At 45.3% G+C, this 60,948-nt stretch overlaps 2 protein-coding genes across 3 annotated transcripts in view; one reads left to right on the plus strand and one right to left on the minus strand.

Annotated features, from left to right (window-relative positions):
- The window catches only part of LOC133765442 (tripartite motif-containing protein 75-like), a 1,509-nt gene extending 1,255 nt beyond the window's left edge, over positions 1-254 (plus strand). The window contains exon 1 of the mRNA XM_062198998.1: positions 1-254. This exon is cut by the window's left edge and continues 1,255 nt beyond it. Coding sequence (XP_062054982.1) covers positions 1-254 — 254 coding nt within the window.
- Positions 255-20,721: 20,467 nt separating this feature from the next.
- Positions 20,722-54,430, minus strand: TMEM192 (transmembrane protein 192). Of its 2 annotated transcripts, XM_062199363.1 has the most exons (6): positions 54,309-54,430; positions 46,745-46,891; positions 40,532-40,796; positions 37,108-37,242; positions 27,370-27,472; positions 20,722-24,069 (listed from the first exon to the last, which is right to left on the minus strand). In XM_062199363.1, exons 1-6 carry the CDS (start codon positions 54,333-54,335, stop codon positions 23,931-23,933), a joined length of 816 nt encoding a protein of 271 aa, XP_062055347.1. In that variant the 5' UTR covers positions 54,336-54,430; the 3' UTR covers positions 20,722-23,930. The 2 variants fall into 2 exon arrangements, with proteins under 2 accessions (XP_062055347.1, XP_062055348.1); XM_062199364.1 differs by lacking the exon at positions 37,108-37,242.
- Between the last annotated feature and the right edge of the window lie 6,518 nt (positions 54,431-60,948).

Raw genomic sequence — 60,948 nt, forward strand, 5'->3', positions numbered from 1 at the left:
GGAGGGTCCAGCTGAAGGATGGTGGCTATGATGCACAAGGAGCTATTCCAAACCCTCGGGTGTTAGGTGAGAAACCCAAGGGCATTGGCATTTACCTGGACTATGAGCTGGGTGAGATCTCGTTCTATGTTATGCCGGAGAAGTCGCTCATGTGTACTTTCACTGACAATTTTACTGTACCTCTCCGACCTTATTTCTATGTAGGACCTGACTCAAAACCCCTCAGAATCTGTACAAGAACAGACTCTGAATGAAAACCCCCCTTGATAGCCTAAACATTCTAAATAGGTGAGTTCTTTTTTTTTTTTTTTTTTATGGAAGGTGCATAGATTGTGTTAACACAACTATGAAAATAACCCTTGAATTTTTCCTTTTTTAATTTCACCACTTCCAAGAACAGAGTTTCATTTATTTTGATTCCATGGTTATCTATAAAACAGTGCCAGTAAACGCCTGTCCCACAGGGGTAGTGTCAGGGGTTACCTGTCATTGCATGGACGTTGCTAGGTATGAGGGTGGTGGTTTCAAGTTGGCAGTGAGTGTGGACATCGTTAACAAGGAATGAACCAAAACAGAACTGGTCAACCTTGCCTCATCTCTGTGAAAGTTGAATTGTGCTATTCCTGACACATATGAGGGAACTTCTCAAGGTTTGTGGGAAATGGAATTAGAAGTTTATTTTGCTGTAAAACGTTTTGAAATATGTGCACTACTGTTTCATAATATGCATTTACCAGAAGCTTTTTGAGAACCCTTTTGTCCAAAACTATTTACCAGGCAGCAGGTGGTAACCCAAGTGATATCACCGGTACAGCTGAAAGCAGTGTGGTTGGGGAACCTGGGAGAGGCACTGACTATCTGCCTTTACGCTATCAGTTACTGACAAGTTTTTCTGTTCACTCTAGAAGCTGCCTTCTGACAGCACTCATCACATCATCTTTCTTAGAAACCCTTTGATCTACATAACTTTCACTGCATCCTAGTTTTTTTGCCATGGCACATAATAGATTATGGCATGGTGACTTGTTAGGACGTTGTAGAGAACTAGAAGTTCCTATGAATATAGCTAACATTTATTGAGCCCTGACTGAGATCTAGGAGTTGTAGTATATTCAAAACAGCTCCAAGGTGCAGGTAGGAGACTGTTAAAAGACAATTCAAAATTAGGAATATAGTCACAAAGTACCTTTGTTTAATTGACAAAGCTAGTAGTAAGAGACGTCAAGGGGTGCTTTCAAGACACTGATAGGCCAGTATGAGTAAATGCTTTATCAATACAATGCTGTCTCTATAAACAGGAAGTAGTGAGGTAGTATTTCCCCTTCCGACTATAATAAAGGAGACAGCCTTAGATATCTGCTTAAACCCTGGCATTCCACTAACCCAACCACAAAGATTGGGGCTTAGGTTTTGATAATTTCTGGCAGTGGTCTTAAACTCAGTTGCAAAATGTAGATAATACTTATTTAGCAAGAAATTTAGGGATATGAAATTATTTACTAATGAGTGTGTGTGTGTGTATGCACTAAAGTTGATTTTCACATCTACTTGAAACAACTTTATACATTAGTCTTTTTCCTCACATTACTAATGTTGACTTATTCTGATGTCATTTCTACTTGTTTTTATCCTCCAAATAAAAATCTTTGATTTTTGAAGAAAACAGATCTGGTTAATAAGTGGATCTTTTTTTGGATTCTTTGATTTGAAAAACTGGAAGAGATAACTTCAGACTCAGTAAGCAAAATGTGAGCATGGCTTTGTGTTAGGTGATACCAGGAAACTGTCAGTTTTGTTGGATGTGGTAATGTTAGATTTTGGGAGTGCCCTTAGTCTTAGATATTCATAGCACTATATTTAAGTGTGAAATTGTATAAAGATTTTCAAGAACTCCAGACACAAAATGGGGATAAGTGAACCAAATGTGAGTAAATACTGATAATGGTGGACTCTAGGTGTTTATGTCAGACAATTGTTTCATGTACTACTTTTTTGTAACTTGGTTGAAATAAAAAGAACAAGCAAAATGTCTCCTTTTATTGGTGTGCTCTGAGTTAAGTGTTTCCATGTGAACTCACTCTGCCATCTCTACCTGAAATGTGATTTGATTCATGTACAGTTGGAGGAATATATTTAACCCTGTACTGTCTACAGTTTGCTTGAAATGTTTTGAGTAGTTTCAGACTTCTGGAGTCTTTAAAAACAATTTCTTTGTTTAAAAGGCAGAGAGAGAGGGAGCGCAATAGAGATCTTCCGCACCCTGTTTTTCTGCCAGTTCTAGTCCTGGTTGCTCTACTTCCCACATAGCTCCCTACTAAAGCACCTGGGAAAGCAGCAGAGGATGGCCCAAGTGCTTCGGCCCCTGCACCCATATGGGAGACCAGGAAGGAGTTCCTGGCTTCTGGCTTCAAGTTGGCCAGCTCTGGCTGTTGCAACCATCTGGGGGAGTGAACCAGCGCGTGGAAGATCTCTCTATCTCTTTCTGTCTCTGTGTCTCCCCCTCCCAACTCAAGCAAGTGCAAAGATGGATATGCTATTTATTGAAATGAGGGAGATGGTGGGAGGAGGGAAGATTAGGGATTTAATTTTGGAAATGTTAAGTTGGAAATGTTTATTTGATGTCCAAGTGCTGACCAGGCAATTGGACAAGTAGTTCTGGAATTTAGGAGAAAGAGCCAGACTGGCGATTTAAATTGGAGGCTTACTTAAGGTAATGAAATTGAATAAAATAAAAATGAGAATGTGGTATGTGAAGGCAGAGATGACAACAGGGCCAAGGACTAAGCTCTTAGTTTCTTCAGTCTTGAAAATTCAGAAAGGGTGGGTGGACAGGTGCAACCCTTAGGATGCCACTTGGGAAGTCTACCTCATCTGAGAGTGCCTGTATTTGAGTACTGGCTCTGCTGTGAAATCCAGCTTCCTGCTAACAAGCACCCTGGGAATTAGCAGTGATGGCTTCAATAGCTGAGACCCTGCAACCCATGTGAGAGATCTGTATTGATTTCCTAGCTCCTGGTTTTGGCCTGGCCCAGTGACAACTATTGTGGGCACTTGAGGAGTAAACCAAGGGAGACAAACAATCTCTTTGTGTGTGTGTTTGTCTCTCTCTCTCCCCCTCCCTTTAAAACAAAAGGAAAGTAATTAATTTTTCAAAATTTAGAAATTTACGGGGCAGGGAATGAAGAATCTCAACCGAAATGGAGTGAATCTTCTGCTTCCCATCTGTCCCACGGATTATAACCGAGAACTTGGACAAAACACAGAAAGACAGGGAGGCTGGAAAGGAAAGGCAAAACCTGAGGAGCAGCCTGTAAAGATGGCAGTGAGTTCCCTGGGTTTTGTCACTGTTTGGACGTGTCAGCAGTGTGAATCACAAATGGCAAAAGCATAGAGAAACTATCTAGGGGGAGGACCTGGCCCCCCGAGAACTGAAGTGTGGGCTGTTTTCTGTTTCCTTCCCAACTCTTCCCCAAGATCAGCCCAAGTCCCTGTTGGAGAACTGAATTCCCAGGCACAGGCTGGTGGAAGAAACCCAGGAAAGGGACCGCTACTGGCAAAGAGGTGGGGAGGACACCCCCCCCCCATCATTTCCCCTCTTTTGCTGCTTTGCCATTAGGATAAGCCCAGTTGCTAAGTGGTGCACAAGCACATGGGATGCTGAATGTTCAGGAAAACTCCCATCTTTCTGGCTAAAGTAGTTGGAAAGGGGAGAACTGTAGGTGATTCCATGATCTTATGAATAGTTCCAAGCCTACTCCCAAGCTGTGCAAGAGGGAACACACCCAGTGAAGTGCAGCAAATGCTTTAAGATGAGCAACATAAGCCCCTACATCAGCACAGGTAACCGAAGGGATTCATACAAGAAATAATAAGAAAGCAAACAACTCAAAGGTGGGTGTTAGGACAGAGAGATTGGACCAATGCTTAGAATGCTGACTTCCATGTCAGAGTGCCTAGAATTGGGTCCTGACTCCAATCCCAATACAACTTACTGCTGGTGTGTAACCTGGGAGGCAGTGGATGGTGGCTCAAGAACTTGAGTTCCTGCCACATACATGGGAGACCTGGATTGAGTTCCTGGCTCCTGGGTTGGGACTGGCCCAGCCCTTGTTATTGAGAGCATTTAGGGGGTGAACAAGCAGATGGAGGATCTCTATTTCACATTGCTTTCCAAATAAATTTTTAAAGTATACTTTAAAAAAAAAAAAAAAGGCCAGCACCGTGGCTCAACAGGCTAATCCTCCGCCTTGTGGCGCCAGCACACCGGGTTCTATCCTGGTTGCCCCTCTTCCAGGCCAGCTCTCTGCTATGGCCCGGAAAGGCAGTGGAGGATGGCCCAAGTCCTTGGGCCCTGCACCTGCATGGGAGACCAGGAGAAGCACCTGGCTCCTGGCTTCGGATCAGCGAGATGCGCCGGCCGCAGCGGCCATTGGAGGGTGAACCAACGGCAAAAAGGAAGACCTTTCTCTCTGTCTCTCTCTCTCACTATCCACTCTGCCTGTCAAAAAAAAAAAAAAAGGAGCCGGCGCTGTGCCACAGCAAGTAAAGCCGCAGTGGCATCCCATATGGGTGCTGGTTCGAGTCCCAGCTGTTCCACTTCAGATCCAGCTCTCCGCTATGGCCTGGGAAAGCAGTGGAGGATGGCCCAAGTCCTCAGGCCCCTGCACCTGCATGGGAGACTCAGCTCCTGACTCCTGGCTTCGGATCAGCTCAGCTGCGGCTGTTGCAGCCATTTGGGGAGTGAACCAGAGGATGGAAGACCTCCCTCTCCCTCTCTGCCTCTGCCTCTCTGTAACTCGGTCTTTCAAATAAAATAAATAAATCTTTGAAAAAAAAAAAACAGTCCATTGAAAATGGACAAAAGATTATAGCAGACCCTTCATCAAAAAAGATATACATATGGTTAAAAAAAAGTACCTGAAAAAATGCCCAACATCCTACCCATTGTTGAATTGTAAATTAAAAGCAGTAAGAGGAGGCTGACATTGTGGTACACAGAGTAAACTGCTGCTTGTGGCACTAGCATCCCATATCAGTGCCTGTTCAAGCTGTGACTGCTCTGCTCCTGATCCAGCTTCCTGCTAATGCTCCTAGGAAGGCAGTGGAAGATGGCTCAAGTTCTTGGACTCCTGCCACCCATGTGGGAGACCTGGATGGAGTTCCAGGTTCCTGAGTTTGACCTGGTCCAGCTCTGGCTATTATGGCCCTTTGGTGAGTGAGCCAGAAGATGGAAGATGTCTGTCTCTATGTGTGTGTGTCTCTCTTTCTAACTCTGCCTTTCAAATAAATAAATAAATCTTTTTCTAAAAATGCTGATGTTATTGGATTACTAAGAAATGACTGTTCATTCAAAACTAAAAATTTATCACTGTACTTTGTTTTCATAAGCCCTTTTCCCCATCATGTTTGTATCCTACATAGATTTGCCATAGATCTACAACTAAACTTAATCAGCTACATAAAATAATACCCTTAATCCCAACTCTAGCTATGTGGATCCATTCTTTTTTAAAGATTTATTTATTTATTTGAAAGAGTTACACAGAGAGAAGGAGAGGCAGAGAGAGAGGTCTTCCATCTGATGGTTCACTCCCCAGTTGGTCGCAACGGCTGGAGCTGCACCGATCTGAAGCCAGGAGCCAGGAGCTTCTTCCAGGTCTCAAACGCAGGTGCAGGGGCCCAAGGACTTGGGCCATCTTCTACTGCTTTCCCAGGCCATAGCAGAGAGCTGGATCGGAAGAGGAGCAGCCAGGACTAGAACCGGCACCCATATGGGATGCAGGCGCTTCAGGCCAGGGCGTTAACCCACTACGTCACAGCACCTGCCCCTCCATTTTTAAAAATAAAACTATATAAAAATTGAAACAAAACAAAAATGATGATCTACTCAACTATTAATATAGCTAATTTTTAAACAGATTTTATTTATTTACTCGAAAGGCAGAGTTACAGACAGGGAAAGAAAGCGTGAAAGGTCTTCCATCTGCTGGTTCACTCTCCAGATGGCTGCAACAGCTGGAGCTGAACCAATCTGAAGCCAGGAGCCAAGAGCTTCCTCCAGGTCTTCCACGTGGATGCAAAAGTCCAAGCACTTGGGCCATCCTCCACTGCTTTCCCAGGCCACAGGCAGAATGCTGGATCAGAAGAGGAGCAGCTGGGACACAAACCGATGCCCATATGGGATGGCAGTGCCACAGGTAGAGACTGAGCCTACACTGGCACAGCGCAGGCCCCAAGATAGCTAGCTAATTTTTTGTTTTGTTTTTTCATTTTTATAGCTAATTTTTTTTAAAAAGTGATAATATCAGATATTAGAAATAATGCAGAGAAACTGAGCTCCTGTGTGTTTCTGGTAGAAAGGAAAAATGGTAGTTACTTGGGAACAACTTGGCAGTTTCTTACAAGGTAAAGGTACACTTACCATACCACTCAGTAACCCCACTCCTAGGCATCTACTCAAATGACACAAAAACCTGTGTTCGTGCAAAAACCTTCATGCAAATGTTTATAGTAGATCTATTCATACTAGCTCCAGACTGGGAGCAACTTCAAAATTCCTCAGCTGGGAAATGGATAAACAAACTGTGGTGTACCCAGAGAATACAGTCAGCAATAAAAAGGAACGAATGAATTACAAAATTCACAACACCGATGAATGTCAAGTGCATTATATTAAGAAAAAGAAATCTAACTGGAAAGGCTATGAACTTATATATGATTTCATGTATATGGTATTCTGGAAAAGACTAATAGGTATCAAGAACGAATAGGTGGGCCGGCGCCATGGCTTAACAGGCTAATCCTCCGCCTTGCGGTGCCGGCACACCAGGTTCTAGTCCCAGTTGGGGCGCAGGATTCTATCCCGGTTGCCCCTCTTCCAGGCCAGCTCTCTGCTATGGCCCAGGAAGGCAGTGGAGGATGGCCCAAGTGCTTGGGTCCTGCACCCGCATGGGAGACCAGGAGAAGCACCTGGCTCCTGGCTTCGGATCAGCGAGATGCGCTGGCCACAGCGGCCATTGGAGGGTGAACCAACGGCAAAAAGGAAGACCTTTCTCTCTGTCTCTCTCTCACTATCCACTCTGCCTGTCAAAAAAAAAAAAAAAAAAAAGAACGAATAGGTATCAAGATCAGTCTTTGCCAGTGGTTAAAGTCGGGGGGGGGGGGGGGGGTGTGACTAAAAGGGAATATAAAACTCGGGAGTTTAGGGGAAAAGAGGAATGAACTCATTCCCTATCAACAGTTATATTAGTTTACTATTGCTACGTAACAAATTATCATAAATCAGTGGCTTCACCCAACCACTTATCTAAAAATTCTGGAGCTTGGGGCCAGTGCTGTGGCACACTAGGTTAATCCTCTGCCTGTGGTGCCTACATCCCATTTGGCTGCCCATTCTAGTCCCGGCTGATCCACTTCTGATCCAGCTCTCTGCTGTGGCCTGGGAAAGCAATCAAAGATGGTCCAAGTCCTTGGACCCCTGCACCCATGTGAGAGACCTAGAAGAAACTCCTGGCTCCTGGCTTAGGATTGGCACAGCTCCAGCTGATGCAGCCTTTTGGGGAGTGAACCAGCAGATAGACGACCTTTATATCTGTCCCTTCCTCTCGCTCTCTGTAACTCTACCTCTCAACTAAATAAAATAAAATCTTTAAAAAAAATTCTGGAGTTCAATAATGGTAAAGTCAAAGTGGTTGCAAAGCCACATCCCTTCTGGAGGTTGTAAGGAGAAATGGGTTCTTTCCTTCTTGCCTCTTCCAGCTTCCAGGGACACCTGCACTTCTTGGCTCCTGGCCCTTCCTCCACCTCCAAGGCCATCCGCAGAGACTCTCTTGCCTTCCTAGTTCTCTACAGGGTAGGAATGTTTTTTCTTGCCATGGGCCATTTGGATATTTACAACATCATTCAGAAGCCGTACAAAATTATCAACTTGAAAACTAGCCTGCTATAGACTTATTGGATTTTGGGTCCTGCTTGTGGTTGTCTGGACAGAGCCAGACCAATGCTTTTGTGGGTATTACATGGCCTGTGGGCTGGACGTTCCCCACCCCTGCCTTATAAGGATCCTTGTGAGTATGCCGGGCCCACTCAGGTAATTCTGTATAATCTCCACGTCCCACAAAATTTAATTTAATCACATCAGCAAAGTCTCTTGCCTTGTAAAAGTATTCACGGGTCTTGGAATTACACATGAACAACGTTGGGGGAGGGTGTTTTATTTATTGCAGTCTGTGTCTTGGCCTGACTCACACGAGTCCCACTCATCTCAACATCCCCAGTCTCAGCCTGTTCTACCAAGGTATTCATTACACAACCATGTATGACCGTGTTTCAAAAGTCACAGAACTGTGTAGCAACAGCAAATTGTATTGAACACAGTGTTAAAACATGGCATAGGAAAATCAGAAACAGAAAAGGGACTGAGAAGAAATAACCAATGACATGAGAGGAATCTGAAAGATTGCATGTAAGGTGGGTGTGATGAATTCAAATGCAACTGAGATCCAGGATCTGGGGTGAGAGCTGGTCTAGCAGCAAGGACACCCCAGGTGAGACCATGACAGGTTGGTTGGTTGTTGTCTGTGGAATACTGGAGGCAGAACTCAGACGTGGGTTTGAGAGAGAATCAGAGAAGAGGAAGTAAAGATAGTTAACATACGAAGGTACATTAAGAAGTTTGTATGGGACCTGGCACTGTGGCGCTGTGAGTTAAGCTGCTGTTTGCGAGGTCAGCATCCCATTTTAGAGTGCCAGTTCGCGTCTCGGCTGCTCTGCTTTCAATCCAGTTCCCTGCTTATGCATCCTGGGAAGGAGCGGAAAATGTCTCAAACGTTTGAGCCCCCTGAATGGAGTTCAGGACTCCATGCTTTGGCCTGACCCAGCCCTGGCCATTGTAGCCATTTAGAGAGCTAACCAGTAACAGAAGATGCTTCTTTCTCTCTTTCTCTTCCTCTCTCCCCCTCTCCCCCTTTCCCTCTGTCAGTCTTCCTTTCAAATATTTTTTAAAAGTTTGTGAGAAAATGGAATTAAAAGATACATTTATTTTGGTGCAATTTTTTTAAAATTCATGCAGTTTTTTCTTGCATCTTTCATGAACTTTTTAAAGATCCTCGTAGACCAGTGCTTCTCACAGTGCCAGGCATCTTCAGCTCTTTGTTATTGGTCTCTGAAGAGACCATAAGCTTGCAGGAGAGTGTAAACCAGCAAAGTGCTGCTTTTACTAAGAAATCTTACTATTAAAAAAAAAATACAGCTATTGTAAATAGTATTTTGGGGAAAGTGTTGGTTTATATTTGCCCCAAGAACTTTCATTCCTCACAGGGTGGTGGCTCTTGGTGGGCAGGCAGCAAGCAGTCTGCCTGGGGCTCTGGAACATCTTCTCTAAAACTGCCACATTTTTACAGTTGTTTCTTCTCCTACCCTTTCATCCTTGGGAATTTATGCTCCCAAAAAATTCATTATTATATTCGCAGTGGTGTTTCAAGAGGAACTACATTCAACTTTCAACTGCTGTCTTCTCTTGGAGCACCAGGATTTCTCTGCATGCATGGCATTTATTACTACTCAAAAAGCATTTTATTAAATGCATTGAGTTATGCTTTACAACTTTTATGTAGAATATTTATTGATTCATTAGAAAATAATACATAGTCACTGTAAAAATGATAAGGAAATAAGTCAAAAACTATTTTCTTCTCCTTGTCCAACCTGTCCACCTTTAAAAACTTTTTAAAAAATTATCTTATTTACTTGAAAGGCAGAAGGACAGAGAGAGAGATCTTCCAAATACCCAGAACAGCCAGGGATGGTGCTGATCTCCCCGTTAGGTGGCTTTTTAAGATGTATGTTTTCATTTGAAAGGCAGAGTGATAGAAAGAGGGTTTGAGAAGGCCGGCGCCGTGGCTTAACAGGCTAATCCTCTGCCTTGTGGCACCAGCACACCGGGTTCTAGTCCCGGTTGGGGCGCCAGATTCTATCCCAGTTGCCCCTCTTCCAGGCCAGCTCTCTGCTATGGCCCGGGAAGGCAGTGGAGGATGGCCCAAGTCCTTGGGCCCTGCACCCGCATGGGAGACCAGGAGAAGCACCTGGCTCCTGGCTTCAGATTGGCAGAGTTGGCCATAGCGGCCATTTGGGGAGTGAACCAACGGAAGGAAGACCTTTCTCTCACTCTCTCTCTCTCTCTTTCTCTCTCTCTCTCTTTCTATAACTCTACCTGTCAAATAAATAAATGTGTGTGTGTATATATATATATATATATATATCAAGCTTTTTATCATTTCTGTGACAATTGGAAATCATTAATATGAAATATTTCCTTCTCAAATTTAATGGTTCATCTTTAACACTGAAAGTCTTTGAATCAACTGGAATGTAGCAGATATGAATTAAAAGGCAGGGACAGGAGCTACTTTTTTTCCCTTGATACTTTAATACTATTCCTTTTTTAAAAATACTCAATTAAAATTTTATTTGTGTGTTTTCTTTTTATTCTGAGAGAGAGAGAGATTTTTTTCAGTTCACTGGCTCACCCTCCAAATACCTTCAATGTCTGGGGCTGGACCAGGTTGAAACCATGAGCTAGGAACTCAGTCCGAGTCTTCCACATGGGTAGCAGGGACGTAAGTACTTGAGCCATCACCTTGCAGGATGCACAGGAGCAGGAAGCTAGAATCAGACACACACACTTTACCGCCGTTTCACTGGGACTCAGACCCACTGTTACGGGATGCAAGTGCCCCAAGTGGCATCTCAACAAATGCCCTCCCCATGAATACAATGTATTGAATCAGCCACCTTTTCAGTGGTGATTGAAGTGCCACATTTTATATACTAATTTCCCACAAATACTTTGGTCTATTTCTACATTTCCCATTTTGTAATTACAGCTGTTAGCACAGTGTTCTTAAAATCTTGTTCAATTAGTCGCCTGTCATAGACAGATTAGCTGAGGAAGAAAAGTCCTGTTCAGGAGGCTGGTCTCTATCCAAGGGCACAGTAAACCTTTTCAAGTCTCCCTTTGCATCCTTGGGAGTGTGTGAAATTTGCCTTCAAAACAACCTTGTGTTGCCGGCACACCGGGTTCTAGTCCCGGTTAGGGCGCCGGATTCTATCCTGGTTGCCCCTCTTCCAGGCCAGCTCTCTGCTATGGCCCAGGAAGGCAGTGGAGGATGGCCCAAGTGCTTGGGCCCTGCACCCGCATGGGAGACCAGGAGAAGCACCTGGCTCCTGGCTTTGGATCAGCGCGATGCGCTGGCCGCAGCGGCCATTGGAGGGTGAACCAACGGCAAAAAGGAAGACCTTTCTCTCTGTCTCTCTCTCTCACTATCCACTCTGCCTGTCAAAAAAAAAAAAAAACAAAAAAAAAAAACTTGTGTGCTTTATCTGTTTTATTGTTATTGTAAATGAGGCCTTTCTTCAACTCTGTCTTTTATCTGATGGTTGTTTTTGGATTTGTATATATTACCTTTGCACTTAGCATCTTACTGAAGTCTCTCATCTATGTGTTTTTGGTAATAGTTTTTGAAGTAGCTTCTTTAGGAGTTTTCTGGGTATTAAATCATATTATGTGCAAATAATAGTTGTTTCACTTCCTTTTCAATCTAGATAGTTCCGTTTTCTTTTATTTATCTAAGTATTTTGTTGGAACAATGAAATACCACTAAGACTGAGCATTCTTTTTTTTTTTTTTTAAGATTTATCTATTTATTTGAAAGGCAGAGTTACAGAGAGAGACATACAGGCAGAGAGATCTTCCATCCGCTGATTCACTCCCCAGATGGCCATGATGGTGGGGTTGAGGCCAGGCTGAAGCCAAGAGTCAGGAGCTTTTCTTTTAGATCTCCCATGAAGGTGACAGGGACCCAAATACTTGGCCTATCTTCCTTGTTTTCCCAGGCACCCTGGCAGGGAGCTGGATCTGAAGTAGAGCAACCAGGACACAAATCAGCACCCATATGGGATGCCGGCTTCATAGGTGGCGGCTTTACCTGCTGTGCCACAGCACCGACCCCAAGCATTCTTATCTTATTTATGATTTTAAGGGAATCAGATCTGGTATTCCGTAACTTAATCTGTGTTGTTTTTTTGAAATATTTGCTTATTTTATTTATTTGAAAGGCAGAGAGACAGAAAGAGCTCTCCATCTGCTGCTCATTCCTCAAATGACTACAGCTTCTCAAATGCCTGCAGCTGCCTGGGATGGGCCAGGCCAAAGCCAGGAGCCCAGGATGAAATCTGGGTCTCCCACATGGGTGGCAGGGAACCAACTACTTGAGCATTACCTGCTACCTCCCAGGGTGCATGAACAGGAAGCTGGGAATGGGAGTTGAACTTGAACCCAGACACTGCATTATGGGATGCGGGTGTCCCAAGCAGCATCTTAACTGATGTACCAAATGTCCACTTTTTTTTTCAGCAGTTTTTAAAAGGCTTATTTATTTATTTATTTGAATTATTTATTTATTTATTTATTAGAGATGAAGAGAGAATGAGAGAAAATCCATCTGCTGGTTCACTCACCAGATGGCTGTGACAGCCAGGGCTAGGCCAGGCCAAAGCAAGGCGCCAGGAGCTCCATCCTGTCTCCTACATGGGTGGCAGGTGCTAAATACTTGGGCCATCTTCCACTGACTTCTTCTTTTTTTTTTTTTCTTTCTTTTTTTTATTTGAAAGACAGAGTTACAGAGAGAGAGAGGTCTTCCATCTACTGGTTCATTCCCCAGATGGCCTCAACGGCCAGAGCTGCGCTGATCCAAAGCCAGGAGCCAGGAGCTTCTTCCAGGTCTCCCACATGAGTGCAGGGGCCCAAGGACTTGGGCCATCTTCCACTGCTTTCTCAGGCCATAGCAGAGAGCTGGATCAGAAGAGGAGCAGCCGGGACTAGAGCTGGCGCCCATAAGGGATGTCGGTGCTTTAGGCCAGGGTCTTAACCCACTGCGCCACAGCACTGGCCCCATCTTCCACTGACTTCTTAGGTGCATTAGCAGGAACCTGGTTTGAAAGCAGAGTAGTTAGGACTTAAACCAGCACTCTGATAATTAAATGTTGAAGTTACAGGTAGTGGCTTAACTTGCTATGCCAGAAGACCACCCCTTATTTTCTAATATATAATTTATTTTGTTTTATTCATTTAAGTTATAAATGCAAATGCTTGACTGTTTTTTTTAAAGATTTATTTATTTATTTGAAAAGTAGAATTACAGAGAGGCAGAGGCAGAGAGAGTGAGAGAGATCTTCCATCCACTGGTTCACTCCCCACATAGCCATGCAACAACTGGCGATGGGCTGATCTGAAGTCGGGAGCCAGGAACTTCTTGGTCTCCCACGTGGGTGCAGGGGTCCAAGGACTTGGGGCATCTTATACTGCTTTCCTAGGCCATAGCAGAGAACTGTATTGGAAGTGGAGCAGCTGGGACTCAAACCAGTGCCCATATGGGATGCTGGCACTGCAGGTGGCAGCTTTTACCCACTATGCCATATTGCTGGCCCCTATACTATTGTAAGAATTTTCCCTATGCTGTTAGGCTTATACTTAATTTTTTACATTGTACTGAACATCTTTGTGAGCCTATAGAAATATGCTTTTTACATGTTAGTTTTGCACCTCAGTTTAATCACTTGAAACTATATTGAGATATCTATCCTCATCCCCTGTTTTTTGCTATTTTAACCATAACTACTATGGTTTTACACATCTGTATCATATGTGTGTTGGGCAGGATATTGACTACAATTTTTGAGTTTTAAATCATTGCTACATCTGAAATTGATTTGATTATTGAGGGAGAGATATAGGATTTAACCCCATTTATTGAGTAATTTATATTTCCCCCATTTTGAACTTTCTACTTGAATATATTTTCATTTGCTATAGTCACAGGAACATCTTAAATATTGTTTAGTACGAAATTGGATCAATATTAGTAGGGCTCTAAAAGGTAAAAAAAAGTCCTTAGTATATTTTTATATACAATCATCAGTGGTAACTTTTTCTGTTGTGTTTAAAAAACTAGTCTTTATGGGTAGGTAAGAAAGCTATTGATCATCGTGTTTTATAGTTTACCTTCTTGCTTCCTATTAATTTTTCCATTAATTCTTAAATATATATAAACTATCCCCTACAAATAGGAGGAATCTTCAAGAAGTTCATATTATGAATAAAGTATACATAGATTTCAACACTTTTGCACAGAAATAAACATTTTATTTATTTAAATTTCTATTTATTTTGCTCTTATATATTTGAAAGACAGGCAGGGAGATCATCCATCTGCTGGTTCACTCCCTAAATGCCCACAATGTCATGGCTAGGCAAAGCTGAATCCAGGCAACTGAACTCAATCCAGGTCTCCTACTTATGTGGCAGGGACTCAAGTACTTAATTCGTAATCTGCCTGCTCAGTGTGCACATTAGCAAGAAGCTGGACTGGAGCAGAGGAGCGGGGACTCAGACCAGGCACTCTGATATGGATGTGTACATCCAGAGTGGAGTCTTACATTTTTAAATAATTATATATTGGCTGGTGCCGTGGCTTAACAGGCTAATCCTCTGCTTTGCAGCGCCGGCACACCGGGTTCTAGTCCCGGTTGGGGCGCCAGATTCTATCCTGGTTGCCCCTCTTCCAGGCCAGCTCTCTGCTATGGCCCGGGAAGGCAGTGGAGGATGGCCCAAGTCCTTGGGTCCTGCACCCGCCTGGGAGACCAGGAGAAGCACCTGGCTCCTGGCTTTGGATCAGCGAGATGTGTCGACCGCAGCAGCCATTGGAGGGTGAACCAACGGCAAAAAGGAAGACCTTTCTCTCTGTCTCTCTCTCTCACTATCCACTCTGCCTGTCAAAAAAAAAAAAAAAGAAAAGAAAAAAGAAGAAATAATTATATATTTATTTGAAAGGAAGAGTGGGAGAGAGAGAGGGAGAGATCAATCTTCCATTCACTGGTTCATCCCCCAAATAACTGTAACACCCAGGGCTGGGCCAGGCTGAAGCCAGCAGGCAGGAATTCCATCAGAGTCTCCCATGTGGTCAGCAAGGACTCGAGTACTTGGGCCATTGTCGGCTGCCTACCAGTATGCACATTAGCAGGAAGCTGGATTGAAAGCAGGAGGTCAAGAACCCTACCCAGACACTGATATGGGATGTAGGCACCCGAAGCAGTTGTTCTACCACAACACCCACCCTTCTTCCACAAACTTTTTGAAGAACCTGTGTAATATTAATTCTGCTCTTTTATCCAGTTATATTAATGAACACGTCAAGACAAGTGTAAATAACAGGGAAGGTCAAAATTACCTCTTTCTGTTATTTTGTATTGTGTCCTAGAGATAAGCTTCTAAGAAGACCTTAGCAAAGATCTCTCAGAGTTCAGCACTTCACAAACAGGAATTGAAAACTGAGCCTCAGAAAAAGCCTTAAAAATTGTTTGTTTATTTGAAAGGCAGACTGACAGAGGAAGAAACAGAAAGATCCCATTTGGGTGTCAGTTTGAGAAGCTCCCTCTCATGCTTCTGGGAAAGCAGTGAAAGATGGCCCAAGTGCTTTGGCCCCTGCACCCATGTGGAAGACCCAGAAGAAGCTCCTGGGTCCTGGCTTCAGCCTGGCTCAGCCATGGCCATTGTGGCTATTTGGAGAGTGAACCAGTGGATGGAGATCTCTCTCTCTCTCTCTCTCTCTCTCTCTCTTCTCTCTCTCTCTCTCTCTCTCTCTCTCTCTGTTTTCTCCTCTCTCCTTCTCCCCCTCCTTTCCTCTCTCCTCCTCTGTCTCTAACTTTCAAATAAATTTTTTTAAAAACAAGAAAGCAAGATAGTAAGCAAGAAAGAAAATCTTTTTTTTTTTCTTTTTTTACAGGCAGAGTGGATAGTGAGAGAGAGAGAGAGAGAGAGAGAGAGAGAGAGAGAAAGGTCTTCCTTTTTGCCGTTGGTTCACCCTCCAATGGCCGCTGCAGCCGGCGCATCTCGCTGATCCGAAGCCAGGAGCCAGGTGTTTCTCCTGGTCTCCCATGCAGGTGCAGGGCCCAAGGACTTGGGCCATCCTCCACTGCCTTCCTGGGCCATAGCAGAGAGCTGGCCTGGAAGGGGGGAAACCGGGATAGAATCCGGCACCCCAACCGGGACTAGAACCTGGTGTGTCAGCGCCACAAGGCAGAGGATTAGCCTGTTAAGCCATGGCGCCGGCCAAGAAAGAAAATCTTCTATCCACTGGTTCAACTCCCTAAATGGCCACAACAGCTGGGGCTAGTCCATGACAAAACCAGGAGACTGCAATTCCATCCGGGTCTCCCACATGTGTGGTAGGGGCCCAAGTATTTGGGCCATCTTCCACTGCCTCCCCAGGTCCCCAGACAAGGAGCTGAGATTCAAAATAACACTCATATGGGATGCTGGCATCTTAACTCATGGGACACAACACAGGCCCTGAAAAACAAGCTTTGAAGAGTAACTGTTAGAGATTTTATGCCATTTGCTATGCCCCTCTCCTGCCTAAATCCCACACGCTTTAGTTAAACCAGTCTTGGGGAGGGCTATGGTTTTATTTAATTTTTTTTTTAAGATTCATTTATTTATTTGAAAGTCAAAGTTACACAGAGAGGAGAGGCAGAGAAAGAGGTCTTCTATCCACTGGTTCACTCCCCAGTTGGCCGCAACTGCCGAAGCTGCACTGATCCAAAGTCAGGAGCCAGGAGCTTCCTCCAGGTCTTCCACATGGGTGCAGGGGCCCAAAGACTTGGACCATCTTTCACTACTTTCCCAGGCCATAGCAGAGAACTGGATCAGAAGTGGAGCAGCCAGGACTTGAACCAGTGTCCATATGGGATGCCAGCACTGCAGGTGGTGGCTTTTACCGGTATGCCTCAGTCCGGGCCCCAGGCTACAGTTTTAAAGTGGTCAGGGCAGAACTCAGGGAGAAAATGAGACTGGGTAAAGAGCTGAAGATATATTAGAGGTGATCATTTCAAGCAGAAGGAACAGGAAGTGCCCTGCCCTGCAGCTTGGATATGCCTGGTGATCCAAAAGGATGTAAAGGAGAATCGAAGAGATGACAGGGTGGGAGGTGGGGCAGAATTTCTGGGGCCCTGAAGGTCATAGTCAGGATTTTGGTCTTTACTGAGTAAGATAGGGAACTATTACAGTAATGACTTCATGTCCATTTAAAAAATATTACTTGATTTATTTGAAAGGCAGACTTACAGAGACAGAAGGAAAGACAGAGAAAGAGAAATCTTCCATCTGCTAGTTCACTCCCCACATGGCTGTAATAGCTGGAGCTGGGCCAGGCCAAGTCAGGGGCCTGCTTCATCCAGATCTCCCATGTCGTAGCCAAGGCCCAAACCCTTGGGCCATTTTCCACTGCCTTTCCCAGGCCATCAGCAAGGAGCTGGATCAGAAGTGGAGAGGCCAGACACGAACCAGTTCCCATAGGGGATGGTGGCGTTGCAGGCAGCGGCTTTGCCCACTGTGCCACAGCGTCAGCTCCTTCATGTCCATTTTCAGAAGGGTCTCCTTCAGTGTTCTGTTAAAGCAGATCTTTGTATGTGAGTGGGGGTAGAGAGTGGTTAGAAGCATTAAGACTGCTTACCAGACTACCATCATCTAGGCGAAGATGATGGTGGCCAGAGAGCAGCACTGAAGAAGCTGAGAAGTGGTTAGATCCTGGGTCTAGTTTCTTTTTTAAACTTTCATTTATTTTAAAGGCAGAGAGGTGGGTGGGAGGGGAGAGGGAGAAAGAGACAGACAGAGACAGAGGCAGATCTTCCATCTGCTATTTCACTTCTCAAATGCCCACAACAGCTGGGGCTGGGCTAAGCTGAAGCCAGGAGCCAGGAACTCAGTCTGAACCTCCCACATGGGTGGCAGGAACCCAGGTACTTGGGCCATCAACTGCTACCTCCCATGGTGTGCAACAGCAGGAAGCTGCAACCAGGAGCAGAGCTGGGACATGGGTGGTATGTAATGTCTGCACATCAAGAGAAATATTAACTGCTAAACCAAAAGCCCACCACTGTTTTCTACATTTTTAAAAGCACCTGTGATGGTCGGCGCTGTGGCATAGCAGTTAAAGCCGCCGCCTGCAGTGTTGGCATCCCACATGAGTGCCGGTTCAAGTCCTGGCTGCTCCACTTCCAATCCAGCTCTCTAGTATGGCCTGATAAAGCAGTAGATGGTGGCTCAAGACCTTGGGCCCCTGCACCAGCGTGGGAGACCCATAAAAAGTTCCTGACTCCTGGCTTCAGATCAGAGCAGCTCTGGCCATGGCTGCCAATTAGGGAGTGAACCAGTGGATGGAAATCCTGTCTACCTCTGCCTCTCTGTTAACTCTACCCTTCAAATAAATAAATAAATAAATCTTAACGGTCTTATTTATTATTTAGATTTATTTATCTTTAAGATTTGTTTATTTATTTGAAAGGCAGAGTTACACAGAGAGAGGAGAGGCAGAGAGATCTTCCATCTGATGGTTCACTCCCCAATTGGCCGCAACAGTCAGAGCTGCACCAATCTGAAGCCAGGAGCCAGGAACTTCTTCCAGGTCTCCCACGTTGGTGCAGGGCCCAAGGACCCAGGCCAGAGCAGAGAACTGGATTAGAAGAGGAATAGCTGGGTCTTGAACTGGCGCCCATATGGGATGCTGATGCTTCAGGCCAGTGCGTTAACCTGCTGCGCCACAGCACCGGCCCCAATAAATAAATCTTTAAAAAATGCACATCTGATCATATTGAGATAGCTCTTGGCCGGCACCGCAGCTCAACAGGCTAATCCTCCGCCTTGTGGAGCCGGCACACCGGGTTCTAGTCCCGGTCGGGGCGCCGGATTCTGTCCCGGTTGCCCCTCTTCCAGGCCAGCTCTCTGCTGTGGCCAGGGAGTGCAGTGGAGGATGGCCCAAGTGCTTGGGCCCTGCACCCCATGGGAGACCAGGAGAAGTACCTGGCTCCTGGCTTCGGATCAGCGCGACGGCCATTGGAGGGAGGGTGAACCAACGGCACAGGAAGACCTTTCTCTCTGTCTCTCTCTCTCACTATCCACTCTGCCTATTAAAAAAAAAAAAAAAAAGAGAGAGAGAGAGAGAGAGAGCTCTGAAATATCAGAAATGAACAGACTTGTTCAAGTACATGCCTTTCTAGCCTTTTCTGTACAAAGGAAGACACACGATTCATTTTCCATTTGAATTTCTGGATGATTACAAAGTCTAAAAGTTAAATGTTTTCTGTAAGTTGTATTAAAAGAAGGATGCTCTATAAGTCATTTTTTTCTTGTTTTTTTCCCCCCCATTGGGTACCTTTTTATCCTTAGACTGATTCCAAACATTAGCTATTTTATATATATATATATACATATATATATATATAGTTTTTAATTAGGTAGAGTTATGGACAGTGAGAGAGAGACAGAGAAAAAGGTCTTCCTTCCGTTGGTTCACTCCCCTAATGGCCACTACGGCTGGCACTGCGCCGGTCTGAAGCCAGGAGCCAGGTGCTTCCTCCTGGTCTCCCATGCAGGTGCAGGGCCCAAGCACTTGGGCCATCCTCCACTGCACTCCCAGGCCACAGCAGAGAGCTGGACTGAAAGAGGGGCAACCGGGACAGAATCCGGCGCCCCGACCAGAACCAGAACCTGGGGTGCCAGCGCCGCAGGCAGAGGACTAGCCCAGTGAGCCGTGGCGCCGGCCGAAAATGAATCTTGATATAAATGAGATGGGAGAGGGAACAGGAGATGGGAGGATTACAGGTGGGAGGGAGGTTATGGGGGGAAAAAGCCACTATAATCCAAGAGTTGTACTTTGGAAATTTATATTTATTAAATAAAAGTAAAAAAAAAAAAAAAAAAAAAACTGAGACAAAATGAGGAAAAGTTTTTAAAAAGATAAAAGGTTGACTAGTTTGAAATCCTGGAAGAAGAAAAAGAGCCTATAGCAGAAGCTGGGTATATGAAGATTCACTTGAGCCACCAGAAGCTCTCCATAGCCACGGTGGCCTGGGGGGATTCATTCACGTGAACTTTTCCACCAGTGATGGGAGTGGAAGAATCCAAGCTGCCATGTTTGAAGAATAAATAGTCAAAGACCGTAAATTGTATCTCTGATCCTAGTGTTACCTGTGAAACAGCTGTTCTTGGTCTCACAGGGAAGAAAAATTTCCAAGCAGACAAGGCAAAGAAAAAAAGCAAAATGTATTTAAAAGCAAGATTTATTTAAGTCAGAGATCTCCAGCCAGAGTGGCCTGGAGGGGGTACTCCCAACAAAAGCAAAACCCAAAGGGGTGGTGATAGTGGGATTTCTAAGCACAGTTTGGGGAAGGAACTGTCAGTCAGTACAAGGCGGGGACAAACCCATCAGGAGACCTGATTTGTAATCTTTTTATCCTGTCTGGCTTGCCATCAGAAGGGCTCTTTGTTTTACAATAAACTGGGAGCTCAGAGGGTGGAGTCACCACTCCCTTGCTACCCTTATGATAAGACTGTAACCTCCCAAGGAGTAGGGCAGGTGCTTTTCACCTTGCAAAAGATAACTTTTGGGGGAAGAAAGCATTTTGCACCCTAAATTTCCCACTGGGACCAACCTGGCTGCCTGTTAACCTGACTCCTCATACTAGGATAAGCTAATTACTTCAAAATGAACAAAACAAAGCAGGACACATTTTCAATAAATTTAAACTGAGAACTACCCTTAATATATCAAAGGAGACAGAAGTTTTATAAAAATATTGCAGGAGAATAATAAGCAAAGGACTTGAATATACATGTCACAAAAGATTTATAAAAGGCCAAAGATCATGGGAAAAAATGCTCAACCTCATTAGTATTCAAAGAAATACAATTTGAAGTAATAACCCACCCAAATGGGCTAGATTACTTAAATTGATATCACCCACAATTGGCAAAGGTATGAGATAACAAGCTGTATAAAATGGCACAATTCCTTGGTAGTGGCAGTTGAAATAGTTTTCTTTATATTTTTCAATATTGCCATTAAAAATAATGAGCTTTTAATTTTACACTAAGTCGTGATGCTATTGTCATTTGGAAAACACATACACAGATAAGCATCTCCATACACACACACACAAATATTTATACTCACAAGAGGGCACTACATCTGCCCTCATTCAGGGCCATCTTTTCTTCAGACTGAACTACAATTGGATTCTCCTAAAAGTGATCTCCCTTCCTTGCTTGAAATCCTTCAGTGGTTCTGATTGCAACAAGAGAAAGTGTGAACCCCTCCATATTGCATCAACACCCTTCAAGATCTGATCTTGTCTACCTCTCACCTCACATTGGTCAAAACTACATATAGGAGCTGGCACTGTGGCAAAGCGGGTAAAGCTGCTGCCTGCAGTGCCAGCATGCCACATGGGTGTCAGTTTGAGTCCCGGCTGCTCACTTCCGATCCAGCTCTCTGCTATGGCCTGGGAAAGCAGTAGAAGATGGCTCAAGTCCTTGGGCCCCTGCACCATCATGGGAGACCCAGAAGCAGCTCCTGGCTCCTGGCTTTGGATCTGCCCAGGTCCAACCACTGCAGCCATGTGAGGAGTGAACCAGCGGATGGAAGACACTCCTCTCTCTCTCTCCCTCTGCCTTTCTGTAACTCTGCCTTCCAAATAAATAAAGAAATATTTAATAAAACAAAACAAAAAACTACATATAGTACTTCTGGCTTCCTTACGCATTAACTTGCCTGAAATTCCTAAAACACTCTTCCCCCTAGGTACCCTCCCACACTTAATAGTACATTGGGCTTCCCTTCCATTATTACACTTAGTGCAGAGCCTAGAAATCCTCTTCTTGTCAGATTGGAATGTAACCTGAAACCAGTCTTTGACTTCTGAATCCACAGTGCTAGCACAGTGCCAGCCCACTGGACACACAAAGTGTGCTTTACGTAGAAATTGTTTTGTTTACTTTTCCATTTTCTTGTTCTGATACCTAGCTTCATTTTCATTTATTGTCTGAAATGTTCACTACTGAATTTACAAGTGTTGGCGATTATACAGATCTACAAGAGAACTTGAACATCCTAACTTGTTTTGTGTATCTTTCTCTGCAAATCAAAATTATCCCCTAAGTCTCAGAAACTGATGACAGTTGAGCTTAAAAAGAAATCAGAATTAATTAACTACCACTGGTGTATTTGTTTTGAGGAGGAAAGCAGCTAAAGTCAAGGTTTAGAGGCTCTTCCAATACCTAGAAACAGATGTTCAGAGAAGGCAATGGCTTGAGACTTAGTAAAATGAAGGGAAAAAGAAAAGGAAGGAGGGAAGGAACTTGGGCACACTCTGAACTGAAAACCTGAGTACAATTTGGCTTCTGTTGGGGAATGTCATTGTCGTGAAGGTTTGGCTGTGTTGCTTGCAGGTGACACATGGCCATCTTTCTGGTCCAGCAATAACTACAGCTAAAGGAAACAGGTTTCTGCTTTCCAGGAGCAACAGCGGTTATTACCAAACGAACACATCCCTTGTCCAGTTACATCCAGTATAGTTAGGAATAGCATTTAAAACATAGATTTATTTGAAAATCACAGCAACAGAGAAGGAGGGCGAAATCTTCCATTCACTGGTTCAACTCCCCAAATGCCTGCAACAGCCAGGGCTGGGCCTGGCTGAAGCCAGGAGGCATAAACTCCATCGAGGTCTCCCACATGAGTGGCAGGAACCCACATAATTGGGCCATCACCTGCTGCTGCCCAGACACATCAGTGGGAAGCTGCATTAGAAGCAGGAGTAGCCAAGATGCAGCCAGGCGCTCTGATACGGGATGCAGGTGTCTCCAGTGGAGGCTCAGCCTGCTGTGCCCTCTGCCTCCCCAGTGATGTACAGCTTTCAAAGTAAAATACCAGCTATTCAGCTAATGACCAAAGAAGGTTCACAGCCTACATAATCAGATATTGCTTTTCTTCGCTAAGCCTTCAACCAAAGGTCTTTGAAGGTATCACGTCAAGGTGCAGACAGCAAATCCATAAAGGGAGAAAATAGAGAAACAATGCCATTTATTCATAAAATACTTCATTTTATCTCAAGAATTAGATATGTTTAATATCTCTATATAAATCAATTGGATATTTTAGCCCCAATCAGTTTTTAAGTCTATTCTAAGACTTAGAAAAGTCTTTTTTTTTTTTTTTCGTATTTAGATTTATGACCAGAGAAGATTCCTCTCTTATATGTGAACTTAATGCTCCAAGTAAGATATAATCAATACTGAAATACAAGGCAACTTCTGGAAGAAGGGCAAAAATAAAGTGCAAGTTCTAAATTCTTTTCTAATTACTCAGCCAGGCCAATGGGAGGTCCTGCTAATGTCAAAGGCAGCCCTGGTTTGCATCTGAGCAGTCGTCTTATTTCTGAAGAGAGAACGATAGGCGTTTGCATAGTGAAGCACCCAGGGACATAGTGGCTCTACAGTTGGGACTTGCTGATTAAATCCACTGTCCTAAGTGCTTGTCCAGTACCACACAGGCAGCTCAGACATCTGATAAGGCTCTACACGAAACAACAGCGTTCCCCACAAGAATGATGATTTCAACTTAACAACAGAGAGAACTTATTTGATTGAACCCCTGTTTTTAAAATAGATTGCCATGTCAGTTTTCCTCTATAAACTGCCAAACTATGAGAGGGTTCTTATGTCAGGAAGAAAAACTATTGACCATGGAGATGTTTAAACTACTCCTTTGATCCTAGGATAAACCAAGCAGTTCATTATTTCAAAATGTACACAACAGGCATTCTCCTCAGGTTATCAGGGCATCTTCAAAATACATCTCAAATGATCCAGGAGCCCTGCATGTTGAACAGTGACACAGACCAGAACCAAATTCATGTTTTCAAGGAAAAGCATAAAACATCGTTCAGCAAAAGCAGCAGCTGTCTATGGCAGCTTATCGGGCAGGCGGTCCAGCTCGAATCACCCCCACTTCCTCTGTGTTCCTCTGTGTGGCACTTTCTCACGTTCTACTTGATTGAGAGCCTGGGTCCAAGGAAGTGAGCGCCAACAGTCGCTTACTCAACAGTGCGTTGTGTCGTTTCAGGTATACTATTAGGTCTCCTTGCTTTTCCACGACTTCTTCTAGGCTTGAAATGGTCCTGCAGAGAACCGAGACAAACATGGGTTACCTGTATTCACCAGCATTCACCAGTCTCGCGGCAAACAGGTCCCTGCTGGTTTGCGGCACAGCATAGCTGGAACCTTTTATGAGATGTTACATAACACTCTTTCACGACGCGTTTTCCATCTCTGAAACAAACCTATTTTATATATTTCCATTTGAAATAGTAAAAACTTTCACAACTCTAAGACTTTAAAATGGCATCATCACTTTATAAGGCATTTTAATTTGCTAAAGTATGATAATTGACTCGAAGTAAAATTTGAAGAGACAAGTAAAGACAAAATTTGCTCAATAACTGAGAGATGATTTAGCATTTTAACAGACTACTCTGACCAAGTGAAGCATTTTTTAAAAAGTGTATTGCACTATTTTTTCCTTTATTCATTTGATAAAAATTACAATAGACAAGAATATAAAATAAAATACAAATCTAATTCCTTCTTTCACTACTCTTCATCCCACTTTGGTATCACTCCTTAGAAGTGTCAGCTACAGGCATGGGTGTTTGGCCTAGCGGGATTAAGATACCATTTGGAAGAGGCACATGCCATATGGGAGCGCCTGGGTTCCACTCCTGGCTCTACTTCTGATTCCAGCTTCCTACAAGAGCAGATCCTGAGAGGCAGCAGGTGACGGCCCAGGTGACTGAGTCCCTGCCACCCTTGGGAGACCTGGAGTGAGCTCCTGGCTTCTGGTTTAGGCCAGACCCAGCCCTGGGTATTGTGGGCCTTTAGGGGATGAACTGGCAGCAAGTGAGAGCTCCCTGTCTCTCAAATAAATCAAAGAAAGAAAGGATTCAAAAAACCTATAAAATACTCTTGAGGGCCCAGTGTTGTGGCAAAGTGGATAAAGCTGCTGCCTACAACACTGGCATCCCATATGGGAGTTGGTAAGTGTCTCAGCTGCTCCACTTCCAATCCAGCTCCCTGCTAACATGCCTGGGAAAGCAGCAGAAGATGCCCTAGGTGCTTGGGTCTCTGTCACCCATGTGGGAGACCTGAAAGAGGCTCCTGGCTCCTGGCTTTGCGGCCATTTGGGGAGCAAACCAGCAGATGGAAGATTCTCTCTCTCTTTCTCTCTCTGTCCCTCTCTCTGTAAACTCTGACGTTCAAATAAATAAAATCAATCTTTAAAATAAAATACTTTGAATTTTCTTCTACATTTAAAAAATGAGTACTAGACATAGTAATGATAATTATAAATACATATCAGATGGGGGCTGGTGCTGTGGTGTAGTGGGTAAAGCTGCTGCCTGCAGTGCTGCCATCCCATGTGGGTGCCACTTTAAGTCCTGGCTGCTCTACTTCCAACCCAGCCCCCTGCTAATCAGCCTTGGAAAACCGTGGAAGATGGCCCAAGTGCTTGGGCCCCTGCACCCACGTGGGAGACCCAGATAAGGCTCCTGGCTTTGGCCTGGCCCAGCCCTAGCCATTGAGGCCACTTGGGGAGTAAACCAGTAGACAGAAGACCTCTCTCTGTCTCTGTCTCTGCCTCTCTCTCTCTCTCTCTCTCTCTCTCTCTCTCTCTAACTCTTTCAAATAAATAAATAAAGCTTTAAAAAAAACCAGATGAATTTTTAATGTTGTGACTAAAGATGGTCTATCCAGGAAACACCGTAAGCATGTATTTTACTTGTTTATCCTTTATGTGTTGAAAGGGAAAATGTCAAGGGGTGATAAGTGAAATGTATTCATGGTGAACAGTACTGTGTATAAAATGGCCCCATGTGAAAAAAATAAAAGACATATGCTTATAAATACTGTGGGTACAGGCATGGGCTGGAAAAAACCTTCTGAATCCCAATCCTACCTTTGCTACTCTCTGGTTGTGGGACCTTAGCAAGCTACATAGACTCTCTGGTCTTAGATATTACAGTAACAACAAACATTCACCACTTAACATGGTAAAGCACCTGGGACTCCTTTTCTTGTTTCCCCTAAGGTTGGCTACTCACTGAGGATGCACTGTTTGTCGGAGGTCTTCAGGCTGTCCTGGTGGAATTGAGGATGGATGCCAGGAGCAGGGATGACTCGCCAGTGCTTTCAGCTACTGTCCTGTCTCCAGCAGGACAGGGGGAAGTGTCGTCTCACTCCCTGGGGCATTCTGCTTACTTCTGAGTCCCAAGGCCTTCAGGGCTCCACAGAAAGAATGGCCACCTCTTAACACTGCTCACTTTTTCTGTATCCTCCAATTATAGCCTGCTCTGTCTCACACTATTCAAAGTACAGCTCCTGCATCCACTATCCTTACCCTACACATTTTTTAAAACTTACTCATTTGAAAGCAGAGAGACAGATACACAGTTTTCATATGCTAGTTCACTCCCCAAGTGCCCTTAATGGCTGAGACCGGGCCAGGCCAAAGCCAGGAGCCTGGACCTCAATCCAGGTCTCCCACATGGGTGGCAGGGACCCAATTATGAGCCCACTACTGCTGCCTCCCAGGGTCTACATTAGCAGGGAGGTGAAGTTAGCACCCACGGCTGGTTGTGAAACCCCAGGACTCCAACGTGGGGCATGTACAGCTTAGCCTTAACTGCTAGGCCAAATGCCTGTCCTCTCCTCACTTTCAGAAATCACTCGTGCACTGGTGGCCCCTTCCTCTGTGAGTGTGAGTGGTGGGGCCTTTTCTGTTCCTTTACTACGATCCAGAAAAGCCTGGAGAGAGGATGAGGTAGTATGCGTAGCTTGATCCAGAGCCTTTAACTGATGGTACTCAAATTTTCAAACCCAGATACATTTTCAAAGGGGCAGTTCATACAGATTTTAAAATTAAAGGAAGGCCATGAGATGAATCTTACTACCTCAAAGTTAACCCTATGAGGTAAAGGAATACATATTATACAAACCGGACCTAGCTATGAAGGTACGAATGAAAGTTACAATCTCCCAGATTAGAACAGTTTCTAGATTACTAAGGGGGGGGGGGGGGAATCCTCAAGTGAATTAACTATTACTCAATTTCAGAGATGGAGACAGCAAACCCCATCTGCTGGTTCATTCCCCCGTGCCTGCAATGGCACCCCACTGGGCCCTAAACCAAGGAGCCCAGAACTCATCTCCCAAGTGGGTGGCAGGAAGCCAACTACTTATTTTAGCTGTCACCACTGCCTCCCAGGCCCTGCATCAGCAGGGAGCTGGAGACAGGAGTGGAACCAGGCACGGTACTCCAGCGTGGCTCATGTGTCCCAACATCCGTCTTAACTGCTAGGCCAAACGGCCACCCTGGAAACAACCGTTTCTTTCTCTAATCCTGTATCCCACCCAAACCTTACCTGAATCCAGTCTCTGAGGTAATATTGCTGGGGTAAGCACAGATTTTTTCTTCTTCAAGTACATCAGGCTGTGGTTTGGCTCTATTAAATTTTCTAATTTTCTCTAAAACAAGAAAGTCATTATCAGTCAAGAGTATTGATTCCTGGACAAATTTTTATTTTCATCTATTCAAATTACATTAATTTTTGTTCAGATAAGTTAACAGGCATAAAAGTGTTGCATAAAGTAAATATATGGGTTTATTAACATGCTCAAACATGTCAGCACCTGTCAGGCCTGTACTAAGCTCTGGAAACACAGAGAATATGCGAGTAATAATAAAAATAGCTGATCTTCATTGTGCACATCCAACAGGAGGCATGGTTTTACTGTTTCACCTGGGTGCTCTTCACCATGGGGTAGGTGCTCTTACTCCTCCTATGTTACAAGTCCTTTACAAGTCCTTTACTTACCAAGCTTCTAACCCAGGAATCATGACCACTGACACTACTTTATAAAGGAGCTAGAGGCCCAGGGGACAATACAGATAATAAGTCTACATTCTAAGACAGTAGGAAAAGTCACTTAAACAAGCTTGCACAAGGAGTCACCATCCCTGGAAAGCCGGTGCTGACTTGGCAGGTTCAACAGGAGGAAGAGGGAAACATGGGGGGGAATTAACCACACAGAGCAGGGGAGTGGAGAAGAAAGGGTTTTGGGTGCAGGAAGGGCCTGAACCAATGTTTGCAGTCTTTTTTTTTTTTTTTTTTTTTTTTGTGACAGGCAGAGTGGACAGTGAGAAAGTGAGACAGAGAGAAAGGCCTTTCTTTACCGTTGGTTTACCCTCCAACGGCTGCTGCGGCCAGTGCGATGCGGCCGGCGCACTGCGCTGATCTGAAGCCAGGAGCCAGATGCTTCTGGTCTGCCATGCGGGTGCAGGGCCCAAGCACTTGGGCCATCCTCCACTGTGCTCCCGGGCCACAGCAGAGAGCTGGCCTGGAAGAGGAGCAACCGGGACAGAATCCGGCGTCCCGACCGGGACTAGAACCCGGTGTGCTGGCGCCGCAAGGCGGAGGATTAGCCTAGTGAGCCCCGGTGCCGGCCGTGCGGTCTTGAGGACAAATCTGTGTGTGTCTGGGGGATGCAGGGAACAGACAAGAGGTGAGGCTGGAGGGCTGGGAGGGGAACGCGACATGAGCCAAGGCAGATTTTACCCTAAAGCCACTGGCAGTCATTGGAAGGACACCACCACCTTCACTGAGGAGCAGGTGAGATGGGCTGTGCACAGTCTTTTCTGCACACTCAGATTTCATATTTCTCTTCCACAGGCCATGAGAAAACTCTGGGCAGGGACGTTGTTAATGATCTGAGTTCTCTAGGAACAAGAGAACACTGGCAGGAGTTAGAGGATACAGCGAGGGAGACTGTAATGGAATCATCTAGGCAAGGAATGACGAGAACCCAAGGCAGTAGCAGTGACAATGGAAACAAGACAGAGCTGAGAGGCAGGTGGACTGCACAGACTGATGACTGATGGACCGCTAATCCTATCAAGTCCTTGGAGAGGAAGGGGGGAGAAGAGGAGGAGAGCCCAGGGTGACACCTGGGTTTCTGACTTTGGCAATTTGGAGGCCACTAATGAACCAGGCAGTGTTTGGGAGATGATGTTATGGGGTAAACTATTTGCCCCCAAAATTCACATGTCCATGCCTTAAACTCCCTGTGTGGCTATATTTGAGAATGGAGACTTCAAGAAGGTAATTAAGGTTGCATGGAGTCATCAAGGTGGGACCCTTAATCTAGCAGGATTGGCATCTTTGTAAGAGCATGCTGTGTGAGGACACAGGGAGGAGGCAGCTGTCTAAGCCAAGAAGAGTCCTCAGTAGAAACCGATCCTGCTAATACCTTGATCTTGGACTTCAGGTCTCCAGGACTGTAGGAAAATAAATGTCTGCTAGGCCGCACAGTGCTCTGTTGCACAGCCTTGGGAAACTAATACAAGTGCCTGGGCCCTTGTCACCCACGTGGGAAACTCGGGTGAAGCTTCTGGTTCCTGTCTGACCCAGCTCTGGCCATTGTGGCCATTTGGGAGTAAGATCTCTGTGTGTATCTCCTCTCTCTCCCTGTAACTCTACCTTTCAAGTAAATAATTCACGCTTTTAAAGTATACAATTCAGTGGTTTCCAGATATCAAAGGGTTCTGCTCTCTTGTTACATCCACAACAAATGTTAGGACATTTTCATTACTTGCAAAAGAAACCTGTACTCATTAGCAGTCACTCCTCAAGTGAGGTTCCCTCCAGCCAGCCTTGAGCAACCACTAATCAACCACTAACCCATTTTTGTCTCTACAGATGTGCCTGCTCTGGGCATTTCACATACGTGGAATCATAATTATGAAGTCTTCTGTAACTGCTTCTTTCACTTAGCATAATTGGTCAAGGTTCATGTGCTCATCCAAGTCTGCTAGTAACTTCATTCACTATTCATTCCCTGTTAGTTGCAGAATACTCCTCCCTTGTATGAAAACAGCACACGCAGGTCACTCATCCCGACAACGTTTTGGGAGTGTCCACCTCTTGGCTCTTATGAGTAATCCTGCTTTGAACACTCGAATCCATGTTTTGTGTGGTTGTGTTCCCAGTTCTCTGGGATACACAGGCAGGAGTGCAACTGCAAACTTCCTTTGAGGAACTGTCAGACTCCAGTGCCGTTACGCACAGTGGCTGAGAACTAGGTGGAAGAAGCTGAAGAAGGAAGATGAAGAAGTGGAAAGACTAAGATTTTCAGGGCGTCCACCAGAAACAACCAGGAAAATCGCAGGCAGTACAATGCATAAAGAACACAGTGAAGACATATAACCAGCAGCCTCTGACCTTTACCCAGAGGCCAGGAAAGCTGGAAATGAGAGGCACGTGAAGCTTCAAATGGAACTGGGCACAAAACATGAGATCCACCCTGCCAGGCTAGAGAAGACAGAGACGCGCCCTGAGGCTTCATCAGATGGGTCTTAGAGGACAAGCAGCAAAGCTGAATAGAGAAGACGGCGAGTGGGGCTCGCCGAGCCAGGACAGTGCGTCCTGGAGCAAGGGCAGAGCCCACTTCAAGCTGCGAGTGACCAACTGTGTCCACTATCACGGGAAGACCCAGTTAGGTGGGGGCTGCCTGTCAATCTGACACCAGCTGTGTGTGTTCATATCGTTTATCCCCAAAATGGTGTCTTCCAGGTAATTTCTAAATAACCAAAAAACCCTGGGATGTGTTTACTTCTTAGACAGAAATTTCTTGAACTGGGGGAAAGGGGAGAACAGTTATACAGTATTATCAAAACTAAGGGGCAGAAATGAAAAACGTACACATTGTCTGACAATATGAATATGTCCATCTTTCAGACTCACTTTGGTCATTTAAAAAAAGTGTTTATTTATTTATTTATTGGGAGAGAGATGGAGAGTATTTCCATTTGTTGGTTTAGTCCCCCAATGCCCACAACAACCCAGGTGGGGCCAGGGCTGAAGTTGGGAGCTGGAAGCTCAATCCAGGTCTCCCATGTGGGTGGCAGGAGCCCAATTACTTGAGCCACCACTGCTGCCTCCCAGGGTCCGCATTAGCAGGAAGCTGGTGTCAGGAGCCAGGACTGGGAGTCTAACGCACGCACTCCAATGTGGGGTGCAGGTGTCCTTAACTGTGTCTTTTTTTTTTTTTTTCTTTTGACAGGTAGAGTGGACAGTGAGAGAGACAGACAGAGAGAAAGGTCTTCCTGTGCCGTTGGTTCACCCTCCAATGGCGCACCATGCTGATCCGAAGCCAGGAGCCAGGTGCGGGTACAGGACCCAAGCACTTGGGCCATCCTCCACTGCCTTCCCGGGCCACAGCAGAGAGCTGGCTTGGAAGAGGGGCAACCGGGATAGAATCCGGCGCCCTGACCAGGACTAGAACCTGGTGTGCTGGCGCCGCAAGGCGGAGGATTAGCCTATTGAGCCGTGGCGCCAGCCCTTAACTGTGTCTTAACCAGAAGGCTAAATGCCCACCCCAACCTTTGCAGTTTTTAAAATAAATTAGCTTGAGAGCTGGCACTGTGGCACAGCAGGTTAAAGCTCCAGCCTGCAGTGCTGGCATCCCATATGGGCGCCAGTTCAAATCCTGGCTACTCCACTTCCAATCTAGCTCTCTGCTATGGCCTGGAAAAGCAGAAGATGAGCCAAAACCTTGGGCCCCTGCACCCTCGTGGGATATCTGGAAAAAGCTCCTGGCTCCTGGCTTCACATCAGCTCAGCTCTGGCTGTTGCAGTCATGTGGGGAGTGAAACAGTGGATGGAAGACCTCTCTCTCTCTCTCTCTCTGCCTCTACTTCTCTCTGTAACTCTTTTAAATAAATAAAATAAATCTTTAAAATAAATAAATAAATTCGCTTGGATGCATTCAGCAGCTTTTAGATCAGGTCTAACAACACCACCAAGGCCAACCACATGGAAAAAGAATCTTCCACTTGTGAAAACCCTAAGCCAAGCAGAGCGAGTGTGCTACAACTTCAGAAGACCACGGCCACAGGCGATTTGTTCATTGTGTGTTCTTTGATCCCACACGGAAGCTCTCAAACTTTGGGGCTGCTGAAAGGCTGGTAACTGTGGCAGGAATGGATTCCTCTGCTGCTGCTTCTTTCTTTCGAACATTTATGTATTTATCTGAAGACAGGAGGAGAGACAAGGAGAGATCTTCCAACCACTGGTTCACTCCTCAAATGGCTCTAATAGCTGGGGTAAGTCAGGCAAAAGCCAGGAGCCAGGAACTGTATCCCAGTCTCCCACATGGGTGGCAGGGGCCCAAGTACTTGGGTCATCATCTGCTGGTCCCTGCTTAGTTTTAAATGAATGGAGAGGTAATGAGATTTAGTATTCTGAAACTAAATTTTATTTTCTGTTTTTCCATGTACAGACAAATGAATGCTCAACAAGAGGAATTTGTTCAGGAATCCCAGATGTCCCATTTCCAATCCAGCTCCCTGCTAATGCTCCTGGGAAAGCAGAAGATATCCCAAGTCCTTGGATCCCTGTACCTACATGGGAGACCCAGGTGGAGTTCCAGGCTCCTGGCTTCAGCCTGGCCCATCTTTGGTCATTGTGGCCATCTGGGGAATGAACTAGCAGATGGAAAATCTCTCTCTGTAACTCTGCCTTTCAAATAAATAAATCCTTAAAAAAGTGGTAAGACTGACACTGGGAAGGTAGAAGAAAAGTACTTACATTAAACCTTCTAAAGAAATGCTGTATTTGGAGTCGAAGGATGCCCAGGTCAGAGCCACAGATCTTATTGACTCTAAGCTGAAAAGCCCTTCACTCAGCCCAACTTCCAAAGTGACCACTGCAGCTGAGGGTACGGTCAAGTAGGGTCAGCAACATTGCAGGCAGAACTGTAAATTTCTTGTTAGAGATGCCCCCTGCCTTTACCTGGCCAGCTCTCCTCCCAGGCCAGCCAAGTAATGAAAGTCAACAGAGTGCCTTCCCCTAGGAGGTTCACACCTCCCTTAGGATATACCCCATGTGAAGAGATAGATAGGTCTGGGACTCTTAACTTACAAGGCCTAAAGCCCACCAGATTATTATCAAGCCCCTTCCATCAGGTTCTATTTGCCTCTCAATCAGAAAACTTAATTGTACCTTAACAGCACCTTTCTTAGCTCCTCTAATAATGACTCTGTCCTTTGTTCTAGACCCTGTCTAGCGTACTTGGGCCTCATTCCTTTGTAATCATAACCTCTACCACCAATGGCTCTACTCCCAACCTGTGTGTACTGATGGTCCTCTTCCCCACTTAATGCTGTGTAATTGTTCAAACCTGGTAAATGCCACTCTTAGGATCATTGGTTACTATCCTCACCCTGTCTTTTATGACCTTGTCTAAATATGATCAGAGTCGGCAAACTTGGAAGGCTTCCATAGCCTTGGCAACTCATGACGACAGCCTAGGGTGGTTACTGGCGCCATAAACTACAGTGTCAATTTGTTGGGTCAACAACAGGAGCCACTGTGCACTTGCTCCTCATGTGGGATCTCTGTCCTTAATGTGCTGTACATTTTGATTTAATGCTGTAACCAGTACTTAAACAGTATGTTTCACTTTGTGTTTCTATGTGGGTGCAAACTGTTGAAATCTTTATACTAAATTGATCTTCTGTATATAAAGAGAATTGAAAATGTATCTTGATGCAAATGGAAGGGGAGAGGGAACGAGAGAGGGGAAGGTTGCAGGTGGGAGGGAAGTTATGGGAGGGGGAAGCCATTGTAATCCATAAGCTGTACACTGGAAATTTATATTCATTAAATAAAAGTTAAAAAGAAAAAAGAAAAAAAAAAAGAAATGCTGTATTTGTATAAACCCTGTATCACATAAGTTTATAATAATTACAAACCTTCCTTATACAAATTATCTTTCATTTATTTTGCAAATCTGACTTATGAATTATCAGATATTCTTAAAGTAGGGAGACTATCAATTTGAGATTTAAAAAGACAATTTTGAATGGTGAATTTCATTCATATAAAACATTTAAAAATTAATGTAAATGAATATGAAATATGTTTCTATGTCTTTAACTATAGACCAAAACAATATTTTTTAACTTAGGGAGACAATGGACTAAATAAACGCTGTATCCTAATGAAGAAATTCTATCTTTTTGTTCAAATTTAGGTGTCATGTAACTAATGCAAGATGCTTAAAAAAGCTCATGGGAAAAATGGATTAAAAATAAGTTCATTTTAGTGCAAAGAATTTTAGAAACCCATGTGTACAGTCTTTAATATTCTTTTTTTCATAATAGACATTTTCCATGGACTTTCTGAAGCAGCATTGTATATTTGTGCCCAACTGTAAAACTGAGTTCTTCTGATGACTCTTTTTTTTTTTTTTTTTAAGATTTTATTTTATTCAACAGGTAGTTACAGATAGAGAGGGAGAGACCAATGGAGAAAGAGAATTTTCCACCTGCTGGTTCACTCCCCAAATGGCCACAACAGCTGGAGCTGGGCTGTTCTGAAGCCAGGAGCCAAGAGCTTCTTCCTGGTCTCCCACATGGATACAGAGGCCCAAACATTTGAGCCATCCTTCATTGCTTTCCCAGACCATTAACATCAAGCCGGATCAGAAGTGGAGCAGCCAGGACTCACCAGCACCCACAAGGGATGCTGGTGCCGCAGGTGGTGGTTTTACCCGCTACACCACAGCACTGCCATGAGAATTCTTATAGCATCTGCTTTCTCTATCTCCCTTCAGATGGGCTCAGGTTGGGTTTTGTTGCTGTTTTTAAATATTATCTGTATTATTTAAAGCATAATTAATTTTAAAATGCTATAGAAAATCCTTTGAAACTAATGGAGTAAATCCTAGAGAAATAAATCTTAGACTACATTTTTATAATGTGCATTTAAAAAAAAATTATTTACTTATTTTCATTTGAAAGAGAGAGAGAGACAGATAGAAATCTTCCACCTATGGGTTCACTCCCCAAATGGCCCAGGGTTGGGCCAGGACAAAGCAGGGAACAGGAAACTCCATCCAGGCCTCCCATGTGGATGGCAGGGACCCAAGTGCTTGGGCCATCACTTGCTGCCACCCAGACTGCTCATTTGCAGGAAGCTGGAACTGGAAGCAGAGCCAGCAGTTGAAGCCAGGCACTCTGATAGGGGATACAGGCATCCCAAATGGCACCTCAACTGCTAAGCCGAATGCCCCGCCTCATTTTACCAATGTTAATTCCCTGCACTTCCATGACACTGTCACCTCCTTCCATGTCACAGAGCCTTAGGAGGTATCACAGAAAATAGTTTTTCCAGTGTATCCACCTAAAACTTTACTGACGGCTGCATCTCTTGGCAGTAAACTTAAGCTGGGCAAATACCAAAAAGTAAGATGCTAACTCACTGATATGCTTAGCTCTAAACTACGACGCCCAGTTTCAGCACTGAACAGACGTTACACATTACACAATGGAACTGATTCAATCAATAGGATTCAATGTTCACTCATGACACATGGATCACTTTATTGATACACTGAGCCATTCTCGACATACTGAAAAATTAGCCTTATGTTAAAAGTAGTCGTATTCCACTCAATGAGGTTATTTGGGTGGTATGCATCCTTTAGAGTGAAGGGTAAATGTAATCTTGTGCCTAACTGTGCTAATTACTTTCTGACAAATACAGACACATTGTAAGATGAGTAAGAATATGACATCCAGGGGAGGAGTCTGACCTGGCCATTAAGACACCTGCATCCCATAGTGCGTAGGTTCAAGATCTGGTTCTGCTACATATTCCATCTTCCTGCTAATGCAGATCCTGGAAGCAGTGGTGATGGTTCAAGTAGCTGGACCCCTGCCACCCATCTGGGAGACCTGCACTGAGTGCCTGGTTCCTAGCTTCAGCCTACTCCAGCCCTGACTGTTGTGGCATTTTGGGAGTGAACCAGTAGATGGTCTCTTTGTCTTTCTCTCTCATCTCTCTCCCTAAAAATAAATAAGTAAATAAATGAATAATTTTTTTTTTTTTTGACAGGCAGAGTGGATAGTGAGGGAGAGAGACAGAGAGAAAGGTCTTCCTTTTTGCCATTTGTTCACCCTCCAATGGCCACTGCGGCCGGCGCATCGTGCTGATCCGAAGCCAGGAGCCAGGTGCTTCTCCTGGTCTCCCATGCGGGTGCAGGGCCTAAGCACTTGGGCCATTCTCCACTGCCTTCCCGGGCCATAGCAGAGAGCTGGCCTGGAAGAGGGGCCACCGGGACAGAATCCGGCGCCCCAACCGGGACTAGAACCTGGTGTGCCGGCGCCACAAGGCGGAGGATTAGCCTGTTAAGCCATGGTGCCGGCCCAATAAATGAATAATTTTTTAAAAAGAACGTGACATCATTTACATTTACAAACTTGTCATTCTATTTCTAGTATAAATACCTTTCCCCTCTGGACTCAAGAGAGACACACACAACGTTCAGTTCATGAAACACCAAGCTAACGCCCACATGACTTCTTTGATAATCAGAGAAATGATTTCTTTCAAAATAAATAATATTTAGTGTCACAAAACAAATGTCAGCTCAATGCCACCAGGTTAGCTAATATCATGGACAGATTTCACTGCATGTTAATACTGCATCAGGAGAGAAATCCACATTTCCCCAGGGCCTGGATTTTTTTCTGTTTAAGCAGTCTTGCTATTTTTCACATTAACGTATCTGAGGCCTACTTGATTTTAAAGGTTTGCAGAGAGACTGACTGACTGACCCACCCTCAGGCAGCTCTACACTTAGAAACAGGTTCCTACAAGGCTCTTCCCAAAGCAGTCGAGGGCTAATTGTAGTCTTGCATCTATAGTTTACTTTTTTATTTCCCTATTTTGTTATTTTTAAATGCAAAACTTACATTTCAGTTGCCTACAGGCAGACAGGCAAAAGTTTGTGGTTTTTGGGTTTTTGATTTTTTTTACGGCAGGGCCATACTATAGCTGACATCAATGCAGGGGCGACCCAGACTTGGAAATGTGACTGCCTGGTGGTGACTGGAACTTCCTGTCGGTTTGCAATGAGCAAAGTCTGGATGTGATCAGCAATGAGAGATACACATGGGTGCTAAACAGCTTCTCAGTTACACAGGAAAATTTCTTTGTCACCACTTAGTGCTGAAGATAACTTAGGGCTGTGCTTCAAAGAGGGAGGACAGTGGCAGTTAAAGGTCTTTATCAGAACAGCCTGGGTGCAATGCCCACCTGCGTAAAGGAGCAGACACATCATGGAGCTGATGAGTTCCAGGGCCAGCACGGCCAGGATGAGGTCGAGATACAACCTGCTGGGCTCGGGGAAGGAGTGCTGCAGGCACAGTATGAGGAGGAGGGCCGTGCTGCCTGGAAAGGAGAAACACAAGACACGGTGTGTCCTGGGAAATGCGTACTTCGTCTTCCCCCAGTAGACGCTTGGTGTCCGTCTGCTCCCCAACACCCAGTGCCTGACACCCTGTAATAAGGTGATAAGAGTGGCAGGAACATGTTTCTGTTGTTAATATTCAGGTTCTGAACTGAGGTCCCAAAACCCTTGGAAATTTCCCAAGTGATACAAATGTTTCATGATTCATAACAAGCATGGGAGGTTATGTGAACGAGATTACTTCGAGTGGGGCCCTGGTCACCAGAAAAATTAAGTTATCAGAGGGTTGGAAACCTCAGCCCTACCCACCAACCGCAGGGAAGAAGATGATGCTGGAAATTCAAATGCTAAAAAAGCTCTTGAACAGAGTGAATCTTCTGGTTCACTCTCGAAATGTCCACAACAGCCAGGGCTGGGCCAGGCCAAAGCTGGGTGTTCAGAACATGATCTGGGTCTCCCATGTGGGTGACAGGGGAGAGCCATTACCTACTGCCTCCCAGGGTATGCCTTAGTAGGAGGCTGGGTTAGTAGTAGAGCTTTATAAATAGTATTCCTTCCAGGATTTACCTTCCAGAGTAGCTCCCTTAATCTCTGGGGTCCCTCTCTCAGGCCCTAGAGAGGAACGCTGCTTCTGTGGGCCCACCTGACAGTTTGAAAATGACTGTTTCCCAGTGCAGGGACAATGGGAGAAGGGGAAAATTCAAATACGCAATTTCTATGTAACTACTATCTGGCAGTCCAAAACGTATGTGGATCTACAAAAGGAGAACAGACAAATCAGGGAAACACTTTTGACTTACATAAGAGGAAAGTGAGGTCCTTTCCTCCATCTCCACCCCCATCCCAAAATAATTGTTTTCATCCCTGAGAAAACAATGAGAAGGGCCAGGATGAAGTTAGTCCATGTCAGCTAGGCCATCACATGGGAAAACAGAAAGGTCACATTCTTTTGCTCAACTAGAGTTCTATGCCGCCACAGATTTAATTTTTTTTTTTTTTCCAAATTAAAGACTACAAGAAAACAGAAACGAGATACATAGCTGCCCCCAATCCCTTTGATTTTCTGGGTCCTCACATGAGCAATATAAAACTGATATACTGATTAACAGTTCAGTGGTTTAGAAACTTAGCATGACGAAGAGTCACATGTTTAACAAGAATTGGAAAGTCAGGAAAAAACCAATGGTCACTCTCTGTGCACCCTAACAACACTATTTCCTGACCATCACTTGAGAAACTGGGCATTCCTTCAGTCATATACTATAAAAGGTCTTTCAGTAGTTACAGAGGTTTTTGATTTTGTGTTTGTGGTAAGATGATAGCTTTAGGCCAAAAGAGAATGCTACCACAAGTTGAATATATAAACCAAGCTCATCCTCAGAAGAGGCAGGGAGCCACTGGTCCCAGGGTCAAGATCTACCCTCTGCTGAGACATGCCCTTTAGCTTACATTGAGAACTTCACTGAGGGGTTGATCTACCCTCTGCTGAGACATGCCCTTTAGCTTACATTGAGAACTTCACTGAGGGGTTGAAGTTGCAGCCTGCTCTTTAAGAAAATGTGTTCAAAGAACATAGAAGAAAAAGTAAAAACAAATTCTGTAGAGCAGTTTTTCTGGGGAAGAAGTCACTCCTACTCTGGATTCAACTTTTCAAAGATGCATTCTGAACTCAAATTGAGGAGGATCTTCTAAAAGGTGGACACTTTGATACTACATCAAAAATCCCCAAAAAAGTTCAAATTAATTCCATTAAACCTTTACAATGTCTGCAACAAGGGTGAGTTTTCAGGTAGCTGGTAGGAAGACACATGGGACACCCACATCCCATAGCAGAACGCCTGGGTCAGAATCCCTGCTCCACTCTGTTTCAGCTCCATGCTGATGTGCATCTGGGAGCCAGCAGGTGATGGCTCAAGCAGCTCTGTGCCATTCACGTGGGAGCCCTGGACTAAGTTTCCAGCTGCAGGCTTTGGCCTGGCCGGCCTGGCAACTTCAAGCATTTAGGAGTGAACCAGTGGACGGGAGACCTCTGTCTGTCTCTCCGCCTATCAAATAAATAAAAACAAATAGAATTTATAAGAATAAAGTAAAATGTCTGCAACAACAAAGAAAAGAAGCACTAATGTATTCTAAATCCTCTAGAAGCATCTGATTTTGCCTCCATAAATAAAGATCTGTGCATTTCCCCAAGTTTCCATTTTGAATAATGTATCTCATTACAAACAGTGTCTGTTCCCGAGACTTTCACCATCACCATATCCTACTGGGAAAAAGCAGTGAGCTTTCAGTAAGAAAAAATAACATAGTCCTCACCCTCAGACATATGAAAAAACCTGATGATATCCAAAAAGGAGGAAATTTTATATTTCACATAGGGTTGCATGGATACCATGTTCAGAACAAATCCAGATTTCAAGTGAAAATAAAGACTGCTTATAAAAAAAAAACTTCAAGACATTAAGGTGATCCAAATTTTAATAGCCACAACACACATTACCTCAGAAAAATAGGAGGATGTATTTGACTACAAAATGAAACCTCGGGGCTGGCACTGTGGTGTAGCAGATTAAGCAATTGTCTGCCACACCAGCATCCCACGAGTTCCAGTTCAAGTCCCAACTGCTCCCCTTCTAATCCAGCTCCCTACTAATGTGCCGGGGAAAGCAGGGGAAGATTACCCAACTGCTTGGATCCCTGCCACCCATCTGGGAAACCTGGATGGTGTTCCTGGCTCCTGGCTCCTGGCTTTGGCCTGGCCCAGCCCCAGCCATTATGGCCATTTGAGGAGTGAACCCATGGATATTTAGCTCTCTTTGTAACTCGCTGCCTTTTAAAAATATAAATTTTTTTAAAGATTTATTTATTTATTTGAAAATCAGCGTTACACAGAGAGAGGAAAGGCAGAGAGAGAGAGAGAGGTCTTCCATCCGCGGGTTCACTCTGATTGGCTGCAACAGCCAGAGTTTTGTGCTGATCCAAAGCCAGGAGCCAGGAGCTTCCTCCAGGTCTCCCACGTGGGTGCAGGGGCTCAAGCACTTAGGCCATCTTCCACTGCTTTCCCAGGCCATAGCAGAGAGCTGGACCAGAAGTGAAGCAGCCAGGACTTGAACCAGCTCCCATATGGAATGCTGGCACTGGAGGCAGTGGCCCTACCCACTACACCACAGTGCCGGCCCCCCAAAATATAAATTTTTTTTTAAAAAAAGAAAAACTGATTTCTGCCTCCTACACCAACAATCTGCAGAGAGGCTGAGAGACAGCAGGGCTTACCAGTCGAGTGTATCATGAGCGCGAGGCTTTTCAGATGCCTGGTGGAGCGGTAGATCAGGCTGTAACCCCGGCTTCTCACTTTCCTGTGGTGGTACTGGACGTAGCGTTCGAGAAGGAGATGCAGAATCCACAGGATGACTTTTCCCAGGATGATGACTGTCTGCACTTTCAGCGGGTTGGTGTAGTTTCCTGGGCACTTGTCCTCATTTGGATTAGGGTAGGAGCAAAGCACACCTGTTAAAAAGGCCAAAACAACAAACACCACCTGGAGGACAGGAAAGCGGCGGGATTAATATTCAATCCTTGGGATTAGGACGCAATAACCATCACCCCAGCTCATACTTTTACTGTCCTCTTTTTGTGGATATTTTAAACATTTTTATAAACTTTAAAAACAGATTTTACAAATTTTCAGAAAATCTGGAAAACAAACAAAATCACAAATGAGAAGATAAAAATTACCTCAAATCCTATCTCACAGACCACTTAATGTTAAAGGCAGTTTCCTTTCCACCTGTCTTATTAAAACGAATGTTTAGGGGCCCGTGCCGTGGCGTGGCAGGCTAAGCCTCTGCCTGCAGCACCAGCATCCCATCTAGGTGCTGGTCCCAGTGTATTATGTTTACGTCATCACAATGAAACCCACATTGAAAACCTACTCTAGGGGGCAGGCGCTGTGGTGTAGTAAGGTAAGCCTTTGCCTGCGAGGCTGGCACACCATATAGGTGCTTGTTTGTGTCCTGTCTGCTCCTCTTCTGATCCAGCTCTCTGCTGGCAGCCCGGGAAGACAGTGGAAGATGGCCCAAGTGCTTGGGCACCCAGGTGGGAGACCTAAAAGAAGCTCCTGGCTCCTGGCTTTGGCTTGGCCCAGCCACAACAGTTGCAGCCATTTAGGGAGTGAACCAGCCAACAGAAGACCTCTCTCTCTCTTAACTCTTATTCTCAAATAAAAAAAATAGATCTTTTTAAAAAAAAGTTAATTTAGCATCTCAAAAGTAAATAATAAATATCATGGTTTAAAAGAGTTTATTTCTAAATGGTATTGGCATAAAAACAAACACAGAGACCAATGAAACAGAAAAGAACTGAGAAATAAATTCATATAATTACAGACAGATGATTTTTTAAAAATATTTATTTATTTATTTGAAAGCCAAAGTTATAGAGAGAGGGAGAGACACAGAGAGATCTTCCATCTAGTGGTTCACTCCACAGATGGCTGCAACAGCCAAGGAAAGGCCAGGCCAAAGCCAGGACCCAGGATCCAGGATCCAGGAGCCTCCTCCAGGTCTCCCATGTGGATATGAGGGGCCCAAGCACTTGGGCCGTCCTCTGCTGCTTTTTCCCAGGCCATCAGCAGGGAGCTGGATTTGAATTGGAGCAGCCAGGGCTCAAACCAGCATATATATATGGGATGCTGGCATTGTAGGCAGCGGCTTTACCCACTATACCACAAGGCCAGCCCCTACAGCCAACTGGATTTTGACAAAGGCAGCTATTACATACATTGGAGAAAGGAAAATCTCTTCAACAAGTGCTGCTTGGAAATCTGGGTACCCACAAACAGAAGAAAGAAAATGATCCCAACCTCTGACCGCACACCAAACTCAAGTCGAATGGATCAAAGACCCAAATGTAAGGACTGAAACTATAAAACTACCAGAAAAAAACACAAATAAACAGTTTCCAGATATCAGTATAGGCAATGTTGTTTTTGGGTAAGATCCCAAAAGCACAGGCAACAAAAGTAAAACTAGACAAATGGGGTTTTATCAAACTAAGATTCTTCTGTACAGCAAAAGAATCAATAAAGAGACAACCTATAGATTGTGAGAAAATATTTGCAAACCATGCAACTGACAGAGATTCATTTCCAGAATATTTACCTATATATACACACACACAGACACACACAAAAGCAAAAAACAAAAAACAAAAAAATGGCAAAACAAATAATCTTACTACAAAATGAGCAAATGACCCACATATAAATGACCAATAAGTATGTGAAAAAATGCTCAACATTACTGATCATCAGGGAAATGCAAATCAAAAACCACAATGAGATGTCATTTCACCCCAATGAGAATGGCTATAACAGAAATGACAAAAAAAATAACAAACACTGGCAAGGGCGTAGAGAAAGGGGAACTTTCATACACCGTTGGTGGCAATGTAAATTAGTACAGCCATTATGAAAAACAGGGTGGAAGTTCCTCAAAACACTAAAAATAGATCTACCATATGACCAGCTATCCCACTTCTGGGAAAACTGCTGCGTTACTCACAACAGCCAATATAATGACCCAACTTACGTGCCCATCAACAGAGGAATGGATAAGGAAATATATGTGTATATATATAATATATATATTGTATATATGTGTGTATAATATATGTATTATATATATATAAATTACCACATGTTCTTACTTACATGTGGAAGCTAAACAGATCTCAAGGAAGCAATGAATAGAATAGTAGTTAGCAGAGATTAGTTAGAGGGTGGGGAGGCAGGGGTGGAGAGAGGACAGTTCATGGGTACATGGGTGCAGCTGGATAGGAGGAATAACTTCTAATATTCTACATCCTACTACTGTAGGGTAACTCATTGACAGGGATTATTTTCAAATAGCTAGTATTTTAATCATTCTCTACACGAAAGAAATGACATATGTGGATATGCCTGATCTGATAACCATAAATTATAAACATGTTTTGAAATGCTACACAGTACTCATAAATACATACAATTACTATGAAAGGATTTTAGAAAATGGAATTAAAAGATAAATTTATTTTGGTGCAGAAAAAAGCCCCCTGAAATCTATGCATATGAAGGGTACTCACAAAATTTATGGTAATGTGTATATATTAAAAAAATTCTACAAGGATTTCAATTATTTATATTACATGTTTCACTTAATTCAATTTTCATGAATTTTTTGATGTTCTCTCATGTGTTAAATAAACATATATATTAAAATTAAATTTTAAAAAATTTTAAAGAATTTTTAGGAGAATAAGTATAACCAGTGATTAGACTGACAAAGATTTAAATGACTGTTGCCAACAGACACTCATATTTTGCTAAATGGATTGGGAATTATTTTTGGAAAATAATTTCTCAGTATATTGACCTAGAAATCCTTCTTTAAGGACGTTATTCCTCAAAAGTAAAAGCACAGGAGCTAGGACCTATAGATATTATAGTCTTTGTATTCGAAACAATTTAAAACTTCCCAAGTATGCATCCATACACAGAAGAATGCTTCAATAAATTAAGACATATCTGGGCTGGTGTGCTGCAGCTGCTTAAGTTTCTGCTTGTGCTGCCAGCATCCCAAATTGGGGTGCTGGCTCCAGTCCTGGCTGCTCTGCTTCTGATCCACCTGCCTGCTAATGGACCTGGGAAGGAAGTGGAAGATGGCCCGAGTACGTGGGCTCCTGCCAGGAGACAAGGATGGAGTTCCTGGCTCCCAGATTCCACATGCCTCAGAACTGGCTGTTGTAGCCATTTGTAGAGTAAACCAGTGGATGGAAGATCTATTTCTCCCTCCCTCTCTGTCACTCTGCCTTTCAAATAAATAAATATCTTTTAAAATTAATTGAGACACATCCATACAAATTGCAAAATATTATGCAACTATAAAGGAATTAACTAAATCTCTGTGCACTGGTTTGGAGAGACCTCCATGGTACATTAAGATGAAAAGAAACACATTTAGAAAAATGTTTCTCAGAGCCTGGTTTCAGACCAGGAACACCAGTATCACCTGAGAATCTGTTAGCAATGCACATTCTTGAACCTGCCCTAGCCAGCCTGAGCTAGAATCCCTGGAGGTACAGCCCAATCTGTACTCTCACAAGCTTTCCAGGGGCAGTCTGATGCACGCTGAAGTGTGAAGTTTGGGAAAGAAAAAAAACCACTGTAGAGTAATAAGTACAGTATTACCCAAATTTCTGGGAAAAAAAAATGGGGGGAAACCCTTAGACATGTGCTAATGTCTTTGAAATATTTATAGGAACTTAACAAAAGGCAGTGAAGGAAATGCAAGGAACTGACCTGACCCCATTATTAACTCGGGGAGAAGGGCCCAAGTAGAGAAAAGGGAGATTATGATTTCACCTTTGTATACTTTGCTAATGCTCTGTGTGTTTTTTTAAAGGCTTATTAACTTATTTGAAAGTAAGAGTTACAAGGACAAAGAGGGAGAGACAGAGAGAGATCTTGCATCTGCTGGTTCACTCCCCACATGGCCCTAATGGTTGGGCTGAAGCCAGGAGCCAGGAGCTTCTTCCAGGCCTTCCATATGGGTGCAGGGGCCCACGCACTTGGGCCATCCTCTGCTGCTTTCCCAGGCCACAGCAGAGAGCTGGATTGGGAGTGGAGCAGCTGGGATTTGAAAGTATGCCCAAATGGAATGCTGGCACTGCAGGTGGCAGCTTTATCCAGTACGCCATATGCTGGCCCTTTAAAGTGATATGTGTGTGCATTTGTACATACATAATATGTTACGTAAAAAGGAAGAAGACAAACAGGCCAACATCAGGTACCACAAGGCCACCGTTTCATTTGGCAGCACCAGAAAGAAATGCTTCAGCTGAGACCCAGGGCTAAGGAAGCCGTGGCAAGAGCTGCCACATCTAAAGCCCCACAAGGAGGATGACTCCGTTCTGAATTCCAGGACCTCACAGTGCGCCCCACTGAAGGGGGGGCCCTGGCTGCAGCTAACGTGGAAGCATGCCCTGCGTGCAGCCCAAGCAGGCGTGCTGCCTCTGCAGACGGACAAGCACACAGGAAGGGGCTGAGCAGCCGCTGGGCGAGTCTGCTGACCTCAACCACCTGTTCACCCGACCCAGGAGCGGCAAGCGTTGCGCTGCTTGATCTGTCGCGGTGCAGCACGGAATAACGGTAAGCCCTAGTGCTTCTGATCGCAATAAATAAAGCACAGGAAGCCAATTAGACCCGGAATAGAGCTACCTCCAAGGAGGCCTACAATAAGACCTTTCACATAATGTCTTTTTTAAAAGCCCCTAGGCATCTCTAATTTTAGCATCATGGGAACAGGAGGCAACACTGCGCGTATTGTTCTGCTGCAACTTGAGTTCTCCGTTTAACATTATTTCCTGAGTATAAGTAAATTGGTAAATCACTTTGTCAACTGATGGAGACTCATCTACAGCACTTTGGTTTGTATGACTTTAAAAGGATACATGCATATGGTTAAAAAAAAAAAAAAAACCAGCACAAAAAGTAAACAGTAAAATAAGAGGGTGCTTCAAGAAGTTCATGGAAAATAGGTATGTTTAGGGGTGGGCGTTATGGTGCAGCAGAGAAAGCCTCTGCCTGGAACTCCAGGATCCCATATCGGAGTGTCAGTTCGAGTCCTGGCTACTCTGCTTCCAGTCTAGCAAGCAGCAGATAACAGCTCAAGTACTTGGGTTCCTGCCACCCAGGTGGGAGATCCAGATGGAGTTCCTGGCACAGCCTCAACTGTTGCTGAGGGAATGAACCAGTGGGTGGAAGATTTCTATCTCTCTGTGTCACTCTTCCTTTCCTATAAATACAAAAGATAAGCTTCTTCTACTGCAAAAAAAATTTAAAGTCCATGTATACATGGGGTCTTCAAATAGTCCATGAAAAAAATATGTACAGATTTCAAAGGTTTTTTTGCACCAAAATAAATTCATTTTTATGAACTTTTTAAAGTACTTTTGTGTATTAATATCATTTCCACCAAGGCCCTCAGCCTCCACCTTAGTGGCAACCTACATTAACTAGGTCTGTGAGTGCTTCTGGGAATGTTCGGTCATACCCAAGAGTGCATGTACTTACCAGCCCTCCCAAAGCCCTTTTAAAAACTGCAAATAAAACATTCTGCACAAAATGGTAATTTCTCAGTCAGTGTAATCATAAGCATTATTCCATATTCACACACACACACACACACATCCCTACCCTAGTTCTGTTAGCAATGTACAAAGTGCCCTCTGACAGCAGGTAGTTTGCACTCTCTTGATAGGACAGACATTTCTAGGATCAACAACATCCTTGCACACGTGCAAATACATCTACGATAAATTCTTTAGAGACGCGAGTAAAAACGTGCACATGTCTTCAACGCTGGTAGCCTGATTGCCTCCTGAAGCACTTAAACATAGTTGAAGAACGTCACTTCTGGGTGGGCCCCTCTCTCCCAGCCAACTTACGTGGATGAACAAGAGAAGATGCGCTATGATGACTGTAGGGAGAGGATGGAACCTGGGTCTAAAATGGGCTTGCAGTGAGTGGTGCGGCAGGAGCTGGGCGTCCAGAAGTGGGTCGTCGTCAACACTCTGCATGACTTCCAAAGAACCCTGGGGTACAAGACATGGAAGGAACACAGAACCACCACTTTCTGATTACACTGCCAAAACCAATCTCCTAAACTATAAAGCTTTTTAAAAATGTTTTTAATTTTAAATTAGTTTTTAACAGATTCATGTGATTTGTAGATACAATTCTAAGAACATAATGATATTCCCTTCCTCCCTTCATTTAAAACTAAAAAGTTAGATGCAAAAGAACCCTAGTCCCTACCTAAAGCCAATTAAAAAAACAAAAACCCTCCTTATATAAATACTATATCAAACTGGGTGAAAACAAGAAGATTGAAAAATCTGTAAAATATATTTGAATTCAGTTATTTCTACATCTCATAAAGAAGGTAATACAAAAGGAGATTTAGGCAAATCATTCCCTTCAAGCTCCCAAAACTTAGATATTGATTTATTTAACATTATCCATAGCACTGAAGTCATTGCATATGATTTAATTTTTTTCAAATAAACTTTTAAAATTATTTCTTTGGGAGGGAGGGAAAGAGAGAGAGAGAGGCATAAAGAGAGATACAGCTCTGGTTCCCCCAAATGTCTGCAAGGGCCAGGACTGGACAAGGCCAAAGCTGGGAGCCAGGAACTCACATCAGTTCTCCCACATGGTGCTGGGAACCCAGTGTGTGCAGCCATCACTATGCCTCCCAGCATCTGCACCAGCAGGAAGCTGGAGTCGGGACCAGAGCTGGGGTCTGATCCCAGATACCCTGACGTGGGATGAGGGTACTCTAACTAGCATGTGAAGTGCTACGCCAAACTCCTGCTCCTTAAATAGACTGTATTGGATATATTTAGAGTATACAACAAGATGTTTGGCGATATGTATACAAGGACATTTCAAAAAGCTCACGGAAAAACAGAACTGGAAGGTAAGCTCATGTTGGTACCAAAATTTTCTTTGAAATCCGTGCGTAGTTTTTTCATATGTGTTTTTCCTATGTGTTTTTCATGAACTTTTTAAAAAAGTTTATTTATTTTTACTTATTTGAAAGGCATAGCAAGAGAGAGGGGTAGAGACATCAATCTTCCATCCTCTGGTTCACCTCCCAAATACCTGTGATAACTCCACCTCTTTGCTCCAGTGCAGCAGGTTAACATATCCATCATATCAGTTCTTTTTTTAAAGATTTATTTATTTACTTGAAAGGCAGAGCTATAGAGAGACAGAGGCAGAGACAGAGAGAGAGGTCTTCCATCTGCTGATTCACTCCCCAAATGGTCGAAACGGCCAGAGCTGAGCCAATCTGAAGCCTGAAGCCAGGAGCCAGGAGCTTCTTCCAGGTCTCCTATGTGGGTGCAGGGGCCCGAGGGCTTGGGCCATCTTCTACTGCTTTCAGGCCATTTAAGATATGCAGAGAGCTGCATATCCATCATTCCACTTAGCGATTTTGCTTTTTTATGGAAAGAGCAGCTAAGATTTACTCATTTAGCATGTACATATACAGTGCAATTGTATACCTATAGTCTTCATGTTGTACATCAGATCTGTAGCCACGTTCATGCTATAGATCTGCATTTATTTATTTCAAAGACAGATAGAGATAGAGATAGAGAGGGAGACAGAGACAGAGACAGAGACAGATCTCCCTTCATCTGGTTCTCAATCCAAATGCTGCAATAGCCAGGGCTGGATCAGGTCAAAGCCAGAAGCCAGATACTCAAGCCGGGCCTCCCACAAGGGTAGTAGGGATCTAGCTACTTGAACCATGGACGGCTGCCTCTCGAGGTTTGAATTAACAGGAAGCTGGAATGAAGAGTGGAGCTAGGACTAGAACCCAGGCACTCCAATATGTGATGCAGGCTTCCCAAGCCACACAGGGACACCTGATGCCTGCCTCGTATGTGCTACTTTGTGTCCTCTGACCCATATCTCCCACTACCTAACCTCTACCCCACCACTGGTACAATTAAGCTGCCTCTGGTGTTACACAATATTTTTGAAAAGCTGATAGCTTTATTAAGGTTGTTTAAAAAAACACCAACTTTTACTCACGCTAGAATATGTTTCACTAAAGGGAACAGATCCCTTCTCGGCCTTTAGGGAACAGAGTACCCTGAGGGACCCTCGAGGGGACTTCAGTTTGCAGCCATCAGGTAACCACAACTCCTGCTGCAGGACCAGATCTGGGGTGGGCGCCTGAATCTCCAGTCTCAAGCTGCTCTGCAGCTTTCTCTTTTGTTTTCCTGTTCCACCATTTTGGCCATGCTGCAATGCTTTACTCATGGCCCAGACAGCTTCCTGTTTAGTTTGCATAACTCACGGTACAATTCTGCTTATTTCTGTTGTCCATATTCCTCTACCTTGGTATCAGCAGGTGTCTAAGCCTAGGCAGCTCGTCCCCTAGCTATGTCTGTGACTCCCACCCTGCCCAGATGGGGTGACCGACTCCAGGTAGCTTTCTGGAAAATCCAGATCTGGTCACGCCACCTCCCATGGCTCCCAGAGCATTTCATATTCATCTCTTCTGTCACAAGTCCTGTGGTGGTCTCTCTATTGATCTGTCTTCCCCACTAGACCACCAACTCCCTACCTTGTCTGTGCCGTCCTAGAGCCCGACAGGGTCTCACACTGTCACTTGGCAAACATGCCGTGGATGAATGAAGGAATGCCCCAACCCTGTCTTTGCAAAGTTCCCTAATCCGGTTACAGGCATCATCCAAGAGCTCTATGAATCGGAAAAGGTTATCAGGAGCTGCAGGACAAACTCTGACCAGAGACAGCGAAGGCAGAGTGGCTAGTGAGAGAGAGAGGCAGAGAGAAAGGTCTTCCTTTTGCCGTTGGTTCACCCTCCAATGGCCACCGCGGCTGGCGCGCTGCGCCGGCGCACCGCGCTGTTCCGAAGGCAGGAGCCAGGTGCTTCTCCTGGTCTCCCATGGGGTGCAGGGCCCAAGCACTTGGGCCATCCTCCACTGCACTCCCTGGCCACAGCAGAGAGCTGGCCTGGAAGAGGGGCAACCGGGACAGAATCCGACACCCCAACCGGGACTAGAACCAGGTGTGCCGGCACCACTAGGCGGAGGATTAGCCTGTTGAGCCACGGCGCCGGCCTTTTTTTTTTTTTTCCTTTCTTTCTTTCTTTTTTTTTTTTTTTTTGCGAAGGCAGATTTCTAAGACAATCTACCAGGGTTCAAATACTTAGTGACATGGCCTACGGCTTCAGAGCAAGTTACTTGCTTCCCTGTGCCTCAGCTTTCTCAACTGAAAAAAAGGAGACTAATAATAGCAACTGCTTCGCAGTTTGCTGGGAAGATTAAAGGAGCTAGTTACCCCACATCAAAGTGCCTGCCGGAGTGAGCAACCTCTTTTAATTCCACCGTTTCCCTTACTTCCCAAGTTAACGACTTCCAAAGCTGCCCTCTGCTCTGTATTGGCAGCATTTTCCTTGGCCTCTGCGAGCACCTCCTAGTGTTCTGGCCTTGGGGACCTCTCAGTGCTGTCGCAAGCTCTTCTAAGACGAACATTCACGTCTCTCTCCTCCATCCCTTCTCTCCATCACCTCTACTCATTCTTCCCCACTTGGCAAATGCTTTTGTTACAGCAAACAACGGTCACCTCCGGTGATGCCTGCTTAGCTCCCTGCAGGCCTGTCCTACTGCCCCGTCTTCATCTCTACAGCTTTAAGCTGAGTCTACTTTATATCTACCATGTCTCTACTCTACATTTTTGATCACACAGACAACAGGTATAATATTTTGTACTGGCCTTGCTTGCCATTTCTTATATATATCAATTCTGGTCAGTTTCAATGGACTTACTATAGGTCAGATTGTCCTGCCTCTTTGCATGCCTGGTGATTTCTGATCAGATGCCAAACACTGTAACGTTTACCTCTGTGAGGCTGAACATTTTTGTAGCCCTACATGTGCTCTGGGGTGCAGTTTAGTTACTTGGAAACAGTTTGATCTCTTGCCTTTCATGCACGAGGTAGGACTGCAGCCCGGTTAGTCCGGGGTTAATTATTGCCCGCTGTTGAGGCGAGACCTTTGTGAGCACTCTGCCCAGAAGTCCTGTGAGTCTTGCGGCTCCCAGTCCAGCTGGTGGGTGACCGCACTGTCCCTGGGCCTGCAGGAGGGCCGTTCTCTCTAATCCTCTTCGATGAGTCTTCCAAGGCCTCTCGGAGTCTCCTCCTTCTCTGATCGGACTCCTAATACCTGGGCTCGGTCCCCTCAGCTCTCCCGAGCTCTCCCTCCTTCCAGCTCTCCGCTCTCTGTCCTGAGAACTCTCCTCTCCTTGAACTCCCAGACCCTCAGCTCCACCTTCTCAACTCGGAGGGTCTATCAGACTTTGCCTCAGTTCTCTCTTCCTCATCACAGCTGACCAGCGTTCTCAAGGTGGCAAGCTGGGGCAGGGATGCAGCTCACATCATTTGTTTCTTATCTCTGTAGTCACAGTTCTTCACTGCCTGATCCCAGCACCTCAAAGAGCGTGGGTCATCTGTTTTATCTGGTTGATGGTGGTTTCTGGCGGAAGGGTAGATCTGGTCCCTGGTACTTCATCTTGGGTGGGAACAGAAGTACCCAGTGCATCCTCCTACATCTCCATCACAACTTCCAGTGGCTGGCACCTGTACCACCTGACACACTGCAGGAGTCCAGCACGTGTGCTGACTGAATGAAAGACTGCCCAACTTCTTGACTACTTGGGATCAGAGAAATTTAAACAAAACCAACATTGAAACCCCAACTGCAGGACAGTAATCAACTTGTATGCACCAGCACACAACCTTCACCCACCTTCTCTAGCCTGTACAGGCTTCCTATAGTGCCCCATAAATGTTCCACCTTCTTTTATCTTTTTTAGAATTCAACTAATTGTTCACGGTCCTAACCAAGATTCTAGGTTCTCCACAAAAATCTGTCCTAAAGTATTTCTTTTCTCTGCTTTACACTACTGTAAAACACAGTACTCATAATATTCATTTGCAGTATTTCTTATGCTGCCTTGTATTGCTTCTTTCTTTATGTGTTTATCTTGGTTCTCCTGAAGCAGTTAGGACCTGTAATGATTTGGTTGTGTATCAGATACTCACACACTGCCCAGCGGCTCCTACAGGAAGTATGAAGCAGGACCATACTCCCAGGACCAATCATTTTGTGAACACACCACGTGCAAATGAAGGATGAGGGGACAAGGATTCCTGAAACCAGATGATTTCTTCCTGGCCAGTATTAACAATTCCATTACCACCTGTAAAAGACATCTCTTGTTCCCGTCCACGTGGTATCTCTTCCCTCTTCTTTTATGACAATAAAGTCAATGAAAGTAGAGACCCACTGTGTACCTTTGCCTTAAGTCTTAGTGGGAACATCTTCAGGACTCTTCACCCTCTGCTGGCCTGGGGGTGGTCATGGAGCGAACAGCAGCTGGGTCAATCCAACTCTTTCTGGGCAGCAAAGTCTATGGTTGTTGCACATTTATTCTGTGGCAGGCCCTAAAAGAACTCCTGTAACTTAGACCCCTTGAGCTGACTATGGTACATTTCAGAGACCCTGCTGGTCATTCACCCTCTATCTTTCCAAATAAATCCCTGTCTTAAATCAGCCACAGGTGGTTTCACTGTTCACAAACAATAAACCCTAACTAACCTACAGTCTTTCCATTTTCTCAACTGAAAATAAATAATTACCAAAAAGAGTGACTTAGAGCTAAAGAGATATAGTTACATAACTGTTGGTGAAACAATTGCTAGGTGAAATGGAGATTGGTAGGTCTATACTCATCCTGAAACTGAAAGTCACAGATCCAAGATCTCTGGAGCAGCTAGCACCCAACCAAGATGCATTTAATGTGTTTTTCTAAGACTATCATTTTCCTCTTAGATATTTATTTTTTCCATAAATTGTCAGTTCATTAATCTCATCCTGAGGAATTCACAAACAGGGGCAGCCATTGGGCACCACACTTAAAGTGCTTAGGATACCCACATCCCATATTTTTAGAGTGCCTGTTTTCTCTACTTCTGATTCAGTTTCCTGCTAATGGGCCTGGAAACCACCCCTGTGGGAGAGCAGGATAAAGTTCTGGCTTCTGGCTTCATCCTGGCCTAGACTTGGCTCTTGTGGCCATTTGGAGAGTTAACCAGGATATGGAAGATTCCCTCTCTCTCTCTCTCTCTCTCTCGCTGTGCCTTTCAAATAAATAAATAAATCCTTTAAAAAAAAAAATCACATCCCTAGACGTTCACAAAAAGTGGTGGCCATTTAGCACTACGGTTAAGTGGCTGCTTGGGCACCTGCATCCCACACAGGAGTGCCCGGTTCCAGTCCTGGCTCCTAAGCTTCTGATTCAGTTTCCTGCAAACGCACATCTTAGGAGAGCAGGTCATGGCTCAGTACTTGGGTTCCTGCCACACGTGTGGGAGACCCAGATGTGAGAGACCCAGCTCGGGGGTCCTGGCTTTGGCCTGGCCCATCCTTGGTTGCTGTAAGCATTTAAAAAGTGAACCAGCAGTTGAAAGATCTTTCTCTGCCTCTCTCTCTCTGAATCTCTGCCTTTCAAATAAAAGTGAAAAATAACATTTTTTTTTTTTTAATTCACAAGGGATTCTGCTTTAACTACAAGTCTCTAATCTACTTTCAGGTTTTACCATTAGCTTTCTGTTTTCTCAACTAGAAAAGAACAAACATTTTTAGCCATATCATTAGGAATCGGTCTCTGTTTTGTCAAGATGATTTAACTGGTCACTATTAGTACTACAACCTGAGGTCCTGCAGCACCGGAACAGGGTTCCCATGTCTTTCGCCTTTCCCAACGTGCTCCATTGAGCGAAAGGATCATAGCAATATTCCCATTTACTAACCCAAGCAAGCGCGTGAAGGTACCTGCCATCTTTGCGTTCATTATGGGTAATGGGCAGCCCAGTTAACTATAAACTCAGGCGAGTAAGACTTCGCAGTTTTGCTGTCATTCCGCAGTACACGCACCGGGATTGTACGTCATCTGCCTTGGATCGGAGATCGGAGACCCTTTTCACGCTACCGTGCCCACACAGAAAAACAGCACGTGACACTGCTTTCCTGCAGTGGGGGTTTCCGGGCCGTGACGGCGACAGGTCCGGGGCTGCCCACGCGACGCCGGCGACCCGCCCCAGCCGTTTCCGGGGCCCTGCCGGGGGGACCCGGGCCCCGGTGCGTCCCCCGGGGACAGCGCGGCGCCCAGAGCCGCGCGGGGACGCAGGGCGGCCGGGCCAGGCGCGCGTCACGTGAAGCGCGCAGTTCCGGGGCCACGGGCGCGCGCCAGCCCGGGGCGCCCGCCCCCCGGAGCCCACCCGGCCTCCCGCACCGGCCTCCAGGGCCGCCCGCAACAGCCCCGCGCCCCGGGCCGCGCCCGAGCGCCCCAGCACGGGAAGAACCGGACTCCGCAGACAGCCGCCCACCGCCTCCCCTTCCGCGCACTCACGTCCTCCATCCGGTCCCCCGCTGCCATTTCCCGACGCCGAGACCGGATCCCGGGCCAGCCCGGCCTGCCCACCTGCGCCCGGCCGCCGCCGGCCCGGGAGAAATCGCCACCTTCGGGGACCGGCGGGCCCTCCCCGCGGACACGCCCCCTCCCCGCCCGCCCCGCCCCTCAGGCCCGGGCCCCGCCTCCCCTCGCTCCCCATTGGCCGGGGCGGAAGGAGGGGCGGGCCTCGCCCCAAGAGCCGGGCTCTGAGCGGCGCGCGGAGATCGCGGGCTCCCGCCGCGCTCCGCGCCGCCGCGTCCCTGTCAGCTCTCGGCCGCGCTGAGGCGTGCTGGCGTTGCTAGTCCGCCAGTGGAACCCTGCTCGGTAAGGTGTTTGCTCTGTGCTGAGGGAGAACCCGGGGTAAACAAGCCTGATTTACCCGGCGTCTGGGAGGTTTCATCTCACCAGCGTCATAAGCAGGGTCCCACCACGATCAGTGCAGAATAGGCACCTTGGGAAACAAACTTTTGGGTTTTTTTGCTCCTTTATTAAAGGGATTAACAGAGAAGGCTGGGGAATTATCTGATAATACATTATAATTAAAATAGAAGCAGAAAAGGAAAGTGAAATTTTCTGTCAGTGCCACCCGCCCCCCCACCCCCCAACTGGCTGAATGCTTATTTGCACATCGCGTGTGCTGGGATCCCGTTTGCAAGGCTGGGAAACCATGAAAACACGTAAAACATTACGTGGTAAAACCACATAAACGTCAGCGAAGGCAAGGACGGTGTCGGACTCCACGTGGTCCGAAGGTGCCTTCGTCCCGAGATTCTGTGAATTATTTCTCAAGTTTCTAGACATGCATTTCTCCTCCATATTTCATTTGGAAAATTGTCAAGGCTATAGCAATGTTGAAATACTAGTACCCTGAAATCCATGGATGTGCCCCTTACGTGAATTTATTAGTTGTTAGTATCATACCGAAATTGCTGTGTGTGTGTAACTGAACCATTTACAAGTAAGTTGAGGACAATATGAAACTCTATACTCCATTGCCTAAAAGTAAGAATAGTTCCTTCATAAAGACAATATCATTACACACCTAAGAAAACTCATAATACTATGATTACTGCCATCATAGCATAGTATTATAATTCTATGTTTACTAACTACTCTAGGCCAATGTTTTTCTTTTTTTTTTTTTTTAAAGATTTATTTATTTATTTGAAAGTCAGAGTTACACAGAGAGGAGAGGCAGAGAGAGAGAGAGAGAGAGAGAGAGGTCTTCCATCCACTCACTGGTTCACTCCCCAACTGGCTGCAACAGCCAGAGCTGAGCTGATCCGAAGCCAGGAGCCAGGAGCTTCTTCCAGGTCTCCCATGCGGGTGCAGGGGCCCAAGGACTTGGGCCATCCTCCACTGCTTTCCCAGGCCACAGCAGAGAGCTGGATTGGAAGTGGAGTAGCCAGGACTAGAACCAGCGCCCATATGGGTGCTTCAGGCCAGGGTGTTAACCCGCTGTGCCACAGCGCCAGCCCCAAACTGAAAATATCTTACAGTAAGTAGACTTAAATCCTAATTGTTATTCATATATATACTTTCAGTTACATGTTTGATTATTTTTTGATTTATTTATTTATTTGAGAGGCAGAGTTACAGACAGAGAGGGAGGAGACAGAGAGTGAGAGATCTTCCATTTGCTGGTTTCTCCTCAATTGGCTAAAGTGGCCATCTGGATGAGCCGATCGGAAGCCAGGATCCAAGAGCTTCTTCCAGGTCTCCCATGTAGGGACAGGGACGCAAGAACATGGGTGTTAGGCCGTCACAAAACACACCAGGCACCAGAGTAAGGGAAAGGGTTTATTGGGGAAAACCCAGCAGATTGGAGGAAAGGGGCAAAGAAGGAAAAGGAGAGTAAGAGAGAAAGAGGAGAGAGGAGAGGAGAGAGGGAAGTGAGCGTGGAGAAGAGGAGGCTAGAGGAGAGAAGAGAAGCCAAGAGAGCTAGGCCAATGTTTTTCAAACTGTCCCTGTAGGGGTGGAAAGATGTGCTACCTTCTCTTCCCATGATCTCAGCTGATAGTCCTCTAGCAAAAGACAGGTTAGCTAAAGGAAAGGATGACAAACAAATTTTTTAAAAAATTTATTTGAAAGGCAGAGATGCAGAGAAAAGAGAGAAGGCAAGGAGAGAATCTTCCATCTACTGTTTCACTTCCCAAATGGGTCAAACTACTGGGGTTGGGCTAGGCCAAAGCCAGGAGCCAGGAGCTTCTTCCAGGTCTCCCATGTGGATGCAGGGGCCCAAATACTTGGGCTCTCCTCTGCTACTCTCCCAGGGCCATAGCAGAGAACAGGATCCCAGTGGAGCAGCCAGGACTCGAACTGGCACCCATATGGGATGCCAGCACTGCAAGTGGAGGTTTAACTCGGTATAACACAGTGCCAGTCCCCCAAGCTTAAAATTTCAATATAAGTTTTACAGGACACAGAAGCCTCCAGAAATGAGGATTCAAGCACACAGAGCAAAGGGTTCTAGAATGAACAGCATGGAGAACTGTTAGACAGAAGAGTATGATCTACTGGAAACAGACTGAGGTTGCAGCCGGGCCTGTCTGCTCTGATTCTTCTTGGGCTCTCTGCAGCATTCCTTCCTTCCCCGTGTGGGACAGGATCCTTTCTGGAATGGGGATGTTATGACCAGCTAGGTCAGACGATTTCTTTATGTCCAGCTCTTCCACAGAAAGGGAGGAGTTTTGCATTATGTATTCTGAGGTTTATGGCTGGATTTGGGGGAAAGTAGTTCTTTAATGCCTTGGGGAGAGGAATTCTGGTTTCCATGCTTGCCTGGGGTGAGAATGAAGTGCCTGAGAAAGGCAGACAGGAGGCCGGCACCGCGGCTCACTAGGCTAATCCTCCCCCTGCCGCGCTGGTACCCGGGGTTCTAGTCCCAGTTGGGGCGCCAGTTCTGTCCCGGTTGCTCCTCTTGCAGTCCAGCTCTCTGCTGTAGCCCAGGAAGGCAGTGGAGGATGGCCCAAATCCTTGGGCCCTTCACCGGCATGGGAGACTGGGAGGAAGTACCTGGCTCCTGGCTTCAGATCAATGCAGCGCACTGGCCATAGTGCCCATTTGGGGAGTGAAGCAAAGGAAAGAAGACCTTTCTCTCTCTCTCTCTCTCTCTCACTGTCTGTAACTCTACCTGTCAAATAAATAAATAAAATCTTTAAAAAATATGTTAAAATATTGTGTTAGTGACAAGTGTTTGGTGCCGTGGTTAAGCCATCACTTTTTTTTTTTTTTTTTTTAATTTTTGACAGGCAGAGTGGACAGTGAGAGAGAGACAGAAAGGTCTTCCTTTGCCATTGGTTCACCTTCCAATGGCCACCACGGCTGACGCACCACGGTGATCCAAAGGCAGGAGCCAGGTGCTTATCCTGGTCTCCCATGCGGGTGCAGGGCCCAAGCACTTGGGCCATCCTCCACTGCACTCCTGGGCCATAGCAGAGAGCTGGCCTGGAAGAGGGGCCACCGGGACAGAATCTGGTGCCCCGACCGGGACTAGAACCCGGGGTGCCAGCGCCGCAGGCAGAGGATTCGCCTGTTGAGCCATGGCGCCGGCCCAGCCATCACTTCCAATGCCAGCATCCCATATTGGAGTGCCTGGGTTTAAGTTTTAGCTCTGCTCTCATTCCAGTCTTCTGCTTATATGCACCTGGGAAGCAGCGGTGATAGCTCAAGTACTCAGGTCCCTGCCACCCAGGTGGGAGACCCAGATGAGTTCCCAGATCCTGGCTTTGACCTGGCCCATCCCTGACTGTGGTGGTGTTTGGGAAGTGAAGAGCAGATGGGACATCTCACTGTCTCTTTCTCTCTTTGCCTTTCAAATAATGAAAGTCTTTAAAATATTATGTTATTCAAATAGCTCAGCACAGCACATGTTTTTTTTCTAGAGATTGAAAAGTATCAAAATAAAGGAAGGTTGGAGGAAAAAGATGGTGAACTTTGGAGGCTAAAGGGCATGTTCTCACTTCCAGGTAGTAATAATCTGTGCTTAGCCAGCATAAACCAGAAGGGGGCAGTGGTGTTAGGAAATAGAATTCTGAACTGGGCACGGCTTCATGGGATGGGAGGGGATGTGTGAGTTTGTCAGGCTGAGGTATGGTTCAGGAGGAGACCTTGACTTCCAGGATATAGAGTGAGGAGAAAAGGATGGTCTCTGGAAGGTCAGGGTGACTCTTTAGAAGGAAGAAGGGGAACATGAGCCATCTGGTCTTAGAAGGTTGTTTAGGCCTAGCCACACCAGAATAGATACTATTTCATGTTTAGTTTATCCATGTCAAAAGTTAGAAATAGCCGGCGCCGCGGCTCACTAGGCTAATCCTCCGCCTTGCGGCGCTGGCACACCGGGTTCTAGTCCCAGTCGGGGCACCGGATTCTGTCCCGGTTGCCCCTCTTCCAGGCCAGCTCTCTGCTGTGGCCAGGGAGTGCAGTGGAGGATGGCCCAAGTGCTTGGGCCCTGCACCCGCATGGGAGACCAGGAGAAGCACCTGGCTCCTGCCATCGGATCAGCGCGGTGCGCCGGCCGCAGCGCGCCAGCCGTAGCGGCCATTTGGGGGGGTGAACCAACGGGAGGAAGACCTTTCTCTCTGTCTCTCTCTCTCACTGTCCACTCTGCCTGTCAAAAAAAAAATTAAAAAAAAAAGTTAGAAATAAAGGGAAATCTAATTGTTACTGAGAGTCATTGATATGAATTCTCAGGAAATATAAGCAGAAACAACAGGTTAGGTGCATAACCTGTCGCATATGCAACCTCCCTAAGAGGATTTTTATTTTTTTAAAGATTTTATTTATTTGGGGCCAGTAGCAGGTAAAGCTGCCACCTGCATTGCCAGCATCCCATATGGGTGCCGGTTCGAGACCTGGCTGCTCCACTTCCGATCCAGCTCTCTGCTATGGCCTGGGAAAGCAATAGAATATGGCCCAAGTCCTTAGGCTCCTGCACCCACATGGAAGACCAGGAAGAAGCTCCTGGCTCCGGATCGGCGCAGCTCCAGCTGTCGCGGCCATCTGGGGAGTGAACCAGTGGGTGGAAGACCTCGCTTTCTCTCTGCCTCTCCTTCTCTCTATGTGTAACTGACTTTCAAATGAAATAAAAGAGCACCAGCCCCAACCCAAGAGTATTTTTAAGGCACTTCAGGCACAGATGATATATATGGGGAATTAATACCTAGTCACTGTCAGAGAGCATTAAAATCTCAGTCCATATGAAACAATTTAAATAGACATAACTCTGTAAGGAAATTTTACATATGAAAGTGTCTCCCAGGCTGATGTTTTAGCATCCTGTATGGGTGCTGGTTTGTGTCCCAGCTGCTCCACTTCTGATCTAGTTCTCTGCTATGGCCTGGGAAAGCAGAAGATGGCTCAAGTGCTTGGGCTGCTGCACCCACGTGGGAGACCCAGATGAAGCTTCTGGCTCCTGGCTTTGGCTTGATTTAGCCCTGGCTGTTGTGGCCATTGTGGAGTGAACTAGCAGATGGAAGATCTCTCTCTCTCTCTCTCTCTCTCTCTCTCTCTCTTTCTGTCTCTGTAAGTCTGACTTTCAAATAAATAAATCATTTTTACAAAAAGTGTATCCTACTTCATTTTTTCATGAATGACGCCTTGTGAAGATTCCTCACTTGTTTAACTCAGAGAGATGCAGACTTGAGGGTGGACTGGTGACTGTCGAGGCCTAAGTCAGCCAGGAGATTGTTGTGTGCTGTAAAGACGCCCTACAGTCACTTCCCCATCGAACATGATTTCTCAACAAGCTCTGGGCCCCAGGAACTCTACCTGAGGAAGGAGTAAGCTTTTCAGATTAGGGCCTGTGCAGGAAAAGTAATTCACAACTCCATTATTTACCTCTCCATGCGAACAAACAACATGGAGCATGAGAATGTAAATAACCAAGGCTGTGACTATCACCAGGTATTCCTGGGGATTGTTTATGTGATTAACAATTACACATAAAGCTGTCTTGCTGAAATCTTGACTCAAAGTACATATCCACCCTGTAAGAGAAGCAGAAAACCTGCAACCAAACAGAAGCTTGGGAAGCAGACAGTTCAAACTGCTTCTAAATCCCATATAGGCGCCGGTTCAAGACCTGGATGCTCCACTTCCTATCCAGCTGAATAACGTTTAACTTTGATTTTCCAGACTTGGATTATTTCAGTTGATGGTAAGAAAAGAAGTAGCGAATCTGTATTTCTTTTTTCTAAAATCTTCAGAGTTATAGAGAGACGGGGGGCGGGGGGGGGGGGGGAGAAAGGGAATCTTCCAGCCACTAATTTATTCCCTTAAATGTCCACAACAGCCAAGGCTGGGCCAGGCCAATGCCAGGAGCCTGGAACTCCATCTAGGTCTCTCACGTGGGTTTCAGGGGCCAAGCACTTAGATAATCTTCTACTGCTGTCCCAAGAGCATGACTAGGGAGCTGAATCAGAAGTGGAGTAGCCGGGACTCAAGCAGGTGATCATATGGGATGCTGGCATCATAGGTGGTGGCTTATCAACTGCCCCACAAAGCTGGCCCTGTCAATTCCTTTTAGGTCTGTGGTGCACCTGAAGTGTAAAATACTAAGCAAAATGTTGTACCTCACATTTTGGCATCTGAATAAAAG

The sequence above is a fragment of the Lepus europaeus genome, chromosome 8 (genome assembly GCF_033115175.1).
Source record: "Lepus europaeus isolate LE1 chromosome 8, mLepTim1.pri, whole genome shotgun sequence".
In the NCBI taxonomy this organism is placed as follows: Eukaryota; Metazoa; Chordata; class Mammalia; order Lagomorpha; family Leporidae; genus Lepus; species Lepus europaeus.

Bases quoted from the DNA above. Each gene is read 5' to 3' on its own strand.
- TMEM192 (XM_062199363.1), bottom strand. From the start codon at position 54,335: ATGGCAGCGGGGGACCGGATGGAGGAC. The intron at 40,797-46,744 runs GTAAGTTGGCTG...CCTGTCCTCCAG, and splicing joins ATCTTCTCTTGTTCATCCAC to GTGGTGTTTGTTGTTTTGGC. The intron at 27,473-37,107 runs GTGGGCATTGCA...TTCTTGTTTTAG, and splicing joins GTGTCTGCTCCTTTACGCAG to AGAAAATTAGAAAATTTAAT.